The 72,089-nt window shown below is 39.4% G+C and overlaps 1 protein-coding gene and 1 long non-coding RNA gene across 2 annotated transcripts; one reads left to right on the top strand and one right to left on the bottom strand.

The window, feature by feature from the left end:
• Nucleotides 1-17,081: 17,081 nt before the first annotated feature.
• On the bottom strand, nucleotides 17,082-18,831 carry LOC120801917. The gene is made up of 3 exons (XR_005709154.1): nucleotides 18,481-18,831; nucleotides 17,658-17,816; nucleotides 17,082-17,182 (listed from the first exon to the last, which is right to left on the bottom strand). It is a non-coding gene; the product is annotated as an uncharacterized LOC120801917 (long non-coding RNA).
• Nucleotides 18,832-21,809: 2,978 nt separating this feature from the next.
• On the top strand, nucleotides 21,810-65,910 carry pcbp3 (poly(rC) binding protein 3). The gene is made up of 17 exons (XM_040148557.1): nucleotides 21,810-21,864; nucleotides 24,120-24,179; nucleotides 24,333-24,399; nucleotides 25,927-26,017; nucleotides 26,420-26,541; nucleotides 48,603-48,759; nucleotides 52,206-52,229; nucleotides 52,359-52,391; nucleotides 52,654-52,770; nucleotides 53,495-53,626; nucleotides 56,021-56,149; nucleotides 57,465-57,539; nucleotides 60,523-60,564; nucleotides 61,588-61,663; nucleotides 62,774-62,826; nucleotides 63,342-63,511; nucleotides 65,874-65,910. Exons 6-17 carry the CDS (start codon nucleotides 48,685-48,687, stop codon nucleotides 65,908-65,910), a joined length of 963 nt encoding a protein of 320 aa, XP_040004491.1. The 5' UTR covers nucleotides 21,810-21,864; nucleotides 24,120-24,179; nucleotides 24,333-24,399; nucleotides 25,927-26,017; nucleotides 26,420-26,541; nucleotides 48,603-48,684.
• Nucleotides 65,911-72,089: the final 6,179 nt, after the last annotated feature.

The raw sequence follows: 72,089 nt of genomic DNA, 5'->3' as shown, positions 1-72,089 counted from the left end.
TATATATATATATATATTGTGTGTCTATATCTGTTATTTGTAAAGTCCACTAAAATTTCTCAAATTATCTGCAAAGATGTGAATTTTACTTTTGATTATCAATTTAGTCGGTGACTTTTAACTTAAAAAACTGGCTTTCTCTACCAGACACTTTGACCTTTCTGTCTGTGATAATCATTTTCTAATTTGGACAAAAGGAGCATCTGTGACAAAGCCTTTTGGGATCGGGGGTCTTCTCAACAGGACGGTCTCGAGGGAGGGAAGCTTTCATTGAAAGGCTTTTATCGTGGTAGTTTTTACTGAACAACTGAATGAAAAAAACTGAAATCCCTGACACTTAAATTTTGCATATTAATGATGTTTATGACCATAAACACGTCCATGAAGAGCATATTTATGATGTTGTTGACTGGCTTCACATATTCATTCTTTTAGCTCTTGGGCTTTTAGTTTATTAGAAGTGTAAATTGGGTGTCTTTACTTCTTGAAGAAACATGCAGGTGTTTGTCTGCACTTTCCCTCAAATTCTCATCTAGCTTTAGGACAAACGCTAAAGCAAAGTCACAAGTGCTCATCCTCCTCATATCAATCCAAACTCTAATTTTCATTTGTTTAACACAAAAAAAAGTGTTGCTATAGGGCCTTTAACTGTAGTAGAGTCCAGAATGAAATTTTATTGCTCATATAATATAATTTCAAAAAAAAGCAGATATACAAATGAAGGTGAAAAACACTCAGTTGCGCCGTGTGAATTATGCTGCATTTTAATGAAGGAATGGATGATGGGATCTCAAAGATACATTATTTCTTAGTTTCTGAGAAAGGCTCTTTCACACTAACACACACAAAGTCATTCATGGAATTTCTACTACTTCATGTCACAAACATTAATCATCTTCTGAAATGGACTAATTTCTTTAAATTGCCATAAGTAACATAGACCAGGTTTATTCAAGGATTATAAATGTAGAAAACTCACTTAGAGAACTGTAGAGCTAATGTATGAAAGAAAATAAAATGGCCTTGCTTTCTTCCCACCTAAGTCTTTTTTCCTTGCTACATCAGCCTAGCAGCTCTTATGCAGCTGTATTTAATGCACTTACCGCACATCAACTTTTTCAGTGTAAGCTCTCATAAGAATGAATACATGAAATCCCTTGTAGAATGAGATATTTATGAGCCCCTGTGATGTGTTTGTGCACTTGCATGGCTTCATAAGCCACTGCTTTAAGCTGAGGTCGAGCTGCACGCAGTTAATGCAGACAATGAGTGGAGCTCACCGTGTCAGAGCAGTTTTACACTTTCACATCACATAATGCCACAGATGTCAGTTTAGGGCACTAGGTGATGTGAAGGTGTGGGCATTGATGGGAGGAAAACACGCAAATGAAGAGCTGAAGTGGCAGCAAATGAAATGTGAGTAGACAGGCTTTTGTTTTGTTTTTTTAATAATGTCACTGAGAAAGGAAGGACTAAAGCGGAGGATGGCATACAGCTCACTGCTTGATCATGGGATACATGCTTGTAATTATTCCGGTGAATCCTGAGCAATTACATTTATAAATAGATATATTTTCTACAAACATCTTCCTCGCCATTAGTTTTCAGTGTGTGCCTGGTTCCACCATTAATCTTTCATTGGGAATGTCTGCACTATAAAAGAGGGATCACATGTATCTTCAGTATATTCAGTAAGCCCCCACTTCCTTCTATGTAAAGCCAGTGCTCTGCAAGCAGCTGGCCCTTTGTGCCTTGGCTCATTCGAGCCGTTCCGGATCTCCTGCTGGCCTGGCTCAGTCCTGGTTAGGGACTGGCTCAGTGTGAAAAAGGCCACTGACACTGACTGGCTGCCGTCTTGGTAGCGGTCACACAGAGACTGAGGGCAAATGGATGCAGACAAATGGGCTGTAAAGGAATTATTGTGTTTGGTCTGTCGGGTACTAACTCTAGTCTTAATATGGTGTAGAACTAAGTGTACGCTGGAGTCTAAATAGCAATTACATAGTAAATTTTGATAATTATTATTAAACTGATTAAATTAACAAACTTTCATGCTGTCTAGGAATTAAAATATGATCAACTGAAAATAAATTAATGATGATTTTTAATATACACCTTTATCACTTTCATCTAATCTAAACTTTTAACATATTGCAGGGTTTTAGCCAAAGATTGTCTGTATTTTGGTAGTCAAAGAGCATCATTTATAGCACCAGTTATATCTGGGGAAAATCTGGGAATAATCAGTTTTTGTTTTGAATATTGCAACTATATTTTCAAAAAAACTTTTGAAGATTAGAGTATCAGTCATTTTAACTATTTATTGTTTTCAAATTATTTTAAGGGGCTTTACTGTTACTTTTGCCTTTCTAGACTGAGACTGAATTATTAATATATTTTATTATATTTTTATTTTCTATCAGGTGCTGGACTTTTTGGATTTTTTTTTTTTTTTTTCATTTTAAACATATTTTGTGAATTTTCATAGTTAAAATCTAATATAAGTAATTTGTCAAAAATAGCTTTTAAACTAATAACACTAGGTCTTGTAGAAGGCTGCCTCCTGTCTCTATATTTATTTTTTATCCCTCCTCATTTCTCTCATAAGTTCACACATTTTAACACATCAAAGCACTGAAAGCCAGAATCTGTAGGATCTTAACATTCATGAACGTTTCTTTAGCATAAAAAAATACACTGGGGCATACAGTAATGCTTGCCCTTGGCTTGTAAATGTAAAGAACTCCAGAGAACAATGCCACTTACATAGTCAATATATATACTCTTCCTCTTTCTCCACCCACTTATTGTATCAGACACATTTCTTCCATCAAAGTTTAGACTGATGTAGACATGGCACCTGATCAATTATATGGACCACCTGAGTCGAAGCATAGCATAGAAGGACCACTTAGTTTGTATAATAGAAAAGAAGTTAAAAGGGGCTCCCCATTTGGGGTCATGGCTAAATGAAGACCTCCATGGGTCCATGGGTTAATGCTAACCCACCGTTAGCATTAACAAGTTCAGCATCAAACTTCCTTCCTTTACTCGCCAAGAGCTGTCTCCAGCAGTGGAAAGCAACGGCAAGGTGAAGTTGTTTTGCTTCTGTTTCTATCATTTCCTTTCTTCTGCTGAAGTAGTCATGCTAACCAGCTAGTCCCACCCCGTCCCATCTCTTAATACCACTTTGCAATAGCGAGTCACTGTAGCGTTCAGTCTGCTCTCAGTCCAACATCAGAGGATGAAGGAGTAACACTGCCCAGAGGGCATATTCTGCAATGGCCATGAAGTGCAAATCACAATGACAAATAGGAAAACACAACAACAATTTACAAAACACAACAACTCACCTCATATGGATGATCTGCGTCAAAATGATCTCTGATAAGCGCAAACCTTGAATCGTCTCTAGTGCTCATGTTTACATGTGAAAGCAGCCTTCCCTTCCTGTTAAAAAGACGGACAGTGTGTCCATCCAATCAGCGACGGTCCTTGTTGATAACAGGTAACTACCTCTTCCAGTAGAAGTTAAGTCGTTATGTTTTCTGCTTTGTGGTTGTGTTCTGAAAGTTGTGTTTTTTTATGTGCCATTGTGTTTTGTGTGTTGTTGTTTTGTTTAGTGATTTGCTGTGGTGTTTTCCCATTTTGTCGTTGTGACTTGCACTTCACAGCCACTACAGTATTCAAACCTCTTGTCTTGTAAACACAACAATGGCTGAGGGTCTTGGCAAGTGACCATCACCACCACCCGCTGCCAGCAGGAAACTATGTTCGGTGACAGAGAAAATGTACATATAGCACCTTTTAGTGATTAATCTTAAAATCCATTCAACATATGGTAGAGTGTATATATATATAAAGTAAATTAAAGTTTTTTGCCTTTAGTTCTTGTCTTGGCAAACTAGGATATTAAATGTTTTAAATGACCTCTTTTGATGATGCTACTACTGCTATTCTCCTGGCTAACTTTACTCCGGCTGACAAGCCCAATGCTTGAACTTGATGAGGCTGCTGGTTATATTCCAGCTATCACTGTCATTTAACCCAACCGTTTGCCTCATTAAAGTAGCTGGTAATTGCTGGAATGATCAATATACTAATTTGCCTGTGTTGCCTTAATACATTTCTGTCTGACACACATTTCGGTCTGACATACAGTAAGCCAATTGTACACCTGCTCTTGGTAGCCTAAACCCTACTCTAACAACTGGACTTTCCCAAGTAATTCTCACCTTTTCTTTGCACAAGCACATGCTAGCATGCCACTAGGCAAGTTAGACATGAGGGGGTCCGACATGCAGGCCTATGAGTAACACGGCCTAAAACAAACTTCAACAGGGCCTGCATGTTAGTACAGCTGAGGTTGACATGAACACTGCCATAAAACTCCTATCTCTCTTAACATGATCAGTGTTTGACTGTTTGTTACAGTTGGAATATTTATTTTTTTTTCCCTCACTTTCAAATGAACTTTCCACATACTACATAAGACAATAGGTCAAATTTAATTACGATGTGATAAGACAGACAAATAGCAGGGTCATGATACAGATGAAGCCCAAGCAATACCTAGTGTCACTGCATCTTATGATTATCAACAAATTCCTTGTGCAGACCAAAACCAACAATACATTTATCCTGCCAGTATTGTCTGTGTAGCGAAAGCCTGATATAGCATTTTAATGTCCATGTCACAGAAATCCATCATTGTCCAAAACCTATTTAATTTATTGTATCAAGTGACATATTCTTTTATTCCAATGAACAAGGCCAGTGTAGTTCATTTTGGTTTCTGGACAGTAGTAGCTCCATGCTGGGCAGCCGTGACTGAGCAGGCCCAAGAACACAGTTCCATGTTTGTACTGCTTCGTTGTAGTTTGACAAGCTGTGGCAATGCAAACTAGTACACCCACAACCACATGAAACTATTTTTAAAATTCTAGTTCGAGTCAGTGACTGCTGACTCAGTTTGCAATGTGTTTCAGCAGCCAATGTGTGCTGACAGCAAACCGTTCCTATACAAACAATCCACTCGGTTTTCCTGCAGCCACTGTCTGTTTTCTACCACTTGCTCCCTCCTTCACACTCACTTGATTGGTAAGCAGCTTTCTGTCACTGTACTCGGCTGTAAACCTAAAAAACAACCAATCCTGCATCACAATTCATATCAAAATGCGAGGCTTGTGGGTGTGAGGCATTCCCAGAGGCTGAAATTGAACATGGCACCTTTCAGAAGTTGAAGTGATTGGAGAGAATTATGATCTGTGAAAACTGGGGGGCCTTTTTGTCTCTGTGCAAAGCCACTGGCTGATGTAATTTAAGCTAGAGAAGGGTTGCAAGATCAATCAGAGAGGATGAAGACTTGGGAGGGGGAAAATGGAAGAGGCTGAGCGTTAAGAAGGGAAAGGTGGGGCGGGAACAGAGCTTTAGCCTTCCCTGCTGCTTTCCTAGCATCTCTCTGGGTGGTCAACTATGGTCATAAATAGGCAGCCCCTCTGCGCCCTGTGCTAGTGTTATTTTTATACCCGCTAATACAGAGGGGTTTGGAGATCCAGCTCAAGAGGTGAAGTGACAAGAAAATATTATGGTTGGCTTCGAGTTAAGAGAGCTGTACTGATCAAAGGACTATGCACATACACATGGAGGAGTGTTGTGGCAGAATTAGCCCTGTGCCTTTTTTTTTATTAGATTAGAGCTCGAATGTTCTCATTTATGACTCTGGCTGGATTCCCATCTGACATGTGCTGAAGCATTTGTATATTAGGTCGTTTCCAGATTCTGATAGTGTTTTAGTTTAAGACACAGTAGAGCCAAATCCAAGGTCTAAAGTTCAACTACAGGTCTGCAATGATACCACCTATTTTTAACTGCTTCCATGTTGTTCCATTTCCTGCCAAACTGTTTTTTAAGATGTCAACAGAGCTGAGTTTTAGGTTTTAAAGACTTGTTCAGTTACATGTTTTATTTACAGTACTGTACATCATTTTTCATGTTGGAGAGGTCAGGCAAATTTGTGCAGTGTTACAATTATTCAGTAAAAATAGTATGACGTTTGAAAATCCTTGTATGTTCTCATGGAAACAGACTGACATTAACTGAGGTTTCTCACAAGAGGAGGATGCACACAGGCAGCAGAATGACATTTGATGAGCACAGTGGATAGAAAGGTTGCTAGAGTTCAGGCAGTGCTCAAGCAGATACCGAATATCTGCCTTGACCTCTGACAAAATGGGTTCAATTTTTAACCCATGCCATGAACTATTCTAATACTCTCATTGGGTTCTATCTTTCAACATAGTTTTTTCCATTTAATGACCAAGTGTTCTTTTAACCTATACCATTTTACATGCTTTTATTTCTAACTAACTAAAGACCATTAACTTTAAATCTTTTCATGTGATGAACAGGTGAAAATTTGGTCTAGGTGATACCATAAACTAACAGAGAGTATGATGGAGAAGCATTATGCATAACTTATTGGTGTCTCTAACATGTAATTTAATTAATTATTTAGAGGTCTGCGTGGGACTGTTTTGTAAATCCTGCAACCACCCACTGAGTCAGAATTTCCAACCACTCCCGCCCATCCCTGCAGAGATTCAATCCTGTCTGAAACAAGGGTTGGAAAGTTTGTCTGCACCATCCTGCAGGCAAAATAAAATTTTTGTGTCCCCCTTTATGTTTTTTCATCCATGAAGGTCAACATGCATACTATACATTGTGCTGGTGTATAGTATCATTATGTATACATGAAATGTGGCTATTTTTTTACTTATCCATTAACTACCACTGTTCTTCCAACATGGTCTTTATAGTCTCAACTAAATGATGAATGTGAGTATTTTGACCCTGAGTAAAAAAAGGGGTTCCACATAGTTTACTCTAAATTTCTCACTGTCCTTCTACACCTCTGCTGCTAGTATCTCTGTGAGGCTGTACTTGGGCTAAGTGGTGCTTTGTGCTAAATTCTAATGTCAGCATGCTAACACAAAGACAATGCTTACATGCTAATCAGTTATTCAATAATCTTAGTTTAGAGTGTTAACATGTTAACATTTGCTAATTAGTACCAAACACAAAGCACAGCTGAGGATACCATTAATCGAGATTGTCCGACCCTAAAAAAACGACCCTGTAGGTTGTCTGTGCAAGCAGCTCATTATGACCCATAGTCAGGTTACATAGTTAGGTGACCTCTTGCGGCAGTAGTCATGATCATGGGATCAAAGAAGGAAGTCAGGAGACATTGTATAAAGAGCTAAAAAAAAGTCTGCAGTGGGAAGAGGTCGGGGTGGATGGATGGGTCAACAAAACACAGGACTTTGTCCTGTTGACACAGGAGACCACTGTTCCTTACTGGTTTGAAACCAATAGTCATCATTGTTTCTTTTGACTATGACTGTTCCGCACCCTTAATTGCGTGTTTAATATGAAAAAAATGTCCTCTAACCTTAATGGAGTACTTATTTTAACCAAAACCACAATCTTTCTCTAAATCTAACCAAGTTGTTTTTGTGCCTAAACCAAACCTTGACCATTCAATAAACTTAATTGCATGTTTATTATTGTAACCATGACAACATAGGTCTGGTACGCCTGCCGTCGTAGGAGAATTGTTCATGAGACGCTCCTGTGGTCTGCCTCAAAGGGTAGGGACAAACAACCTAAGGTTGGATGACTCGTCATTAATTTTGGATGTACTTGGTCATAAACCAAAATATTGGGTTAAAACAAAATTTGACTTGCTTGTGGTACTAAATGAAGAGTCAGGAGAAGTTAATAGTATTCATTTTCTAAAAAACATGGATTTCTCTACCACATTTCAAGGCAATCCATCCAATAGTTTAATCACTATGGTGCACCGGCCGACAGACTGACATTGCAATCCCCAGAGCGCTGCTAGTGTGGCTAAAAGCAGAGATTATGTGTTGCTCTAACAGTTTACATACGAATTAGAATAGAACATCAGACACCAGGACATCTCTGATTTTTGTAATCATCGTTCTGTTTTGTACTGCTTCGTTGGACTTTAATAGATTAACAGAAGAGGACAGACAGACAGACAGACAGACAGACCGGCCGGTCAGCCATCAGGCAGGCAGGCAGGCGGGCAGGCGGGCGTGCAACAGATAACAGGTACAGAAGTCCACAGTAAAGGCGGTACACCAGGAAACCTACAGAGACATTCACCAATGATCTCACAACTGACTGGTGAGAAAGGTTTGGTATAAATAAGAGGGAACAGGTGTGTATGTAGGCGGAGAAGTTCCAGTGATTGGAAATGGAAAACAGGTGAGCCGATGGATATGGAGACAGGAAGAAAGTTCGGGGACATCTGGTGGGCAGGTGGTGTATGACCGGTGACTGGGAAACTAGGCGGGAGGGGAAGGCAGGTCCAGGTGAGGGAACAAGAGAGCCCAGAGACGAATCCTGACACGTTCATAATCAAAATCAGAGGGACTTTTCAGTGATGCTCAGTAGGGGAGACAGTAGGGTCTCATATTGTGCAGTGGGTCATGACTGAGAACACTTGACTGGATTTTACAAAACAATGTAGATTACACATTTGTTCACAATGAATGTGGAAACCATTTGTAGAATGTGTAGGGAGTCACCATACTGTGAGGTAGTTCCACTGTTTTTGATGATTCACATGAAATAAAGATGGGCAGAAAATTCATTGTGTTCTCTTTAAAGAAAAAAAAAACCAGACGTGCCTGCAGCTTACAGTGAAAATGCACATCTGGTGATGTCAGGAGAAAGTGTAACAGATATTCTAAAGCCCATCTCTTAGCCTGGGCTCTTGGCACTCACCACTGCCTCTCAGCGGTTTTGCTTGATTAAAAAGCACCCAGGAGTTTGTAAGCGCGTGGTAGGTGCAAGCGCACACCCCGACAGCTTAACATACTGATTATTCAAGCCTCTTAGGCTAAGCCACGGCACTCGAATGATGAACGTCAACTCCCCGCTCTCCCTCACACAGTCTCGATTTCTCCCACTCTTTTATTCTCCATTTGAAAGAGTGGAAAGCCAGTGACAGCTTGCAGAAGGCAAACCTGTTGTCTAGGAAGCAGAGGGGATCAGTGACACAGTGATTCATACACTGCCGAGGCTTTATTTAGACATAATCCATCCAGCATAGGGTCCTCGCTTGCAACTTCTAGTATGGAGCTGGCTAACTGTAGCCAGGGTGTTGTCCTTCACTGTAGTCCACAGGGGAATGTCCCTCCGGTGAGGTTTAATGCATTAGTGGTTACAGTTGTGTCCTACTAGTAGGGGGGTCACATCATCACAGATACAGAGCACTACCACTCTACCAACACAAAATGATACCACGTTTCTTGACAATATAAAGGATTCTATACATAGAGTCATGGCACAACTACCTTAAGCACTGCGGTGGCATGATAGTAGCCACATCACAGTCTCTGAACATTTACTGCAATGAGAAAGCTTATTCTGAGACTCTCGGGAATGTTTGTGCTTCCATTTAAACGTCATTCTAGATAAATAGTAGCATTTCCGTTTTGGTTAGAATGAACTGCCACAAGGATATTTTTGTATCTTTTGTGTATTATGGGTTGCACTGCAGTGTAAGCTGTCCCTCTTTGTATCTGGGCTGTGTTTGGACGGCCTCTCAGCTTGCTGGTGAGGCCATGGCTGTTACTGCTGAGCCACACCTGACCAACAGATTGGCCCCAGCTGGAGGCTGAGGCAGGAACACAGACACAGCGGACGCTTAGCTAGTAATTCAGCTGATACTGTGGACATGTACAGTGGAAGAGTGCAGGTCATCAATATATGGTTCCATTTTTTTTAAATGCTAAAGAATTTCCAGAACAACTGGTCGCCGTGGTTTCTGGCAAACAGGACTAAAATTACTGTGTTTGTGGCGAACTAAATTCAGCCACAGACTTGGTGCGTTAATGAGTACTTCGGTCCCCAGGAGGGTGTATGTGGGACTGACTCAAAATAAACTATTGTGTGTGTGTTCATCATGATAAAGGAACATGTCACCCGGTGCAATGATGTGGCTCACTGATGTGTTTTTAATAGCGTTTGGACAACAGTAGTGCTCTGTGGCACCAAGGAATAAGATATATCACACTGTGACTACACAGCCAGTACCTATTGATCAATTCATTGTTGTTTTTTGTCTTCCTATGGGATTTGTTGAATACAAAAAAATGTTGTTGAATACAAAAAATATCACCTACCTTATCCTTTAACACTATATTGAGCACATATAATTAAAAAGTGCCCTGTTTGTCTTGTTTTTCTTTTTTCTTCTTTTTTTGAAATCACATTTTTGACTCTGCACCCCTGAAAGTGTGTGTATTACCTGCTAGGAAATATAAAAACTGTACTTGCATAGAACAAATACTACTACAAAGTTCAATATTTAATAGTCAGTAAGATAAGACATGAAAAATTTAAAACATCTCTGCAAATCACATTACAGAAGATCAGACTAAAGCTAAACTTAGCAGAAAACTTACTCCAGCAACTGCGGCAGGACAGCTATGGCAGGAACTCAGCACATTACTAAATTAAGATATGGATTTTTTATTTCCTGCTGTTATCAGACAAGGACTTTCCTTCATAGATGACGATTTTTAAACTTGCTGTGAACTTTTAAGTGTGTGGTTTCATATTTCTCCTTGTTCAGTCCTTCTCCTCTGTCTCATCCCTCTATTTCAGGGGAAGAGGAACGGTATAGCAGCGCTTTCCGTTTCCCTGACACACTTTTCCTCAATGCTGTCTTTTTGTTTTTATTTTTTCGATTTTTTTTTTTTTTTTGTGCTGCTCTCGAAGCATCCGCAGGAGAGGATGCTAAGTCAGCGAGAACGCAGCCGAGTGAGCTTAAGCAGATGTAGAAAATGAGGCGAGCGCTTCAGGAACTTGAGAAAACACTTCCCCGGGTTGCTGCTCCTGGCGTGTGCTCAGCGTCTTAGGTAGTGGGTTTGACAGGGACAGCAGGCGTGATGAAATGGGGCAGGTCTGAAAAGCCCAGGCTGCGATTTCCCACCTCCCCATATGTACAACCTAATTTATTAATCACTAAAAATTTCAGCGACAATCCCCCAGGGGACACACACAATTCCATCATCTACTAAAATTTGGAAGACTGAGTATTATTTTGGTTCATCCAAAGTGTGCAGGGACTCCGGTTAAACTAACTACCAAAAGAACGTCACCTTACAAACATGCCTCATCGTACGCTCTTTTGTCCCTGTCTTCCGTTTCTATCCACATTAGGAGAGAGGAAGTGCTCTTAAACCATCCCTTCTTCCTCTATTATTCATTTAATGTAGTACTGAAAGTGTGTCAGTGAAACAACTCAGATATTGTAGCAGTCCTGTTCTGGAACAGTGGCTTTCCCTCTCACTTGCCTTCTACTCTTTGCTTTGCTCTTTCTTGTTTGCGCAACATTACCTTGCCCTCTTATCTCCTCTTGACATGTATTGTCACTTGATGACATTAGCGACATGACATTTTGCAGGCCTATTTGAGACACACGCTATCTGTTCACACTATCAGTGCTTAACAATGACAGCAGTAACCGAGAAAGCAAAAGCCAAGAGTTGTCCTCTGGTTGAAAGCCTGAATCAGGTGTTGGTAGAAACACAACTCTTCCACAACATGTACACTCTGTGTATTGACATTGTGACACCAAGCGGAGCACAATAACTGTAAGAACATGCTCTTGATTTTTTGACATTTTTCTACTGCTCCTCATGAGCTGAGCCACAATCTGTTTCCCTGCAGGCGAATCAAAAGTGGAGGCAGATTATTTAACCAGCATGGTGTGATCACCCAGATTTTGATGGAACTTGATCCATCGGCTAATTCGCTTTCGTCGTTCTGCGGGAGGGAGCTGTATGACATCATGACTACCTCCCGCAATCATTTCGGTATGCACGAGCGTATTGCGTTTGTCACATGCACAACCGCAATCGTTGGGGGAATTTCAGTGTGTTTATTTTTAAGGTTAAAAAGGATCTCTGTAAACTCTTAGGAAAGCCCTTTGAATTATCCAGGGGACAAAAATAAACTAATCATGGATGTTAAGCTGGCAAAGAACTATATACATATCTCCAAACATGTCAAAAATACATGTGCATTTGTGTGTGCATGCACATTGTGTGTTTGCATTTGTGTGTACAATGTGGAAAACTACAAAAACGACATTCAAATGTAGGAGGATCTTAATTTTTCCCTCCTCTTTGGGATTAAGTGGTTAAAGACTGGAACATCAAAGAGTTTCGGTGTCGTCTCCACATTAAGGAAAGGCTCTGTGCTGAAGGTGTGAAGATGTCAAATGCTGCTTAACGACGCAGGATATTAGGCTTACCTTGACAGATATATACGTATAAGATACAGACACATTTTGAGCACACACATTAAGCCCCCATATCACACACGATTGGCTCTTTCAGCTGAGTGATATATAACTGGTCCCCACTGAGTTGCAAAGACATTCACATGCATGTAAGCATGTGGACAGTCATACTCTGAAGTCTCCACCAACTGGTTGTGAACAGTATTTGCATCTGCACATTAACCCCTTCTAATGTCTGTTCATTGGTGCAACGAGCGGCAGTAAAGGTTTTAGAGATATGGACAGTTTTACCTTTGATGTGTAGCTCCATTCATCTGCATGTGCTGTACATCAGAGGCCCACTGCTGTCAAAAGGTCCTCTTAGCCACTGACCTCATTAATGTGGTTAGATCAAACGGTCTTTTTTATCAGATGCTGTCTACCATTTATCAACGGGGTTCTCAACTTCAGGGTCAGAACACCCCAGGGGGTCGATAGACAGTTTTGCCTGCTTAACATTTTTTTGGGGGGAAAAAAAAACTGAAATGGGAAATTCTCTTTCGGTCATATGTATATATATTTTTTTACTAATAATAAAAACTTATTGTTTCCGTCTATTAATTAGATTTATTTTTTATTCTTAATAGTTTTTTCAAACCTGTAAATTATCTGGACAGATATATCACAACTATTATCTTATTTCGGATACGATATATGGGTATGCATATACATCTATACATTTAAAGGTACCCTGTGGAGTTTTCGACCACTAGCAGCACTGTAGTGAAATGTTTTTAGTATGGGTTAGTTTTGATTATATTGTGCATGAGGATGCAGATGCTTGTGCGCGCGCATGCAGCGACGTGATTGGCTGTTGGATACCGGTAATACGCCAAGAAATGTAGCAATATGTCAACAAAGGAAACGAGGCAGAAGACTGCTAACAAGCACAGATAAAAACAATGCAGAATTTTAAATATTTTGCAAAATCGTCCTTGCAAATGTTTTGTGAGGAGGTAAATGCATTCATCACCTTTGATAGAGCTCAAGGTACTAACAGTCCAGCTCAAAATACATATCTTGGTCACAATTCCTTATAAAAAAACTTCTCTGGTAGGGCTTCTGTAAAAATTAGGCTGATATTGTCACACTTTTGAAACTTTCAAACATTAGTAGTAGTGGCCCTTAAAGATTCACTATACTGGGGAAGTCCCTGTGACTTGGGATTTGGGCCAATCAGGGCATTTGGGCATTTTTTGACAGACAAAAAATACATCAGAAGCCTGAAACAAGGCTACTTTTTCTTGTTTGTAAAAAGCTGACATTATGGAGATCACAAGTCACATAGGTGAACAAGCGAGTTTATGATCCTGTAATCATAGCTTTTGCTATGCTAGCTGACATGTCACTAGCTAATGTCACTGTTCTATTAAAATGGCTCCTTTGCGTGCATCTGTTGTGTGTGTTAGAGTAAGAGAGAGCCAGTGAGAAACAACTGAACAACTGGCTCGGACATGAGAAAATTCACTCAGGAGAGAAGAAAGCTGAGTTAGTTAAACATCATTAAATCTCTAACTCACCACCTTTAGGAGCAATCAAGCTCCATTTGCAGTACATCTTTATAGAAAGGAGAAAATGAGGTAATACACACTGTCAGAAAAAATGACTGGTCAACAGTTTCCAACTGGTAATTTATCAGATTTATTAAAGCTGGCACATTTCATCTGCAGAGAAAATTGTACCAGTAAGGGAGAAAACAGCTGTCCAGTTCCCATGCACATTAGGGACCATGTCTCATGATGCATGGAAAATATTTTGCCTGACTGTGTATTTATACAGAACTGGAGCACGCTGGAAAGCTTAATAAGGCACAATTTTAGGAATCCACTTCCATTTAATCAGAAATACAGTGGGGTCCAAAAGTCTGAGAGAGCACTTTCCCATTCATGTGGCTGGGAAAGCGGTCTCAGCTGAACATTAGTGGAGAAATGAGGATGTTTGCTTCTTTCCCTCTACAGATGCATGCAGGACTATTGCAGGACATACATTAATGTTACTCATGTATCACTACAGAATAAGCTAAACTAAAGTTAGAGTGAAAATGAGAAAAAAAACATTGATATAGTATATACAGTTATTTGGTAGAAAAACAAAAACAATTCTGTTCTGGTGTCAATGGTCAGAAACACTTGACAAGCTATGAATAAACACCACAAATTTCAGTCAGAAATATGTTTACAAACAGAGCATCGGGCTAACAGGGTACATATCAAGCCAGTTGGAAACAAACTTGTGACTGTTAAGCTAAGAAATGCTCAAAAAATTGATTTAGCAGGCCCTGATTGACTGCTGATCCAGGAATAAACTGGTGGCGAAACTTATGAACAAGTTGCATGTCGCCGCTGATAACACCAAATTCCTCTGTGCAGCTTGCAAACAACAACAAGCTGTAGGTGACACCCAACTGTTAGCAGGAGATACTGCACTCGCTTGTAAAACAGGATTTACAGCAGCAGAGATGGGAAGGTGTAAGGGAAGGGTTACGGTGCAACCATAAACGCCAGGGCAAAGATTCTGGCTCTTCAAGCCCTGTGATTGTAAAAAATATACTTCTGCCATCAATCCAAGCCCCAACAAACAGGTGCTGCTTTCACACAATACTGTATGTAGGCTGTTGAGAAACAAAAGCGCACTGCAGAAAAATGTGCGTAATTGTCTTTGAGCTGATTGGATAAATGTGATTAGAGCAGTGCCAGTGGGTCAGAAGAACACAAACACAATTACATTCATTGTTTTTGAGAAATGTATGATTGGTATTCAAAATCCAGTGTCTCAGTGCCCATTCACACAGACGTCACAAAAGATGAACTGATTTGAATAACCAGCGTGAAATGTAATTTATCAGACACAGCAACGTAACAGCCCATAAAATTATCCTGACAGGCCTCGGTTTGCTCATATATTTATCTCTGCATTTATCCTTTGTGCAGGCTGACTTGGACTGTATTCACCAGACACATCTCTCAGGGTTTATCATCCACAGTGTAGATGTCACTGTTCTACATTAAGTTGTACACTATAATAAAATACATTTAAAAAAAAAACTGTAGCAAAGTTATGATGGAAAAAAAACATATATAAATATATATAAATGATAAAATGAGATGTAGTTTAATGACTGAACGTAATAGTATTTGAACCCTAGAAAAAAAGAGAGCATATAGAATATAAATGAGATTAAGAAGGAGCTCACTACAGTTCCATGTGTCGTTCTGCTGGTTTTTCCTCAGGCTCTGACACGATCTCACATAATTTACTGCTTCTATGGCAACGTATGTTTTTTGTTCATTAAAATTAACACGCGCCACCAATATCAAGGCAAGGTGGTTGAAAACATACTGAATAAAGCATGGTTTACTGGAGGAGGGTTGCCGTTGGCAGTCTGATGTAACTCAGGTGCCAGATTTGTCTGCGTGCACCAGTCTCAATGGCCATGTTGTGGTCACTCATTCTGTACCTGTCTTAGTTTACTTTCAGTTTTTTTGTCGATGATGTCCAGTGCTGAACACTTTTCTCTTTCTGTGTTTTTGTGGACTCTTCTATAATTAGTTGGAGCAGACTCTGTGAAGGCTGATTCTGTTCTGACCAGCTGATCCTCAGAATCAGCTTTTTGCTGAGGGGACCTTTCTCCATCTTCTCCTCTTGGCGACACACAGCTTTTTAATGGTGTGAGCTGGGTTTACTGGCTTTAAGGTTGCAAGAGAATTTTATTGCTCTTTATTTAACCTATTTTAAAGTGGAAATTGGGCCACTTCACGTCGCTATACTTTGGTTTTTGTGTTTCTGTGGACTACAAGGATGGTTTCAGTTGACGCTTTGAGACCAGACTCTTACTATGTTCTGTTTAGCTGCTTATCTTACACACTTGGACAAGCAAGATAAAGGTTAGATTTATTTATTGTCATGAATGGGGATTCTTTTAAAGTAAACTGTAACTGCACAAACATAGCCAAGGCAGTTCCTAATGTGCTCTTTGGTGTTGGAAAAATGCTCTGTTTCTCCTATAGGCAGTAAGCTAGTTAGCCAGAAATGCAGCTCATGTTACAGCAGAAAAACAGTGATTATACTTTTGCGGTTGTCTTTTTGGTTCTTGAAATGCTAAAAACAAACAAACAAACCACCACCAGCCTCCACACTCTTTAAAATGGCAATCTCAAAGATTTTCATTTAAATCTGTTAAGTCACTATCTATCACGAAATGAGGTAAAACTGATGAAAGTATGGTAATATTTCGATATTTTCATTATTACGAACTGTGTGTCTGTGGCGACATTCCTGTAAAAAATGCTGTATTAAGTTACTGCTAATGCAAACCGAACATTTCCTACTGCTGCAGCTTCACATTAAAAGCCTTTAAAAGGCGAAACACGAGTTGACTTTTAGTATGAAGTAGCCACAGGAAATGCGATGTTGTTGTCAGTGAGCTTTGCACTTACCACTGTCATTCATCTAAAATGCCTGTACAGTTTGAAATACTGCAGAGAGTAATGGAACAAGAGGGAGCGGCCACAGTGAGCTGTTAAAAGACGAGCTGCAGGCGTCGGCCAGGTGACTAAATCCTTTCCCTCTGCCCTGAGGTTTGCAGACTCATGCCGTGTGAAGCATAAAATCAGATCACAGTTGATAGAGAATGAATGATGGGAAAAGGCCAACTATTGCTTGACTTTTTTATTAAAACCAAAGTAGTTTGTTTTGCTGTCCCCAGAATTATGTGACCTGTAGTATTAAACTGCATTCACCGCCAGCAAATACAGGTGTCGCCAAATCAGCCAGGACTGAAATCTCTCGAAGTTTCCCCTTTAAATACAGAGGATAACAAACATACACTTCAGCATGTGAGTACATTCAAAAAACTTAACAGGTCTGACAGACTGGTCAGAAGCATACAGACATATTCACACAACATGCACATGGAAAAAGGCATACAGTATACAATAGGCTCATGCAGTGGGGTTTGTCTTATCAACACATGCACATAGCACCAGCAGACCCTACACGCAGAGTTCACTACCTGACAGTGGCTGTGATGAGCAGGCAGGAAAGACAGGCCTCCCTGGGCATAAATATGTCCAGCCTCAAGATATACAGCAGGCAGTTCCATTTCCAGTTGAAGCCTCAACCACTGCTTTTTGCCCCTTCCCTGCAACTCGTGCAGGCATGCGATACACACAGACAAAAACATGGCCTCGCACACATGCATGCAGGGCACGGGCACATGATACACACACGGCGGAGGGGTCGGAGGAAGGATATCTAACAAAATGGAAATTACCTCTCAGTTTAAATGAGGATTAAGCAAACACCATCCATCAATCGCACATGGACGCTCTGTGCAGAGGAGCAGCAACCTACAACCCTGGATGCAGTGCTACTCTTCGTAACTAGCAGTGTTTCTGGATGGGCACTCCCGAACTGAAGCACCCTGTGGTCACTGTGAACAGATGTAGATTACAAATATGTCATAAATCAAATCTGATACATTTTAATTGCATGTAATATTTTTACACTACAGAAGATATTAAAACTGCTTCTACTACCAATAGAACACCCTCTCCCTCATTTAACCTTTCTGTAACTAAGTAGACCCATTGAGAGTCTAAATCATCTTTCAAGATAGACTAGTCCTAAACAGATGTGAGAGTAATGGATAGTAAGGTGGCTGTATGAATCATGTAATGTTTGATTAAAATAAAAAGGTATCTGGGTACCTTTGCATTTGATTCAATTACAATTTAAAGTGTTAGGATTAAATCACAAAATCACATCCACAATTAGCAGGAGACAGAAAGTAAATGTTCAGTTTAAAAAGGCTGGTGTACCCTGTCTCTTGCCTAATGTCAGCTGGGATATGCGCCAGCCCACCATGACCCTGCAAAGGATAAGTGGTCTTCGATAATGGATGGATGTATTAAGAGGGCCACATATCCAGCTCCTTAACCCAAAGTTAGGATATTTACTCCTGGCCCACAACTGACTAGACCCTGAGGATATTTATTGACTTATAATTTCTCTATAAACTCCATAAACTTGAGAATGTGACACAGCTTGTGCACATCACAGTTCGAGAAACTTTAATTCCATGTGAAGGCATTTACCATCGTGTAATAGTTGTAGAGCTGGCTCGATGCAGAAGTTCTCTCATGTTGTTCTCTTACAGCATCAGTGTTTGGCAAAAACACCTCTGAAGCAAAAATCCCTAAAACGCAGCAGTCGAGAAGGCTGATGCACACTCTCCAATAAACATGGCATGACTAATCCCTCCTCACAAATGACAAGGCCTAGTCATCTTACACACAATGACTTCAAAGCAAACCATTTGCCACAACTCAGACTTGACTGATAGGACTATATTTCTCTGAGCAGCACATGTAGGGTTAACTAAACAAGCAATTTAAGCACAGCTGCATTTGCTAAAAAGCTTGATGGGGCCAGCTAAGCTCCTGCGATTGGCCGTTGTGTGCGAAAGTGACCACTTAAGAGCTGTGCAGCCCCTCGTGACTGTGTTTGTAGGCATAAGCATTTCCTCTGACTTTTTTGCCTGCTCGCACAGTGTGTTTGTGTGTGGGTGTCCCTGAGAATGCACTGGCGTGTGTGGATATGCTCACTGGTGCATTTGTTGTTGTTTTGCTGTGTGTGCATGTGTGTGCGAGAGTACATTTGTGTTTTTAAATGTCCTGCTTCGGGGTGGTGCTGTATATTGCATCGTTTTAAACAAGATCTTAATGGCCCATAAAAACAGAAAAAAGAAAAACTGAATTACTGCTGTAAAACAGCCTTTGAAGGGAGAAAATCCACAGATTCCCAAAGAAAATTCCCTGACCCACGTACTGTCCACAGACAAAATATTAGTTCTCTCAGTTTAATGTGACATGTTATTATCTTGTTTTATTTTAAGGTAAGGTAATGACATCACTTATATGTGATGCAGTCAAAAAAAAAAAAAAAAATTTGACTCTGATCTACTCTCCAATGTTTTGGTTCCACTCCAGCATATTTAACCTGATATGACACATTGATTTTGAGTTTGAAGTGCTGACTTTCAGCTTACTGGGGGAACAGTGTAGAACTGGTAGCCCTTTTTCTGCCTTTTTATATGTTTTGTATGAAATGCAGCAGTACAGTCTAAATGTACAAACAAGGTAAACAAGGAGTCGTTGATGGCCAAACAGGGGGAAGGTTTTCACTTGCCATGCACTCAGATGATCTCAGTCAAATTGATGACTGACCTGAAGGCCAAAAGCCCCTGATACAGTTTCACAAGCAGAGGTGACAATGGCTGTAGGACAGGCCTGGCAGAGCATTAACAGAGACGATACCAAGTCTTTGCTGAGGTCTTTGCGTCTGACACGTCAGCCAGTCGTCGACTGTAAAGCATTACACCGCCAAAAATTAAACCCAATGACGTGATTGCACTTGGTATAGAAAGGGTTACAGTTCCTGCACTGGTCATCCACTACTGATGTAAACACCCTGGACTAAAGATGAAAGTCAGCATTTTTGCCTCACGTCAGCTGCTACCACTTTGTTTGACGCTTCTAGCACCATCATCAGGTCAAAGCTTGAATTTGTCCAATTCACAGGCTGGAGGAGAAATAGCAGGGATTACTACATTATTACAGTTTGGCAACAGAAGAATGAATCTCTTCACCAGGATTCTTGTTGTTACACAGAGGATTGGCCATTACCAGTCAACATGTGATGAGCTCTTGAAGGATCATTCTGGTGATTTACAACTTGGGTCTTATATTTGTAGTTCCGGCCATTATTTCCTATCAGTTATGATAACAAAGTAATTGCTGAAATATAGGAACATACAACAGGGTCCAACAGAGCGAGAAACATGAGCGGTCAGACAATGGGACAGCCAACAGTTTAGCCAGATTATCTAAATGCAAATATTGACACTGGATCAGTATCTGCACCAATGCTGAACTTATTAAGAGGATGTGGAACTGGCAATGATGTAACAAGTCCACATTAAATACACTCATCCACGTCACGTGTCCGCTACCTGTTACATTCACTCACTGACAGCAGCCAAGTCAGCTTTGAAGGGACAGAGGGGTATGACATGCAACACCGATCCTTGGCTGGAAATGATCCGTGGACGTTGCGGTTATGTGGTATGTGCCTTAGACATTAGGTTATCAGGACAGCCAAGATACAGATTTTAAATTTGGAGGGAGAGCACTGGTATGGGATTGGTGCTAAATATCGGAAATGGTTTTGGAAGAGGAAAAGCTGGATGGGTGTATCCCTAATCTAAACCATTTTAAAGGTTGGTAATAATCGCTCATTGGACAGGAAAACTGTGTGCCCACATAACTATGATAACAAGTCAAAGGTAAACCATGATATTGATCTATTAACTGTAATTTACAAAAGACAATGTGGGTATTAATTTGACCCTTTTTCTACTCTGAACAGATTGAGAATTGAGAATCATATTAAGGGGATGGCAATACATTACCTACAACATTCGGTCTAAAAACGCTGGTCGTAAGCTTGGACAGGAGAGGGGACTTTCTATAACCCTGTAACAGTTTTTTGTTGTGTATGACAAAGTTTGTGTCTGCAATCATATCTGAACCTTTGAACTGTTTCCAAGACAGCAAAATTTACAGTGATCGACAAAAATTAACATCAAGGAGGAGAATTTAAGCCTGCATTTGATGTACTGTGTAATGACAAAACAAAGGGAATGGGCCATTGACATATAAAATAAGGGGTTCGTTTCGACACAATTCATCCCTGTGTCTGTGTTGGGATCAAAATGAATCTAACCCCTCTCTTTGGAGTGGTACTCTGCATGAAGTCACGCACACATTAGAGGGCACTCACATGATATATGGTGTATATCTTTAATGTTTTGCGTGACAATACTGACACACGCCGATTTGTACAAGAATTGATTTTTAAAATGAATCGGTGTAGAATCGTAGAAATCAGAACGTGAACATTAATCTATTCCATTAGATTAAAATTTTGTTCATTGCTCACAGTAATTTCTGCAAAGATGTCAAACTGGCAGAATACTGCTAAATGTTTTACCAACACTGCTCTGTGTTGATCATGAGTCCTTATTTTTTTCTGATCCAATCTCCTTTACTGTCTTTTGTCAGATGTAGAAATCCTTGTCCTTGTCAAACTGACTTTCCAACAAAATATTTTCAGTAAAGTATAAATCTTTTTTTGGATAAACCTCATAAAGTCAGTTTTTGGCCATGTTATCTAACCCTACTAGCATCGTAAACAGTTACTGAAGCGATATACAATATGTGTGTAATAAAGGCTCACCTCTATGTTCACATTTACAGGTATGTATTGTAAAATGTGCCAACATTAGCAAACTGTGGGCTTTAAGAATATCCTTTGACTGACAGAATGTCCGCTGGCACACAGGGATAAATACGATGTTATGCACAGGGGACTGCTGGGATGGCTTCCAGTGAAAGCTGCTCACCCGGAACCTATGCCCAGTAAGTTTTGCCAGCTTCCTTCCCAGAAGTTATCCAAATTAGTGTCTGTGTCTGGCGTGAGTGTACTGCCTGCACGCATGGATGACAACATATATATATTTGCTGCTGATCTTGGTTGCTTTCAACTACTTATCGGGCTTGGGATAAATCACAGTCCTTTCTGAATGTTAGTGATATCCAGTCTCCCTAGCTTGACTTCGTCCTGCTGTTTTTGTAATTAATGTATAGGGTAAAAAGTCTGTCAGGTTTGGACTGCATTACCCGACCTGTAGCAGGCCAACTGAGCAGGCCTCTTGGAGATCCAAGATAATTTCCTCCTTACTCATATATTTGAGTGCTCAGTGCTGCCTCTGTGCCTGGGAGTGAACTTCCACTGGTGGCCCGTAGCAGAGACGAGACGCAGTTTCAACATAATTCATTCTCAACTCCCTGGTTTTAATCTAAACAAATGCACTTTTGCTAGCTACGTCTGAGAAACGAGTCTGTATTTGTATACACTTGGTATAAACTATAGAAAATAATTTTCTTTGTGCACACAGGATATTATTTCACACATCCATCTTCCAATATATGGTCCTCTGCTGCCTCCCTTCTTAATATTTCTTAAATACAGCATTAATCTTTTGTGTGTGTCTGTGTGTCTGTTTTGTGCAAGAGAGCGAGAGCGAGGAGAGAGAGAGAGGTGCATTTACCACCAGTGGAGGGCGGGTCCTTCAGCAGACAGGGTCAGTGCGCTAATCTGAGGAGATGATGATATTGTGAGGATATTTAGGATAAGAGCAGAAGCGAGGGAGTGGGGGCTGTGTGTGTGTGTGTGTGTGTGTGGTGGTGGAGGGGTGGGGTGGGGTGCGGGGGGGGGGATTAGCCTTTTTAGATATCATTAAACATTAATAATGTCAGGGGACTGGAGCACACTGGGGTCCTTTCCATTGACTTTCATGCTGCTTGCTAATAGAGTTTCACCTCTGGGAACCCCCTCACCCCCACCCACCCCTTGGTGCAGCGCTAAAGCTAAGGCAAAATCAGATTGCCACCCCGCTTCTGAGGATAAGATTAGTCTGTGTGTGTGTGTGTGTGTGTGTACGTGTGTCTGTGTGTGTGTTAATTGTAGATTATGTGAGGTCATGCACTCTCTCTTGCTCGCTCTCTGTCTTTTGCCCATGGTGTATGATATATGCAAAATATGACTATTCTAAAACTATTAAAATCCCTGTGGGGGCTTGCATATACTTAATCCTCTGCACTTAATCCTTAGAAGCATTTCAAATATCTTTCTACAGAACTTTATTTTTCTGGGTTTTCCATTGTAATGCTTTGAGTCTCCAGCAAATTACTTTTGCAATTATAAGCTAAAAATGACGCACGCTTCAGACATGTACGCAGAGTCTTTCTCAAACTCCTTCTGTTCTGTATCAGTACATCATTTGCCAATTTGTCTGTGATTTGTGTATGTGGATGAATAAACCGCTCATGTTGATTGAATAATGCACTTCAGCAGGGCTGCAACTAACGTTTTTTTTTTTATGATCAATTAAACTACTGATTATTTTCTCGTTTCATTGTTCAGTCGTCATTATGCCAAGGTTATGTCATGGAATTGCTTGTTTTCCGAAACTTACGAACATTCAGTTTCCTGTTTAATAAGATATACAAAAGTAGCAAATCCTTACAGTTGAGAAGCCGGAACAATGTAACTGTTGGCATTTATGCTTGAATAATTGACTGTGATTAATTGATTAATAAAATAGTTGCCATATATTTCTGTCAATCAACTAATCAGTTTACTCCTCAAAGGCTGATAATGTGCAGTTACACTTCTGCTATCATTCATGCAAATTATATCAGTAGTACAAGCATTTATTCTGTCACTATACTTATATGTACTATTCTAAAGGGTGTTTGTTCCTACATTAACTTGTGTTCCAAAACAACACACAGGCAGCGAGTCATTCAATGAAACTTGCCTCTAACTAAATGGTGTTTGTCATAAGAAGCACCAACAGAGGGCAGTGATCCCCTTCTAAAGAAAAGAGGCTTGGCTGCACACACAGGAACTCAAACGCTGTGTATGTGTGTGTGCGTATGTGTGTGTGTGCGCCTGTAGTTATTGTAAGGCAGGACGTTGCTGGTAATGAATGAGCCCATGTGCTCACACTACTCAGAGGGGTATGAGCAGATGGCGTTAGAATGAACTGTTACTGTACAAAGCTTAAGTTACAATGGAACCAAAGTTAATAAGTTCATCTCATTCACAGGAATTCCTCTCCTGCCCTCTCCCCACTTTGGAGTGCTGTCTGTGATCGCATCTGCACAATGTAAGAAACATTAGCACAACATTTCAGCTGATGAGTCATTTTAGTGGTTTTGGCTTGATTCAAAACTGAAATGTAATATTTCATTTCAACAGCAGAGTTCTTTTAGATATTCAGTATTGCCTTTACTAAGTAGTATTTTCCTCTCGCAAACAGATCCACTGAGTTAAAGTTCCACAGTTGAGTTGATCTAAATACGCTTCTGCTATCGAGGCACAGCAAAGTAAGTGGTCATATTGAATTTCATTTATCCAAACACCTACAGTAAATGGTTCAGTTCTTGTCCTCTCCACACTGCACATCATAACCAGTTATAAGTTTCAGTTTTAAACCCTTGCAGGCCCTCGGCATTATCAAGCATATTTATCTATTGTACATATATATTTATATTTATAAACACACACACATATATATATATATAGTATCTATGTTAGGCTAATTAGAAGGAATTGTTCAGATTGGTGTATGAATCATTATGAATCGTATGGCCATTACAAACACATTGCAGTACAAATATCTTGTGTCTTTTGCTTAATATTAAGACTAAAAAGCTTTTGTTGAAAATATCTATTTTTGCAGTGGAAGCAGGGTGACAACTCATGTTACCAGTTGGGAAAATTCCTACCCACATTCTCTAAAATTTGCTCAATGACGTTAGCCTGAATAGTGTTGAGCACGTGTTACCCTTGGCAGCAATGGCAGTTGTGTTTGTGACGGTGACAACAGTAGCCATGAAACCAGTGCTGTAGAAGCCGTGACCTCGTTGTTAATGAGTGGTAGCAGTAGTAGGACTGCAGCAGTAAAGGAACACCAGTTCAGGCAGTGGGAGTAGTTTTGATTAATTTTGATTTAATGCACATTCTTCCAGGGTGGTTTGATTTTAGTATTTATTTTATTATTACTATTTATTTTGTTTATTAATGCATTGAATCAGCATTGTTAATAATTGTATCGTTACACCTCTTATATCTGTGGTTCCCACAAGTATATAAATAGTTAGATTTAGCACCCACTGGACCATTGACATTGACATATGAACAATTTAACACAATGTAAAAGGTACATTGCTTTTGCACTTTTACTTAAAAGATTAATTTTTAATATAGTATTTTTACATTCATCTCTGCATTTATTTACTTCAACTTATGATCTACCTGTTTTAATATGTGTTTTTGATATTATTAATAACGGAATCAAGTGCAATGTAAAGGGGTCACTCAGTTCGCTGAAATTACTGACAACTAACAACCAACCCCCTTTTGAATTAATTGTTTTGGCTTTATAGTCTGCATATTCAGTTAACGTTGAGTCTGCTCAATTCCTTTCAGTCTGCTGTAGGCAGCTGTTTCTGGCAAAAAAGCTCTGATTAACCCACTGTCTGTCCAGCACCGCACAGCTGACAAAGAAAATTAGAGACTAGGAGGCGAAATGGGGCCCCCTTCCAAGATAAACACCCTGATATTTCCCTTTTTTCAATAGATTTGTCAGATGGCCAGAAATGCAGCGCTAAATGAATGCTAATGTAGCGCTGTGTAAGTAGGTAATTCTTTGGTGACAGATTAGCCAAATCACCTTTGTAAGCCAGAGATACGTGGCGGCTATGAATCAAGAAATGGACGATCAGAACACCTCTTACAGCGCCATTTTATCAGTTAGATCCCCATGCCTCAGCCAGTACCTCACTTTGAAATGACCTTGTCTCACTAACACCACAATTTACCATGTTTTCATGTCTTGACCCTGTGGACAGACATCTGATCCCCACTCTGCTGGACGGCTGCCAGCCACAGGTCACATGACCTGGAAGAAAAAACCTAGGAGACTTTTGGGATCCCTCTTCGGTCAGACACACTTTCCTATTGTTATTACCTGTATACACTGTGAGCGACATGAATGATCAGTTGCTCTATTCTGATTGAAAGCTGGTGACGATTTGCTTCAAAATGTACTGATCTTGTGCAGAAACAAAGGCTTTACCAAGAAAAACAACCCACGTATTAATAATGTTTGACTCCATACAGCTTTAAATTGATTTTGCAGTTTTACATAATTGTCAAGAACATACAAATCAGATAAAAAATTAACTGAAAACACAAAAGACTCATGGTTTGCTGTCCTGTACACAAAAATCCATGTAAATCCATGTAAACGTTTATTTAAACACACATACACACAATTCTGATAAAGAAATGTCTTATTCTCTGTTGCAACCTCTCTTTTTGTGTCTATTATTTTGCCTTTAGCATGGGCTGGCTATCAACGTGAAGGGCAGGCCAAAGGCTGATGAACTGATCTGTGTCTGTGTGAGACCACACTGCTCTGGTATCCTTTATGCCCTGGGAACACAACACCCAGCAAAAATCTGGTGAGTACCAAGACTCATTTGTTCTGTCAGTGACAAACTGATGGGATCCACTACTTTCCATCACAGAGAGGTTTATGCTTTGAAGGTTCAGAATGGACAGTGGTTGATGAAGGATGTGCCACTGCAATGACATGCGTCAGCTGATTTTGAATGAACCTTACTTCCTAAACATACGATTTTGTGTGGTTGCAAGGCAGGACATCAAACGATTGCTCACCGTTTATTCCATAACCTCCTGCCCGTATCTGCCTCCTTTCTGTCTGCCTCAGTCTGTGTCATGGTTTTACCTTTTGATAAAGTATCATACTGTACTCTTTGCCCCACTTTAAGTCCAAATTTTTAATCAGAATTCAAAACGCCTTCTCTTCTGTTATTAAGCTTTGGAGCTACTCTCACAAACAAGGATTATTATAACTGTAGGTGTATAAACAGACAATGAAGCACTCTAACAGGGTTCTAGGATGTTTACCTTCCTGTCACTGCAGATAGCACACTGAAAAGCAGCTTCAGGCTGAACCACTTCAGTAAGAGCCACAAGCAGGAGACCCTGTTGCTGAACCTGGTGCACAACCCCCGAAACATCTTTCTGCTTCAGCAGTCTGTCATGTAGCAAAGCAGAGTTAAAAATTCATCACCCTCGGTATATTCATTTGTTTGGTGGTTGTGGTTCGTTGGTTCTTGCTTATTCTTGTTTTTTTTTTCTTTTTTTAAAAACACAAGAAATATATCACTCTCCCCTGCACAGGTAGTGTCAGTTCAGCTCTGCTGCAGAGCAGCCGACCCACACCAAACTCCTGTAAATGACTCTCATGCTTTGCCAAAAACTCACGTGTTAATGTCTTTGTTCCTCATGTGGGATCTGGAAACATCAGATGTCCACACAGAGACAAAGTAAAAGTTGTCTGACGGCGCTGGCTGCCGAACGCCACATCTGAGAGTAGGAGCAGTCAAGAGAAACGCTGCCCTGCCTCGTACTGTCTGGTGTCACGCTGTCCTCCGTTTGCATCACCTGTCTCTACTTCCGTCACAGTTAGTTTTGTGGTACAGTCACTTTAAGACAAGATTCAATTCATAAAGTTTACAGCCAGACACTGTTGCTCTGTGTACTATGAGGCAGGAAAAGAAAGCGAGTCGACTTGGGTTCTTCTCGACTGATGCCCCGAGTCATCGACATTTAGGGGACAGCCCTAGTCACACACATTAATTACACACATGGGCCTTCGGATTCATAACTGCTGAGTACAAGTCCACTTTACCACTCTAAACTGTAGAGTGAGAGGATTCCTTCAGGCAGATTTTACCCTTTGTCAGTGTAACAGCTTCCGTGATCTTTCCAAGGGTCAGAAAAGACCACACAGACATGTGAAAATACCATGTCAATGTCAAGACTTACTAAAAATACAAAAAGCCCCGAGGGAAAAAAAAGTAACACATGTACTTTAAGTTCTTAGATAAACAAATTTGAACACCATTCTGTAAGACTGTTACTGTTAAGACTGTTAATGTGTAGGGATGAATGTATTTACCCATCAGCTAGTGCTGTCAGGCACACACACAGATTATTGGACCAAAGGCAAATTGGCTCAGCATGCACCTCCTCCAAAATGAGACAGTCTAGCCTCACAGAGATCAAAACTAAAATTGCACTTTTGTTGCTCTTGTCAACTTGTGAAGTCAAAAATTTTACTGCAGTTTACTTTCACTCAAATGTCCAACAAAATGTTAAAACCCAGTGGTTAACTCCAGGAAGTTCAGTGGTGATGAGTTTTCAATATGAATTGTGATGTTTCATTTCAACATATGATCGCTAAATACTGTACCAATGGTACAGTGAAATAAATATGCTTATGGTCCATTCCTTGACCACTGAAAGAGGCTTTCTGTTGGTCCAGTTTATGTTATGTACTGTCCAGTGACGGATGACAAAGACCTGGCTGATATGGCATGTTCACGTCATTGCCATAGACTTCCGAAGCTGATGAGAATGCCTGACTGCACCATTGAACAAACAACCAGTTCACGGTGGATAGAGGGATTCCATGGGCTCTCAAGGACACACCAGTCGTGTCTGCCATATGTGGGCACAAGAAGACATTTTTTTTAGTGAAAAACTGTCGGCTGTAATGACATATTCAGCCTTGAAATGTGGACTTTGAAAAAGTCAGCCCCTGAAGTGGAACACAATTTGTTTTTATCGTCTCTGACCAACTTATCCATGTGACTCAAATGTTAAGTTGATTAACTCTGCAGGGATCAAAAACTCATCAGCAATATCTAGAGAGACCTGTTTAGTCACAGTTATAGCAGATCCAAGAGTGCACAGCAGTGTACCGAGCAGAACATTTCTTTTTATTAAACAGCCCTTACTGCACTCCCTGTATCTGACTCGTATTTCCTATTATCACCAAACTTTCACTCGCAAACTACTCTGCTGCAGTTCCTACTTTTAGCAACTGCACTTTGCTTCGTTCCAGTCACCATTCTACATTGTTAACATTGTTGTTTAATAAGGAAAGCCAAAGGGAAAATACTTGGAATACTACTTGCCAGGGAGGGAAGGACTATACTGTGAGGAGGATTTACAATATAACAAATAACCGGGCAAAAGAGTTCCCAATACAGCCAGTCTTGCAGTGTTGGTCACCAACTATTTCTCCCATCTGAGAATCATTGTCTTAGTGCAGAGCAATTTGGTGTTCTTCTGTGCTGAGTTCCTAATATACAGTTGATTTGCAATGTGACAAATGAAATGTGGAATTGCCTAGCAGATGCTCTCTGAATATATACTATACTATATAATGTCCAAGTTAGATTACAGGGCAGCCCATATGTGTTGACTGATATTACCCAAGCTAGACTCTCTTTTGAAGGTTCATGTAGGCGTTCAGTCCACCATCACTGCTTCAGTTCAGAGAAAAGAAAACATCAAGACACAGAGTGGGAAGAAAGGAAATAAAAGTCGTAAGTTTACTTTCAAGTCTTTCTATCTGCCTGTTTGTATTCAAATCTTTGAACCAGATCCTTTGAGCATGTTTGTACATGCCTGCGCATTCATGTATGTGTGTTTTGACTATTAATACTTGCAGCAAAGCTTTATAGATTGATCCTGAGTAAAAAAATAAAATAAATAATAATAAAAAAAATCTAAGCTGGCTCTCTCTACAGAGCACTGCTTTGGGCTGATACGACTAAATCAGCAGAGTGTGGCTTAATTTCATATCCCTATAGGCAAGAAACGCTGTGCATCCGCTACCTCTGGCCATAATATGGAATCTGTAGTGTACAGCATACGGGCAGATTAACTAGACACAAACACATTCAATATTTAAATACACACATGCACATGCGGTTCAGACAACTTTCTTTGAAAAGCACCATGTAAATTCTTCTAGCCTTATTAATAACCTAACATCATAACAACACACCAAGTGTTTGAATGCCCAAATATAACTTGATACATTATTCATTCAGTTTAAAATACATCACACCCCACCATTAATTTCAGACTCTTCATACTGTATTAAATCTTTTTTTGTCATATTGATTGTAAGAAGTTCTAAAGCCAATGTGGATTCAGTTACATCAGCTGATACAGAGAGCATCTTCTTTTTATAGTTCTAAATAAAATATTGTTTCTAGTCTAAATGTTCAGGGACAACCAAAGATTTTAATAAGCGCTGGTTTTATGTGCATGTTGCTTTTTGTTTTTTCAATAACTGGACAAATCAGAATAATAGTAAGAGGACTGTCTCAGACAGCATTAATATATTGAGCACAGAAGGACCTCTGCCGGGGCTGTGACTAATGTTGACTAATTATGAGCAAGATTAGATCTGAATCATAGTAAGATTAGAATGAATGCAGCACGTAAGTGTGCAAAGCACAGTACAGTACATCAAACTAAAACATGGCATGTCCTGAGTTGTACATAAAAACTAAAGCACTCATTCACATTTTTTCTAAGGTGGTTCCATTGGGTATATATGTGTGTCCTCAGCAACTTTACACTTCACTTTGATATAGTTGCTGACACTAAAACTTAACTGCTCAGTACAACAGCTGTGGTCACCAAACAGGAACCACTGGGGAATAAATGGCATAGACAGGGGGCACAGAGGAAGTTTTAATGGATCTTGTAGATGGAGGGGAGGTTTATGCATTCACTGTCTTTCCAAGACTCCTGCCACCTGATCTGCACAGGATAATCCAAGCTTCAATCCCATACTCATAGACACACATACACACACACACACACACACACACACACACACACACACACACACACACACACACACACACACACACACACACACGGCTCATTGATACCTGATGAATCCACACTCTACGATAGCAGGTAAAGTTCTTACACAAGTTTTTAAGGACTAAAATATCATGCAGCAGCTCTGCCCTCATCCTTTTGCTATTACGTTCAGTCCTCTCTAGCAATATCCCTTAACTACCCGAAAAGGAGCACTAAAGCTTTGTACCGAAGTGAAATATGAATGAACTGGTTTAAATCAGATTCTGTAACCCGGTCCTGGGGACTCATTATTTAACGCTCAAATGTTGCCAAATGGTGGCTAAACAGCTGCCTACTTACATCTGTCTCACTGGCCACTTCTACAACTAGATGTCTTTAAAACTTGGGCGTTTGTCATACTTTCAGTTTCCTTAACTTGTCCATTAACTTTGAATATCATAAAAATGTCAACACAAAGGTCAGTCATTAGCTCTGAGAGAGCGGCACAGGCCAGGTACTACATGCAGAGAGTGACTCAAGTTTTAGGTGCAGAGGCGTTTAGTCTGTTGTTAACAGCGATGTAGCCACTGGGTTCACCCAGGCTCTTCAGTCAGTAATGTTGCTGTTATAGACATTGTTCCATGCACCATGAGGTAGGTTGCATCATAGGCAGCCTGCATCAATGGACACACATCAAATGACGCCCATAGCCCAGACAGCTTTGTTTCTGCTTCGGAAAGATGAACAGTGTCCTTGAACTAACACTAAACTATTAATTATACAGACTGGACAAAACTTCATTCACTTGATATTTTAAACTGATTATTTCTGTTCATTTTAAAATCTCATGAATATTTGAGTCGCTTACATCATTAACGGCTACTTTTGTCCCTGATCAGACTGAAATGCAACCCACGTCAGCAGCTTGCATCAATTGACACACATCAAATGACGCCCATAGCCCAGACTGGATGTGTCATAAAGACAGAGGAATTATTCAAGGTCCAGAAGCTTGGATGGGACAGTTTCAGAGCGAATGGATAAAAGCTGCTTTTCTAGAGAGTTGACAGATGTCATGTCGGGTTGACACGCATCAAGACGCTGCCGGTGTGAGCTTCCATGGATAACAATGGATGTGTATGACTGATGGCATACGCAGGTGTGTGTTGCCTTAATTCTTTGCCAAAATTCTAACAAGTGGAGATGTTAGGATAGTGTGCCTTGGCCATGTGAAGACACAAATAATCAGTCCACACATTGTAGATTTTTATTCAGTATTGTTGCATCTTAGCTGCAAAACTTTTTTTTTTTTATCACCACCTCATGATTAGATGGAGATCTAACCATGCAGCAACCTCTGAATTGGACTTTGTTTCAACAAGAACCAAACTAGTTCATTCTATTACAGCATCACACTAAAAATGTACTGGAGCTTTATGACTGCCTCCTTCTGACATTTCTTTCATCCTCCCCTTACTTTACCGTATTCAGTGCAGACTCTAAGTATTTACACTTTTTTTTTCTTGAGGTTCTGAGCTTCAGCACATTCAAGTAGAAATAAAATAATGGATTCTACATTAAAGTGCCAATTGCAATTTGGTCACTATGTGTTATAAAGGCTATATCTCACAAACACAGTTCTTTCAATATTGATGTAAACCTACTCATATCAAAGCTGAGACTTAGCACTTTAATGTATTAGTCATTGTTTTATTTCAAATTGAATGTGCTGAAGCTCAGGGCCTCAAGAACTGAAGTCTTATGTCCTGACAAATTATATTTTTAGTCTTGACTGATGTTTCTTTATCGTCACCTGCTGTTTTTTTCCCTTTCTCTCTTAAACTGTGACTGCCCGCTCAGCTATCACAGAGAGAGACAATGACTGGATGTGTTGCTTCACATCATGTCTTTAACTGGGCACAGCAAAAGACTGACTACAGCTCGACTACAGGCTGCTGCTGACAGGTTGGCTTCAGTCAGATAAAACAGCTGTAGACTCTACACTATTGCCTGCTTTCATTAGATGAAAAGCTGTTTACAGTTATGCAGCTGCATGAAATGACTTCAGTGGATCGTTTGATACCTGCTATTCTTCAATGAAAGGATACCATCTGTTAACACAGTGGCAACTTAGACCACCATAACCACAGAATCACCTAAATTACATTCTCGCACCAGGTACCCTCACTTGCCCAAAGTGATGAACTGAATTGAAAATTTAAATTCAAACAGTCCTCTTATGAGCTTCCAGGAAATACAGCATCCAGAGAAAGCTCCACTTTTTTGCTTCTTTCTTTCATATTCCTTTCCTAAACAGCATCACAGACCAGTAGGATGGATTTTGAAGTCAAAAATGTTCAAACATTTTACTATTGCTTGGAGCTGCCAACATAACTTTAAAATGGATTTTGATAAGGGCAGAGGCTGACATTTACTGGATTATTTGAGTACTCTATCACCAAAACCTGCATTTTTTTTCAACGTATAATTAGAAAGGAAAAATACAAAGCTGCTTCTACCAAATGCAAGAAACCATTAATACATTTTTCCTGGTGTTATACCGGAGATGGCAGATTTACTCTCATTAGGGCCACTTCAGCGTGCCATTTAATATATGCATTTAGAGATAATCATGGTGATGTGTATATTGTATTTGTGTGAACAGGACCAGTGCGTGTGAACATTTTTTAAAGAAACATACAAATAATCAGCTTAAAGCAACTAAACACCAGTAGTCCACTCACATAGGTATCTGCACTGAGTCGACTGATTAGACCTCTTCTCAAGACTGTGTGGGCGTGTACAGACAAGGCTTAGCTGACATGTCCCTCGGTCTCCAGTTTGTTTGTTACACAGTGTCTTGTCACGTAACTCCCTGAATGGCTCCACCCAAACCTCAACCCGACTAGGGGTCTCATCGGCCAGAGCAATTGAAAACACCTGAGTGGGTGTTCAGGGCTTTTAAAATGACATTTTTACAGACTTATTGCTTACAGATAAAACTGCTGTAAAGTTAGAGCTGAAACGATTAGTTGATTAAACAGTTAGTCAATTGACAGATAATTAATCTCTTAATCTTATCTTTTGATAAACCATTAATCATGTTAGTTTTTGAAAGCAAAAATTCCCCAAATTCTCTGGTTCCAGCCTCTTTTGGTTGCTGTTCCCTGTTTTAAAACATTCTAAACTGAAGACTTTTGGGGTTTGGACAGTTGGCCAGACAAAACAAGACATTTGAAGATGTAACCTTGGGAATTGTGAAGGGCATTTGTCACTATTTTCTGACACTTTAAGACCAAACAATTTCTTGATTGATCAAGAACATAATCAGCAGAATAGTCAATTATGAAAACATCTGTTAGTTGTAACCCTATGTACAGTTCACACACTAAATGACACTCAAGTCAAGAGCTGGCTGCAGCCCTCCCAGATGGGATGTCAAAACAGTGTAGGCTTCTGCCAACTGGCGATCACATTGACTATTGATGGTTGAAGACACGTTCGCCGTTGTTTTTTTCCCTGCTAATATTAAGGAGCAGTGATCATGATCACTGGTAATCAGCAAAAGTGACCGTGCCCCTTAGTTTAAAGCAACTCTTTCGTGATTCCCTTTCCATCTGCCAATCCTGACACGTTCCTTGTGCAATGTGACAAAATCCCATATCACCATTCTCCAAGTGCCTGCTCACCAAAGCTTTGCTGTGGGCACCAGTGTCCATAGCATCCAGCTGCATCGCATGATCCTCCAACGCTGCTGCCATACGTGATCCACTGCCATTCTAGCTGTTGCGTATGTCCACTGGGTCAGTCAGCCACATGTGACCCCTGATTTTTTCCCTGAATTATGCATTTCATTTGTTACTGACTTTGCCTTAACTCATATACAGCAAAACAGGATATTTTTGTAATTAGAGAGAGACAGAGAAAGAGAGAGAGAGATTTAGGAAGGAGGAGGAAGGGAGATGGTCTCATCTCAACCCTCCATTCAGTCCCCCACTGCCCTGTGATATACTGTATTTTAATTAGAAATGCCATCAGATGTTGACTTTAATTTCCCGAAAGTCACTCTAGATATTGTCTGATGGTGTAAAGCTAATGAAATGGACCATTTTCACAGCAGACACTTGGACTTGTCATAGTAGAAAAAGCACAGGTGTTACTTATAACATCCACAATGGCTGCGTTCTATTCAATTACTCAGCGTGAGCAATACCAGGACCCCGAAACTTGAGGGGAACTTCATTTTACTAATTGTGCTTTTCCTACTGTAAGATGTCAGTATGTTTTATGTTCACATTCTGAGCAAAATTCGTATGATCACAGAAAATGTGCTACGGAGCTGTGTGACAGCCTGCTATGTAAGGATACTCACGACTGGTAATATGTTATGATACAGGATGGGATGCGATTAGAGAGTTCAGTCAGTGCTGTGGGCCCTTAGGCAAAAGATGGATGGCGCTGTTGGGGAAGACATTTTGTTTTGTGCTTAACATGTGCAATGTGATTGTCTTTGTTCTTCCTGCTGATATTATCAATTATAAGTAAACTATTTTCTATGATTCATCTTTGAAAATACACGCATGAAGAAATGTTTCATTGTGAATAAAATCCATTGCCTGAAGATCATTGAGCAATGCATTGCCTGTTGAGTAAAAAAGCCATATTGAATCTATGAAAATTCCTGAATTCCTGTTCAGTTTTTAGACTTTAATGTTTGTTTTGTCTGGATACGGATATAGTGGTGTATCCATGTGCGGACTAATGATGTTTATTGTTTATGATTGAACTGTGCCTCCTTAGCCCTTCAGCAGAATGTAATGTAATGTAGAATATCATTTATACAACATATTTGACCCTGCAGATTTAATCGTAACATGAAAACACTATTGTATACATGCTAAAACGAATAGTCAATTAAACAGACTATACAGAAAAAAGAGAAAAAAATTAAACAATTTGTCTAATCCGTACTCGTTCAAGCCATTTATCAAGAAAAAAGGCCAAACACACGCTGGTTCCCACCAAAAGACAGTGAGAATTTTCTGCATTTCTCAGTTTTATATCATTGTAAAAGAAATATCTTCTGGTTTTGGGGTGTTGACCAAGCAAACAAGCAATTTGAAAATGTCACCCTGTGCTTTTGTAGGTGGTTATAGGTTTGTTTTTTTATTTGATAATTTTTAGTACTATTTCCTGACAAAATGAATAAAGTTAAAAAATAATAGACAAATTAAAAAAGTCAAAGATAAGAAAAAGAATATTACTAAATAATGTTTATGTCTAATGTGTCTAAAATGGTTGTGGGCAAATTTGGTTAGCTCTTTTACCAAATGTTAATCCCTCAATTGGTCGAAGGACATAATTAAACTGATGACTGGTGTTTGGTTAATGCACTCTCTCCAAGCCAGTGTGTAGTACTGAGGCTCAACCAGCAATGGTTTCATCTTAGAGATGAAACACGTCGTCCAAAAGACGATAACAGATCTCAGCTGAATGAATGTTGGTGGATTTTCAGGTGTATGATGGAGTCAAATCCAAAACATATGCGTATATAGGGTGAGGTTCACTTATGGACGGGTTACTGGTGAATGTGACATCAATATCACACTGATAAACCATAACACAAGGACGCAGTTAAGCCCTGATTATGCAATATGTACACTTTCCTATTGTACTTCACTTGCTGTAAAGTCCATTTGGCTGGATCTATATAGCATGTCATGACATAGGGTACATCATCAACAAAAATGATTCCTGTTACTAGGTGAGTTAGTCTGAAGCATCATTTCAAGCTGATAACATTAGACAGTTTTCCAGTTAATCATATTTTTTGCCTTGAGCAATATCATTAGTTAAAGCAGTGACTGTGACCACATTTGGACCAGGCAACATTTTTCATCACTGTGTCCTGATAGAGTTGTGTGTGGTGTGCTGGCTGCACAAGTTTTCAGGGAACAACACTTCAAACACAAAGTGACCTTCTTTGCTTAGTACCTTTCAGTCCAAGGGATTACAATTTTTCAACTTGGAACCCTTAGGCAACATTACTTTGGGATATTAATAATCTTATCAATATTCCAAAACTATAAGGAATAATGTAATAATGGTGAAAGCTACTGTAGATACAGTATATTGGTAATGCTTTAGTATATCTATTCTTTACTTTTTCCTAAGATTTCTAAGCTGTGTTGAGGTCTTGTCGTCTTTAGACCTATTTGTTTAGGAGCTAGCTTTGTTTGTCTTGAACATGAATAAATGTGAATAAATCTTACTGGTCCTCCCTACAGTATGTTGTCCTCATTACAACAATGCATTAAATACAGCCCAAACTTGACTGTTTATCCATTTAAACTTAAGTATTGCACTTGCAAATTCTGCAAAATTAGCTATAAATTGATCTCATAATACAACTAGTATGTGGATAAGCCCTGAGCTAAATAGGTTTTATAAACAAGTTTTACATTTTACAAAAAATATAATCTCTAAAATTTATACACTCACCAAGCACTTTATTAGGAACCACAGTAATACAGTTCTCAAAACAGCCTCAGTTCTTCGTGGCCTGGATTCTACAAGATGCTAGAAACATTCCTTTGAGATTCTGGTCCATGTTGACATGACTGCATCACATCACTACTGCAGATTTGTCAGCTGCACAATCAGGATGCCAGTCTCCTGTTCAACCACATCCCAAAGGTGTTTTACAGGATTCAGATCTGGTGACTGGGGAGGCCACTGAAGTCGACTGAACTCATGTCCATGTCATGTTCATGAACCAGGAATGCACATGGTCAGCAACAATACTCAATAGGCTTTAGTATTCAAACCACAACTGATTGGTATTAAGGGGCCTCAGAGTGTGCTAAGAAAACATTCACCACACCATTACACAACCAACAGCCTGGCCTGTTGACACAAGGCAGGCCCTACTTGACCCTACCATCTGCAGAAATCCAGATTCATCAAACTGGGCTATGTATCCAGTCTTCAGCTGTCCAGTTTTGAGCCTGGGCCCAGTGAAGCCTTAGATTTCTGTTGTAGGCTCACTACAGTCGAACTTTCTTCTGCTGTTGTAGCCCATCTGCCTAATAGCCTTAATTTCAAAAAGGGCAAATCGTGGATAAAGGGGAATGCAGTTACAAATTTGGACATATTATAACAAAAGTGCAAGATCAAAAGTGGGTTAATAGTGGGTTACAACACTGATTTTTTGTTGTGCCTGAAATCTAAAAGCTTACTGTATTGAGATAATTGATTAGCTTTTGATAAAACACTGTTACTTCATGGTTCTACTTTGGAGATACATCAGTGGATAGAATCACTTATAAACCACACCGACACACACACACACACACATGCACGCACACACACACACACACACACACACACACACACACACACACACACACACACACACACACACACACACACACACACACACACACACACAACAAACAAAACACTATTTATCTTGCATGCAGGGTCTCCATCACGATGGTTAAAGGAGAACACATATCTATACAGATAGACATTGACAGGAACCAGCGCTATCAGAATGGGGAGAAATTAATTAAAGAAACGTAAGAGCAGCACAATAAGATAAGACTAAGGTTTGAAAGTGTCATCCTTGGCCTGGAAAGTAATTGCAAATGTGTTATCGGTCAATCAAAAAATACACTGGAGAATGTCTGGGACAGAGTCCTAAGGCCAAGAAATGGAATAATTCAATTTCAGAGTTGATTAGTACTCATATGATATCCTCGTAGCAACATAGTGGCATGAAATCACACCTGCATGGTCATTTGTATGTAGCAAAAAAAAAAAAAAAGACCAGATTGAGGCATCATGAATATTGTTTTGATAGGTTTTCCCAATAACATATTCCAGTCTCTTTGTTACTGTCTTGAACCAGTGAACCAAAGCACTGTAGAATGATGCTGGGTTTGTCGTGTGTAAATGAAGCCCAAAGCAAGGAAAGTGTGAATTAAGGGCAACCTTAAGGTCAGTGGGGATGTTTATACATCATATCAACATTGCAAGATACAATACACAAAATCAGCAGGGTAGTACAGCAACTGATTCTAGCAGTAAGCAGACAGTAGCGTTGAACTAGTTATGTTCGATGGCTTTGCTGACGTGTCACTCAGAATATCAAGGCACGCATCTCAGTTGTTGGCCATCTCCAACCCCCCTCCTCCAGGACCCCGAGGGGCATCCTAATCTGGGGCACCCATCATGTCTTCTGCCCATGTAGAGGAGAACACTTTCCCATGTGATGGTCAACGCATGATGATACGTCTAGACTGGCTCCAGCATTTGTCCAAACTGGGGAGTATTTTCCGGTTACATGCCAAATGCGACGTCATAAGTTGTGATGCATGACCCACATGACTCCATGGCTTGGCCAATGGCTTGCCAGCTTTGCATCTTGTCTTAGAGATAGGGGGATATACTATTTCAATTCCATTTTGCTAATCTTTTGTTAACAGCTGAAGTGGTGGTCAACTGTCTGGACCTGTGAAAGGTAAATACTTTAAAAATAATTATAGATGATGTCAAAAATGAGTTATAAATTCTTTGGTCAAGGGTTATGATTATCAGATTTTTCAGTGTCCTTCTGCTTGCCGATTATTTGTATGTACATGCAGTGTGACATCTGTAGGGAAAAAAAATAATCAGAGCAGACAACAAATCTAAAGTTTTCCAGTGAATCGCAATGGTTGGATGAGTTGTTATGTCTTATCATGTTCATTTCTGACATAGTTCTTATAGAACGATGGGTTAATGATTAACATAAATCACAGGCTTTGGGGTTGACCTGTTGTTTATTGTCTGTCTATATCTTGATTGAATCTTATTGATTATTCCTTTCCTTTTTTGCTGTTTTGCTAGCATTAAATCCTTTCAGTTTTACCTAAAAATATTAATTACTTGTTTAAATTGTATTATACATGCAGATATGTGTGTTGAGTTTTCAAGTGTGGGTGTGTGCTGCAGAGTAGCAGATTTACTTAGAATGATATTTTTATATTGTGGATTTGACTTTGTGATGCAACTGCAAAACTGAAGTATTTCTGTTCATATGGAAACAGAGAAGACAGTTTGCTATTAGCTTTGCCTACTGTATATCGTGATCTAACGAGTTGGTAGGAATAAACGTTAGTTTGCCGTTAACGATTACCGACAATGTGGACAAAACGAGCATCGTCTTTTTATTGTATTTTCTGGTCAGGCTGAAGAAAAGGGGAAACTGTCAGCTAGCATGACTTATTAGCACACACACACACACCAAAAAACAATGTCAGCCGTCCAAGCTGATGCTAGGTGGCAGAGGAACAATGTAAGGGGCCGTCAGCTTGTGATTGTAATTTAGGCTGAGATCTCATCCAGGCCGACTGATTGGAGATGACAGGTTTACAGCCCGCTTTTGGGGCAAATGGTAGAGTCTGGCAGGATAGCAGTGGCTGCTTGCGCACAGAACTGCTATAACAAAAGGCCCCTCGGCATGTATCTGCAGATATATTCAACCTTCCCTTTCTGCTCCCCAACAACTCGTTTCCCCAAATGCATCAGGCCATTAGTGGCTCGGAGACCATGTTGAAATCTTAGAAAGTGCTCTCCTACAAAGGGAAAGTGCTAATAGGCCACAGTAGTTAGCAGGTGATGTTTAAAGAAAAGGATGACTCTTCTTGTTCAAGGTTATCATCTCAAAGATGTTCGTGGCAAGCAAAGGCACTGTATTGTTCCTCTGCTGCATTTAGAAACACAGAATGCTCTGTGATCAGGAGGCACAGAAGCTGAGTGTGTGCTAAAATGAAAAAAGAACCTCTAGTAGTTTTTAAGATTTGTAAACATTATACCCGCTCATCTGTATAGGCTTCATCTGTACTGGTACATAATATGTAATGTGATACATCATCTAATGAAGAGGCACTTTGTTCTGAACACAGTAAGCAAGTGTTACATTTAAAAGGCTTATTCTATAACAAGAGGCATCTATCAGTACTTCTAAAGCTAACTAATCAACATGTTATACTGTGTTTTTTTGAGTCTTACAAAAAACAAAGTGTAAAAATGCCTAGTTGAAGCTTAACAGGGGATTATGTGCCAGACGATTTCTTGGCTGGGTGCAGGAAATTCTTTCATGTTGTCATCGTGAGGCTGCCAAGTAAACAGTGGAGACTCAAGGAAGTTACTGCATACTGCTCTCCCAAAATGCTGAACTATAGTACTTTGCAAAAGTTGTAGGCATTTAGTTTTAGGCAGTTTAGATTCTTATCAATTTTGCTCTACCATCAGGGATGCATCTGATCAGTCCCAAATTCACTCTGCAGTTTGACAACAAGCCCAAACATACAGCCAGAGGCATAAAGAACTGTCTTCAGAAACAAGAAGAACAAGGAGTCCTGCAACAGATGGTCTGATCCCGACAGAGCCCTGATCTTAACATGACAGAGTCAGTCTGGGATTACATGAAGAGACAGAAGACACTGAGACAGCCTAAATCTGCAGATGAACCTAGTAGAATTGGTGCTTTTCTGAAGGCAAAGGTTGTGACACCTTTTTTTTTTCTTTTTTTTAATTGATTTTTAAGTTTTAACAAGCACATACACACCCATTAACAACAACAAAAACAACAGAGAGGCATACAAAAAAGAAAAATCCCACTCCAAACCAACATCAGATAACAACAAATATATAAAAAAAATCACATATATATAGTTGAAAGATACATCCTAGGATGCACTGGAACACATCATCAGTGATGTATCCTGAGGTCATTGGGTGTTTCGGGTCTTTCAACATCATACACCTTCGCTCAGGCAAACCAGCCAGGGCTGATCAGACCCCGGCTTGTGTCCCAGCAGCGTTGGCCCACGGATCGCTCCTCCTGATCCAAAGCCATCTGGAAGCCTTCTCTGCAACTTCCATGGTGGATTCGATGGCCTTCCTCTTTGCAGCTACAGTGATGCTAAGTAGGGTAAAGACCTTGCACAGTAAGCGGCCAGCAACACCTCTACATCTCACCTTGACAGGCTCACATTGAGCCTTCCAGCCTCTAAACTGGCACTGCTCCACCAGCTCCTGGGTCTTAGACCACTTCTGCTCACTTGCCTCCTCAATGCAGTCCTCCCAGGGAACTGTCAGCTCTATCAGGAGCACCTACTTTGTAGAGGCTGATGTTAGCACCACGTCTGGCCTCAACTAAGTTGTTTTATTGTGGTCTGGGAAGTTGTGCTGCCTCCCCAAGTCCACTTGCAGCTCCCAGTCTGATGCAGAGGTGGGCTGTGCCCTACGCTGCTCTCCAGCCCTGACAAAGGCGATGTCCATCTGGCTGGGCATATATATAATACATACAAATGAAACAATCAACCATTGTCTCCCAGGGATAAGCAAACAAATCAGAGCCTCTTTAGGAAAGAACACAAAGGTTTCCAGAATCTCCAGAATTTGTCCAAGTTATGATTGAGATCATGGTCAGTTTATCCAGTAGGAGAAGAGCCGATATCTGAGATATCCACATGTGAACCGTAGGAACATGCAAGGATGTTGGACCAATACAGCAAAATAAGCCAAAAATGCCCCAAAAATAAAAGCCAAAAATAAAAGATTCATTAAAAGAGATTTGGTTTCCGAAGTAGATAAGAAAAATAGACAAAACAAAGAAGAAAGTGTAAACTGCTTCCCAGTAACATCTTGGATCAGAGAGTGAACCTTTTTTCCAAACATTTATGTGTTTTACATTTATAGCAGAGGCTTGAGCTGTCAGTGAACTCTTTCTGGAGGTGAATAGGTTTAAAAAAAGTTCTATGAAAAAAGTTAAAAACTTTATTTATGCATGGAAATCGAAGTACATTTCAGAAAAATCCCATTGCAAATCTTGACCCATTCATCAGAGCTAAATGTTACCCCCAGATCACTCCTACAAGGGCTTCAAAGAATAATAAGATGAAGAATCTGAGTAGAGTAGTAGGGCATACATTTCTGAGACTTCTCCTTTGAGAGATTTGGCTGAAACCATGACATTTTCCATTTCTGACAGTTTTAAGCCGACCCCATTCTCCTTTAAAAGAGACTCCTTAAAGTGCTGAGTTTGGAGATAGTTGAAAAAATCTTCATGTGGAATGTTAAAATCAGTTACTATTTCTAATTCAAAAGGACTATGAAGAGTCAGTGACCAACAGGCCTGTAAGATCTAATAAAGCTTTAGAAATCCACTCCTTCAGACCAATACTCCTAATCTGTACCGGAAAATCTGGATTCAGTTTCAGGGGAGAAAAAACAGAAGTCACATAAAGAATATTTAAATATTTTCCAATATATTTTATATATTGTTATTCAGAGAATTGATCTGATCTATATTGTTAATAAAGGGTAGGGGTTTAAGCCTCCTAGGGTACTGCTAGAGACTCAAAACCAATCCTTAAAGAGTCTTTTGTAATCATAAACCAATTCATCATCATTATAAATTTGACCTGATCAATAATGGAGCAGTAAATTGGTTGGTGAAAATCATCCCAGTTCCATTTGGTTTAATAAGTTTAAAACCTAACTCTATGATGTTTCTTGTTCCAAATATACCGGAAGATGTAAGAGTTCAGTGACTCAAAAAATGCAAGGGCAAAATAGAATGGAAAATTTTGAAATAAGCAAAGTCCTCGGGGAAGGACATTTATTTTTATAGCATTGGTTTTCCCAAAAAAAGAAGTCAGTATAGGACCAATTTCCTCAGATCATTTTTTATTTTTCATTTTTTGAATTAGGGGTAATAATTACTTTGACTTTTATTATCAAGCCAAAACTGTGATAGCGCAGCAGATAGACACTGCTCAAAAGTGATGTGTTGAAAAACCAAATTGGCGTTCCTTGTATGCTCAATGCTGGGTTGATATGCAAATACACTGAGGAGTGGTGCAATAGGACGATATGGTTTAAATGACAGGCCGGGACTACATGTAAAAATTGATTGGGAACGAAAAAACAGTGAGGATGTGAGTAGAATGCATAGTCTATAACATCAGGATTTAAGTGTCGAATAACATCTACTAACCCAGCGTCTGTGCAGAAATTGTTAAGGACAGTAGATGACCTTGGATTTGACATGTTTGCAGAGGAGGATTTATCCAGAGAGACATCCATTATGCAATTAAAATCACCAGAGAGGAGGCAAAAGCTTTTCCAGCAGTGATTAGACATTAAAATGGTTTATGAAGTGGGGTGAGTCATAATTTGGGGAATAAACATAAAGAATAGTTAAACATTGTTAAGGGATTGAGTCTGTGATCTGGATGAATCTCCCCTCAGGATCCTTTTCTCCATATTCCAAAAAGAAAGTAATGAGAATGGCTGCAGCTATTTTTTTCTGTGAATGGGAAGTGAAATAAGCTTGGCCGACCCAATCTCTCCTACATTTCAGATGTTAACTGATAAATAAAAACTATTCATGGGATTATTTTTTAAACATCCTCACTTTACTTTTAGTGCTGAAAATGACTGCACATTACTGTATTCCTTTAAGCTTTATGAGCTGCGTGCTGAAGCTGTTAAGATTCAGTAAAGTTTTCAAACCCAAAAGCAGAGCTCAGACACAGAGACGTATCCACTGTTCAAAGAGGCTGTTTAATGTTGAATTTTTATGAAGATTTGTTGGGGAGTGGGTTGGAACAAGGCAGGAAAACAGGAAGGCAGGCAGAGGTGAACCTGAGGCACAGGCAAACAACAGTTAAACTGAGTTCAAAAGACAACACGATATCAGTCAGCAAGGACACTACAGGCCGAGAAGGCCGAAGCCTTGTACCATGTAGGTGAAGGGACGATGTGGCGAATAGTGGAGGGAAGAGCCGGGGTTTACATACTGCGGTAGCTCGTGAGTTGATGAGATGAAAAGATCCAAGTGTGTAGGTGGATTGCTGGGAGAAGGAACCGGAAGGCCATGTCCAGCATACACGCACACGCACACGCACACACACACACACACACACACAGACACACACACGACATTAAAGAGGCACTCATGTTCTAATTCCCGCTAATATCATTCTCACTTGGTTTTAGCCCCATATATTGCGTTGTGTCCTTAAACAAAGTAGTAATACGGACATCCATCAAACAGCAGGGAAAAATGCACAAAAACCCTAATAATAGTTCAGTGTATCACTGGGGGCAGCAGATTGTGACATAAATATTAAGAGAATGATAATTCTGCGATAAGATTCAGTAAAGAATAATCAATACACAGGATATGATACCAGCCTCCCCCCATGCACCAGAATCCAAGGTGAACATGGACACAACACACCCCAAAAGACCAACATTAATGTTTGAGCAGTTTTTCAGATTTTCTCTTTACAAGTTTAATGAAGTGAGCAGATCCACATTTGGACAGAGTCAAGACGGTTATTGGACATGTGCTTATTAGCACCTTTGGTTGCTATCACACATCCTGCTGCCCACTAACTTTGAACTAACACACTTCGATTATTAGACCTGGAGCAAAAGTGTGTGAGACACATTTATATTAATAGCTGTTTTTTTTGCCAATTTTACAAGTCACCACATTAAGTTTTTTCTCTGCTCTCTAGGTTTTGCTAGTTGGCTTGAAAAAATAACATGAGCCTAGAGGTGCAAAAAACACCAAGTCTAATATTACATGCACCAAAGTGTTGCTTGTGGGTAATTTGGTTTGACACCAAATCCATCACTTTGCAGTAACCAAATCAATTTGAATAATATGTGAAATTAGGAGCAGGTACAGAAGAGATTCATTTTTTAAAAATCTTTTCCTCCTGCCATATACAAGTTGTGCAAATTGTTAAATATATTAAATAAATTAATACTCCTGTCCATGTGCCAGTGATTTCAGTCAATTTCCGATTAGATTTCCATCCAAAACTCTTCCATGCCTGACTGAAATTTGCTATAGAACTTATAAGGAATCAGAAAAAGACATCCACAGTGCCAAGGAAGTCACACAAATACTTAAAGCACACAGCAAGGCACTGCAGGTGATCACAAGACACTGCTTTGGTACAGAGCAGTCAAATATTGACTTTGTACGTGGTCACTAATCTCTGGACAGATAAGAAGTCAGACTGAAACTGTCATACATTTACTGGTAAAACAAGGAAGAGTGGCACAGTTGTAACTCCTATTTTGATCATCGTGTGTTTCATAGGCTCAAGGAGAGGCGAGATGAAAACAAAAAAGAGGCCATGAATCCTATTTTAAGGATGTAATGTAACAATGTTAAGATTCCTAGTGTTATGACTTGGAGGTGTTGGCTTTAAAATCCAACTGTGACCGTGAGTTGTGATGATCAAAAATAGCCTGCAGCATTCCTTTTCTGATTACTTTTTAAAGCCAACTACACATCCAACGAGAACTCAGAACCAACACAGGCCAACAACCAGACTCTTTAAATGGTCTGCAAACAATCACAAGTCTCACAAAGTGAAAAGGTGGGCCCTGTCCACGATGTTTAGTGTGTGTGTGTGTGTGTGTGTGTTTGTGTGAGAGCTGCAGCAGGACACATTCACAACTTCAGCATCAAGGCAAACAATGCACCTTACTGTGCATTTAAGCAGTAACCTCCATAATGTCATAATTTGAAAGACAATTTGACAGACAAATAATACATTAAGCCCAGGGGTGGTAAGACTACTGGAAAATTGTACTCAGTTAATTCAGGCTTGATGATTTTTTCTTTGGTGTCCCGGAGGCAAAGATCTGAACTTTATATCTTGAATTTTAGCGTCCGAATTTGACCAAGTGTATCTTAGCAACCACAGTTTTTGACTCATCTTGAATGATTTTCTAGGTCTGAACTGAGACTACTGAAATCCAGCTTTTATATATCAGGGACATGAATATTCTATCTGAATTTGAGAACTCTAAAATAAATACATACTGAAAATAAAGTTTTTGAAATTGCACAACTTGAAATTGACGATCGAGAACACATTTCCATGCATTAAATTCACTGGTATTTAAATGTCAACACTAAGTATTTAGTACTGATTAAATTTCAAAAGTTGGTATTCAGTTGCTCATTTAATTCTAAATGTGATGGCAATAATTTGCTTCCATAATAGTAGAGATAGCATGATTGTTTTTGCTATTGAGTGTTTAAACCTTCTTTTACCATTCCAGGGGTGCACTGTTTCACCAGAATGATAAATCTTCTATTTTTGTTTTTAATAGGATGATATTTTTTTGTTTCTAACCACTTAAAATTCAGATTCTAGCCTGTATTTTGAGGTACAGAGGAGCACAAAAACAACAACAGCCTAAGCTCTAAGGTTGTGTATGGCTGAAAATCAGAATTTGCTTCTACGTCTGAACCTGTAGCCAAACAAGCCACCAAAAACATCAGATCAGCCCGACTTCAGTCTACAGGGTAAGAAATTGGTTTGAGTGCCTACGGCCATTTCATATCTCTTGCAAATTGAATGATAAACTTGTGCAGGTAATGTTAACAGCATAGTCAACAGGGGGGTTGAGGGCAGAAGGTGTCAAGTCTGTTGGTGACTTGAATTTAACAGCTTGAATGGCCTCGTTTGTGTGAAATGACAATAGCCACGGGGTTAGAGAGCAACACTTGCGACCAACGGTGATAGCTGTTCGAAGCACTGGGGATTTTCAAAAAGGGATAATCAGTTTCTATATCACATGGCTCAGGAGATATTTAAATTCACATAAATAAATGTCACTCCTAACTTGGCAACCATGCAGAAACTCCTTCTTTATTCAGCCTTACATGATTTCCCTGTAACATACATAGTGTAGACTTAGCAAGTACTTACACATTCCAAAGAAAAGAACACTGGGTTATTTCTTATAACTTATTCTACACAAAAAGTAACTTTCACTGTTTGGCACAGCCACCCATGCATAAAGACTGTCCTGTTTGCCTTTCCCTCTTGTAGCAAAGGCAAAGGGGAGCAAAGTAATTTAACTAACTGTAATGATGGCACTGGAGGGAAACTTTAATGTCTGACTCATCGAAAAGAGCCTTTTACCGTCTAGCACTTTTGCCCCTAAGTGCTCTGCAAGCCATTATACTGCACCTTTACATGAAGATTATTGCAAAGACAGATTCATGTTCAGGAGTTTAATCGATGCATTCTTTAACGTCATTCAGTTTCATCTCTAGTACAGTCCTTTGTGACAAATGGTGTTCATAGTTGTGTTCCTGTAGTGGTCAGTATTTTGATTTGTAAACCACAGAGTGTCTCAGATTTCTTACATTGATCATGTAAGAGGTTAGCAGAAATGTTCCTTCCTGATATGGTGTCCAATTAAAAACAAAACAAGAGGATAAGCTTTTTTTTTTTAGCTTTTGAAATTCTGAGACAGCAGATGAAATAAAATACCAGGAGTAACAGAATTTAATTACAATTGGTTGTCATTAGATCTTCTCTTCCCATTTACGTATCATTCATGAGGAAAATATTGTGTGGGGACCTCATAAAAGTGATGCCTTGCTGTGTTGTAGTTGCAGACACTCCACTGTTTTATATTTAGCCCAAGTTTTTGACCAGATAATCGGCTGCAACATGAGATGTTGTGACCTGTAAGGCTCCTAAAGTGACCACAAGCATTGAAGTAAACTGATATAAACAAGCACAACAATTATATGTGAACACAGAATGAACATGCAACATTTGGGTTGAGGTACTGCAAGGTGCATTCTTAGGTGTAGTAGTTGAATGCGACAGAACTGAAGTTCGTATCCTCTAGTGTGTTCTGCCTGTGTAAAAAAATGTAAATACACAGAACATGATAGTGTTAAAGTGTTTTTGTGTGATGTTGGATTTGGCAGGTGACCGGCTGGCTGGAATATCACCCTACTCCTTCTCCTTCTGAGGACATCCCATTCCGGGAGCGGTCTTAACTCCCCCAGCATGGAGCCCACCAAAGTCCAGTCAGAGGGTGGCCTTAATGTCACCCTTACCATCCGTCTCCTCATGCATGGAAAAGTAAGCAGGCACAGAGTATTATACTGGCTGTGGGGCAAGGTGAAATATAACATATGGGAAATTTGTCTTCATTGCAGGGGCCTTTAAATTATTTACAATCTTTTAAACAACCAGTTGAACCTACTGGGCATAACACATGGCACCTTTGGTGTTTAGGATGAATGAGCTTGCTCAGCTTCTTCCAGTATAGTTTTCAGCTTAAGCCCTAATACTGTATGGTTGCAGTATTACAGAGGTGGCACACTGGTGCTTTGTGCTCTTCAGACAGAATGTCTATGTGCTGATTTAGTGGTAGCATCTGTATTTAGCTTTCCTATGCCACATTCCAGCTCTCTGCTCCAGTTTGCCCCCACTTCGATGAATGGTTATACAGACCAAACCTCTAGAATCACTGTGGCTGATAGGCCTGTAGAAATAAAAGCACCACTTCCAGACTTAAACAGTGATAAGCATCTATTGTGGTGTTCCTCTGCTTTGGACTCTACTCGGCCCTCAGTGTTTTTTCACATTTCCCAGGGTGTAGTGTATAACCCATAAGTGGACATCTACATCTTATCTGTGTTTTATGTGTAGCATGCTCTTCTCCTCCCTTCAACCCCAACACTGTAAGAGGTGGTCAGAGTTGGTATGTGTGCGTTGGCCTGCTTGTGTATGATCATTCATTCCTGGTTAATGTGGCTCTTGCTTTCCTGCCCTTACTGCAGTTTGGTCCCGAAACTGTGGTCCACAATTTTGTAATGACTAATAGCTGAAAAGAAACTGGCTTCACTTTTTTTAAGTCTGTAGAGTTTGTTAAAGGACAAAGTATGTGTGAGATAGACGGTTTTGTAACAGTAGCTCTGTTTTAATCCCTAAGTCTTAAGGGAGGTCTCCTGGTGGCTAGACAGTTGGAAAACCCACAGTACACATCTCCACTGAGCTGGCCATATTGGTGGGGTGTGCGCCACAAAGGCTCGTGCCAACATTTTCCCCTTTTTTTGTGTGCCAAGCAGTATGCAGCTCAAGAATTCACCCACTGCATGGCTGCTCATGCAGGAACTCCAGACTCTGGTGACCCGGTGATAGTTTGATACCCCTCTGCCAGATATTCCCAGACAGGCCCCTGAGCCTGCCAGAAGATGGCGTACAACTGCCATTGGGGAGGACCTTGGCAGTATGACCTACATCTGTCTTCCACAGCAGTGGAAAGTCCGTTCGCCCAAGCGCAGTAGCTATTGGGTGGGCTGGGTTAGGTATTGGAACATTTTCAGCATGGTCTGTTGGGTGCAGGTACCCTGCCAGGACTGTCCCATCACCGTTCACCCCATTGACCCACATGGGCTATAGACTGCTCCCCAGACATGCCTCCACCAGACTCGCCAAAAGTGCCTGTCTGCCACTACCACTCCTCCACACTTTTGTTTTGATGTCCAGGGCATTTGAAAGACTTTGAGGTGGACTCAGTCGTGCCTCCCTGAAGGTGGGGTATGTTGTGTGATGGGTGTATCTCCCCTCCCCTGGATTTATATGAGCAGAACTGGTCAGCACAGGACATGCCGTATACAACAAAACTAAGTACACCCCTGTGCACTATCATAAAAATGTAGTTTACAGCTATTTACAGTTATTGCCAATAACCAATCTTACAATAATTGTATTATTTTTAAGTTGAAGTGCAGGGTATTTGGTCTTATGTATAGTTAAAAACAAACAGGTTAGAGGAAGTACATTCAAAATGCAGGCCCCAGAGCACAGTCAGTTTAAAGCTAGTTTACTTGTGACCATTGTAACAAAAGTGATTGCACCTGTGATTCGGCCTGGATTGTGTCTGATGCAGCATGGTATATGGTATGGAACTGTCTGAACAAGTAAGAAACCAGACTGGGAGACTTCACAAAAGATGAGAGAGGGTAAGAGAGCATCAGAAGGCTACTGAACATGAGCTGAAACACAGTTAGAGCAGTGGTTAGGAGGTAGAGGAAGAGCAATGCTACCAATAACTAAGGAGCAGTGGACATTCTCGAAAAATGATGCCATGCACATTTAACTATTTATGCAACCTTGAATTAAAAACAGACGAGTAAGTGCTTCTGACTTGGCCCAAGAATTATCTGAGGAAATTTATGTTTCAGTGACTGATCTGACAGTATGAAGCACTTTTGCTTCTTCCAAGAAGAAAAACATTGCACGAAAAATGGCAAAAGACTGCAAGATTAAACTTTGCATGTTTGAAAAGAGGCCTGATTGTCGCACATTTTTTGGTCAGATGAAACCAAAATAAATTAGTTCGATGGGGTCCAGCATGTTGGGCGTGGACCTGGCGAGAACTACCACAGTGATTTCATACTGCCGACCGTGAAACATGGAGGTGGGAATGTGCTGATAGGGGGCTGCATGAGGGCAAAAGGTGTAGGGGAGATGACATTTATAGATGATCCAAATATAATGGACCACAAATACTGAATGAAAAGATGACTCCAAGGCTCAAGAAGCTTGGTAGGAGAGGAATTTCCCAACATGACAAAATCAAACAAGAGTTTGTAAAGAAGAAAAAATTGAAAACTGTGATCTGGCAAAGGCTGTCCCTGACTTGAATCCAATAGAAAACCTTTGGACAAAGAGCAGCTGAAAAGAATCATCTGAGAAGAAGGGCAGAACCTCTCTCTGCAAATTTGTGCAAGAGTGGTCTCATTTGTCATCTGTCATCAAAACAAAGGCGGACATACAAAATATTTAAAAAAATGAAATAATAGAATCTCACTAATGAAGCGTGTACTGAGTTTTTGCTGCAGCTCGTATTTGAAAATCGGTTTTCACGTATACTGCAGCTGTTGCTGAAGCAGGGATGCGCTGATCATTACTTTAGTAGTAAAATGCGCATCTGATTAGATTTACTGAAGCTTAGTTTTAGTGTAATTGTCAGATGTGAGTGATGCCTGATTGCTGGAATGACTGTTGTAATAAAGCTGCTGAATGCATGGAAAGGACACTGACATACACAGGCGCTTGCTGTAACACAATAAAATAAATCACAGAAATACTTGAATGAAGTACAAATTTCTCAAAGAATATTAGAGAGCCACAACAAAGTATTTCTACTGTGTGACTTTATGTAGTGCTTGGTAGATATAAATTGATGATTAGGGAAAAACATGCCTCGGCACAGCAACTGACCTGAAGCTTAAACATGACAATGGATGTACCCCTCACAGTTACTAGGGGGTCGTCGGGGAATGATGATGCTTGCAGCCAGCGCTGTCCCTCTGCCCTTTCCCGACCTTGCCACACCAAGCTTTTGAAGAGTGATTGCATGCATATGAACAGTGCGGACCTCGTCACCACCATGTAGCAGCTTTTTTACACCTTGTGCAAGCAAAACAACAGCAAGCAGTTTTAATACTGCGCATCTATCCAGAAGGTTCTTTAATGAATCATGATTGTTTTCTCTTTTTCGTGTTTCATTGCAGGAAGTCGGAAGTATAATTGGAAAGGTATGTATTTTTATAAGATCGCTCATTTTTATGCCCATACTCACACTCGTGGAAAAACAATATATTGCATATCATACCATGCTTCAATTATTTTTAGAATTTTGATTACTGATTTCCTTTTTTTTCCAGAAAGGGGAGACAGTAAAAAAGATGCGAGAAGAGGTGCGTTTCAGTATTAAGATGTAAAATATTAGCTAAGCAAGCAAGTCACATAGTGCTTTATACACAAACAAATAAATAACAGTAATTTAACAATACAAATAGCTTGAAGTGAATGACAAACTTGTCTGACTTTACAAATAATGTGGCTTTGGGTTTATTGGTGATGAATAGATTATTCAAATTTGGTCACACTCCTGGACTAAGGTCGCACATCACCTACAGTATATTGACTCCATCAACAATGTGTGTATTGTTTTTCCAGAGTGGAGCACGAATCAATATTTCCGAGGGCAACTGCCCAGAGAGGATTGTCACCATCACTGGACCAACAGACACCATCTTCAAGGCTTTTGCAATGATTGCCTACAAATTTGAGGAGGTATGATTAGGTTGAACAAGTGGTGGCCGGATTTTTTCTATGTTCTGTACAATTTGTACAAGACTGTGCTTGTGTACTTCGTACTACTAAATCTGACATTTTAGCTCATTAGGCACACGCACTGTCAAAGTCTGATTGGAGTTAATTTCCTTCTTGCTTAATGTAAACTTGAAGACTCTGCCTGCCAGGGGTTCATTTGTGTAATTTTACATAAGTGTCAACTGCCATTGATTTCTAAAAATTTTTCTGCATGCATTGTCATCACATTTTCACACAGCTGACACAAATATCTGTCTGTGTATCGGTAGACCACAACTTAGTTTGTATAATATTTCCATTTTACACTTGCAAAGTCAATCTCCAGTTGTAGTGAATAAAAATTGTACCCGATAGTTCTCATAAGGCAGATATATATAGTAGACGTTCATAAGACACACTTGCTACACTTACACTATCACTTGACTGTAATAGGGGAATTTAAAACATCTCCTTTCATCTGTCTCCTCCTCTTATCCTGTCATTGATATCACTCATCTAACTGATATACTCAACCACTGTGGCTGGTACTTGTAAGAGGAGACCCACTGCTGTGTCCTCTGTGACCTGTGTATAATCCGGTCTGCCTGACGCTCTTGTTATTTATAGAGAAACCTTGCTGCTCTTCTCATTCACATTGAGAAAATACTAACCTTGCAAAAACAAAATATATGTTCTCATTTTCTAGGACATAATCAATTCCATGAGCAACAGCCCAGCAACCAGCAAGCCCCCTGTCACCTTAAGGCTTGTAGTGCCAGCCAGCCAGTGTGGCTCCCTCATAGGAAAAGGAGGCTCCAAAATAAAAGAAATGAGAGAGGTACGATATGGGATTTTTTTTAACGGCTAACCTAAAAATTAATATACAAATAGAAGAGTCAGGCCTTTTCTCATTTTTATCTTGTTTATTTATCCAGAGACAAGGAAAAACATGTAAAAAAATTGTTTTGTCTCCCCCCTTGTGTTAGATCTTATGAGTTTACATTCTCCATGAATAATTCAGTAGATATGTTGGAATCAATGGTTACATTTTCCCATTTTTCTTCAATGTTTGTTTTCATTTGATTGTATGCATGACTTTAATAATGCAATATCTGAAATGTTCATCACAAATTTCTGACTTTGCAGCTACAGAAGTGTACAGCACTGCAACTCCAGTTTAATGAGCACAAGTCCATACAATTCTGGGTGACAACACCCTGAAATTTGTATTTGCTTTCCAGCTAATCCGGACGGACTAACTGGCTATGCTATTTACAGGATATTAATTTATATCTTAATCTAACCACCATCCACCAGGTCAGTGATTTGAGGGGTAGCAGGGTGAAATGGTTTGAGGTTTCCACCTGTATTGATAGAGTAGAAGTCAGACTACAATATGTAACCTTTGTTCTGTCTGACACAGGTGTGGTCCTCCTGGGGTCTACTATCTTAAGGGTGAAAAGTCAGATTTTTGCCCCAGCTATGGAAGGCTTAGGGAGTTTAAGGGGCACAAAACATACATGGGAATCAATAAATAGATGAGTGACCCCATCGACAATCTGTAATCAAGATTTAAGCCCCAGACTGCATTTATTTCTCTAGGGGAGGTGGGGTGATTTTAACATCACCAGCTGCTGGTCAATCATTTTGATCCTGCCCCAAGTAAGTATGTAGGTAATTTTCATCCCCACCTCAGTAATAATGAGAGTTGCAATTACCTTCTGTGTGTTGGCAAACTCGCTGGTCCTCCTGTAATTTAAATCCCATCTGGAGCAACATCCTTCTATTTTAAAATGGATCTCTGAGGTTTTTCTGTGTGAAGAGCTGCCTGTCCTACTTTTTTTTTTATCAGCTTAGTGTGAACTTTGACTTTTGTGTGAAAGGAAGTCACATGCTAACACTAATATATAGGCAAATTTGGGAACCAATAAGATGATGGAAAAAATTAAAAATGATGGCTTACCCTGAAATTTGCCATCAGGAGAGCAAGAACCCATAAAATGTGCTGTTGTATTGTCAGGTTCAGGCAGGTACTGGTATTCTATTTTGAGCCGTGTTTTTTAGCCCATATTTGTTTTCAGTTCGGCACATTGGCACCATTAAAAAGTATGCCAAATTAGCTATTAGCAGTTCTTGTTGGCAACATGCCCATGGTTGTACAAACAACTATCACTGGAGTACATAACCCACAAAACTTAAAAACTTGATGATTCTCAGTCAAATTAGAGGCATCTTTTTTTCTAAGATTTCCAAGCACATTTATGGACTGTTTTTTGTAATGGACATTGGAGATAATGATATCCCCAGGAAGTGTAAGTCACACTGAATGATATCACTAAGTGTTTCAGGTCTGTGTGTTAAGGTTTGACTGAGTGATGATTCGGAAGGAGTATGAATTTTTGACTCAAATTCACATGTAGAGGCCAGTGCAGCTACATTTTGATGCACCAAAAAAATTCCTCTGGGCACCATGGATATATGTACCAAATTTCAGGGTAAGCCATCTAATTGTTGTTGAGACATTCCACTAAAAACAAAAATGTCAAGCTCTTGATGGTGTTAGAGGAAAAGTCACGGAATCACCAAAGTCAGTATGATTCAACTGTGAGCCATGAATGTCTGTACAAAATTTTGATGGAAAGCAATCAACTAATTGTTGGGATATTGCAGTCTGCACTGAAGTTATGGGCTGACCAACTGACAATGCCATCCCAAGAGCCATGCCCAAATGTGGCTAAAGATTACAACAAGCCCAAAAAAAGGTTAGGCAACAGCATAGGAAAGCCGGTGAAATTTGTTGTCCCCTAATGACCAATACAAAGATACCCTGTTTAAAAGCTCCACTGTTGAAAGAGTTTGAGAACGCTTCATTCCTGCCTTCAGGTTGATGTCATCAAATGAAGTCTGGAATAAAACTTAAAGCTGTTGCAGAAGAACTTGAGCCAAAAGCAAAGGCATGCTACTCTGTACCTAAAGGCAGTATGTTGCACTCCCAGATGGACCATCACAAGAAGCTTATGTATTCTTTCAGATGCTGAAAAAATGTTGATACATGGGTAAAGTCTTTTATACAGCCTGCCCCAGGAAAAGTTGGTTGATCAAGGCTGATTGGCAGAATAAGTACTTTTCAATTTCAAAATGCTTCCCTGTGGCAGTGAGTGCCTGTAGAACCCTTCAGAGCACTACACAGCCTGTATGAGTTAGAGTTTAATCCTGTCAACACTGTCTCCAGTCCACAGGGGCCCAGGTTCAGGTGGCAGGGGACATGCTGCCCAACTCCACAGAACGTGCAGTGACAATCTCCGGGACCCCAGAAGCCATCATCCAGTGTGTCAAACAAATCTGTGTGGTTATGCTGGAGGTAGAGTATGTCAAGATTTTGCAAAACTGTTTTAATTTTAGTGGTGATGATACTAAGAATTAAGTTCTTTTATTCTTATACCCCTTAAGAAAACCAATATTGAATTGTTTGAGACTATCTAACTATCTTAATATTCACTGCTTGTGGCTGTAAAACACCTTTGCTCTGGACTTGATTTTTGAATTTAACTAAATGTTTTAAATTTGCTTCAGAAAAAGAAAGAAAAATACAAGTTGGGCTATGTCTGGGTCAGAAACACCTTGTCCATAAATGTCAACTTGACAAGCAATGTGTTTGCATAATAGAGCCTCTAAGAGGACAATTTATGTCTTGCTATGTGCTTTTCATTTTGTTGCAGACTTGGATAGGCATTAGAATGAAACTCAGGAATTATATGCGGTCTAACTACTTTAAGAGTACTGACTAAAATCATGTCATTACAGTTTAGAGGAAGTAATTGTAAATACTGTTTGACAATTTTTGTGTATAACTATGCACCAGAACTGTCAGGAAAACCCAACGTTGTTTGTGTTACATTAAAAACAACATCACTGTGCCTTCATATTGTATTTTAAGCACACACCGCACATAAGTGGATACTCCTCCTAGTACAGCACAGCAGCTACAGAGGAAATCTGATTAAGCCTTCTCCACTGTCTTGAACAGCATTGTTCCTGCAGGACGGCATGAATCAATAACTCTGTGTCATTATATTAAGCTTGCAAACTGGAAGTCCTCAGCTTTCCCACTGAAATCAGCGCCCTGCTATCTTGGAAGAAAAAACTGATATAATTACAAAGAAAATAGAGACATGGCGACGAGATGTGAGACTGTGATCATTTAGAGAAATAGTTTGACATTTTGGGAAATATCCCTGCTTAGCTTCGAAGAAAGGCTGGAAACAAGGGGAAACAACTAGCGTGGCTCTGTCAGGAGACAACAAAATCCACCTACCAGCACCTCTAAACTTAACTCATTAGCACAGTATATCTAATTTGTTTAATCCACACAAAAGCAGAATTGTGTACAGATTGATCACTGTGGTATTACTGGGCATTATGGGAGCTGCAACTTGAAAATGGACATGATTTGAGAGGGTTTTCAAACTTTTCATCCAGCAGATTAGGTTACCTTCAGACAGAGCCAGGCTAGCTGTCTCCCCCTTTTTCTAGTCTTCATTCCTAGCTAAGCTAAAATGTTTATTTTACAGACATGAGAGCAATGCTCTTAAATGAGCATTTGTCTTTTTCAAATACAATAGGACCATGGCCTGCCTCAGACTGACTCTGCCTCTTCTCTCTTCTCTTTCTCCTAGTCCCCACCAAAAGGTGCCACCATCCCTTATCGCCCAAAGCCTGCCTCCACCCCAGTCATTTTTTCTGGTGGCCAGGTAAGAGCTGAGCTAGCTTTAGCTCGTCAGTTGGTGCCTACGGCCACCCTCAGACTTTTATTGCAGCATCAGCCACTGCCTGTTACTGCAAGCCTTTTTACTTTCATATGTACACTTGTATGCACAACCCTTTTACAAATGAGGCTGCCCTCACTGGAAAAATTAAAGCATTGGTTTTACAGCATTAGTTGTTTGTTCAATCACTAAAATAAATTGCGTTTACATTTTCCCGACAAGCAAGCCTTTGCAGTCATGCGAATGATGACTCTCCACTCTCAGTAGCAAAGGCAGAAGAAGTGTGACGCTATTATACTGCCACAAAAAGTCTTAGGGAGGTCAGCTGGGGTCGGTTTGATGTGAGTCTCCCTGTCTCCTACCAGCAGTAAAGGTGGGTGGGTAGAAAAGAAAGCGAGGGAGGGAAGGAGCTGTACCTATAAGAACCATAATGTTTGATTCAGCAAAAATTACATTAGTCTCAGCAGGATTGCAGGGCACATACTAATGTCTGTCAGGCTAATGTACATAACTCAGTTTCAGATCTGGGCTGAAAGCTTTTGAATGCATTTGAAAATTTAGCAAACATAAGACATAATTATGAGAAACACAGCCCCCAACTAATTGTAATTACTGCTTTTGGGTGCTTGTCTTTTGTCTTGAAATAATCCCCAGTGGACGTTTAATGGAATGTAGGACACAACTGAAGGCTTTAGGTTACTTAAAGCTTGTTTTGTTGAATATAGATATATAAATAGTACCTTTGAAAAGCTTATAATGTTCACTTTGGTGAGACAGTGTACAATTTGACAACATTATTGTTATTTTTGAAGCTGTAGTTTTTGATGGTGTCCCTTTGAATTACATCACATTGTGTAAATGTTCATGTTATTGTGTCCACTCCAGTCATTTGGAATTTGAATGTGATGCATGTATACAAAATATGTTGTTTAACTTCATTTTACACATACTATATGTAACCTATACTGGGATTTTAAATATCACTTGTCTGATACTTAGATGGCTGTTTTGTAGACTTGAATTTATAAATTAAACAGAAGAACCAAGGATGGGGAATCATGACAAGGCCCAAAGTTGCACTGCCAAGTGGAGACACTTTCTGAGTCCTATGCACTGATAATGTAGAACATACACTCACCGAGCATTTTATAAGAAACACCCTACCGCAGCTGGGTAAGGTCTCAGTTGTTCTTGCATGGACTCCACAAGCTGCTGGAAACATTCCTTTGAGATTCTGGTCCATATTCACATGGTGCATTAAATCATTTCTGCAGATTTGTCAGCTGCACATTTATACTGCAAATGTCCTGTTCTACCACATCCCAAAGGTGTTCTACAGGATTCAGATCTGGTGACTGGGGAGGCCACTGAAGTCCACTGAACTCACTATGATGTTCCTGAATCCATTTTGAGACGACTTTTACTTTGTGACATGGTGCAATACCATTAGAAGATGGTAAATTGTGGCCATGAAGGGAAGCACATGGTCATCAACAATATTCTGATAGGCTGTGGCATTCAAACCATGATTGATTGGTTGGAGTCCCAAAGTGTGTCAAGAAAACATTCCCCACATCATTACACCAGCACCAGCAGCCTGGATTGTTGACAGAAGGCAGGTTGGGTCCATGGATCCATGCTTTAGCTGCCATATTCTCACCCTACCATCTGCATGCCTCAGCACAACCTTGTCTGCTAAATATTACGTTCCTATACAACAAAACTGTAACAGCAAATACACATTGTAGGAAACTTAATTGCTGGCTGGATTTTGTTCATAGGCAACAAATTTTTTTTAATGAATTAAGGGCTGCATTTATTAATGTGCAGTTGCTAGGAGGTGGTTAGGGTGGATGGTGAGTATACAAGCGCACGACTGTCACACTGGAGACTGGGGTTCACATCCAGCATTCTGTCTCTGTTTAGGGTTAGGCAACAAAAGCACTTTGGTTAAGGTTAGGGAAAGTTCCTGGTTTGGGTTAAATGTAAATAAACACATTTTGTCTGAAGTCAGCTTCAGACAAAAGTGAACTTTTTTTGTATTAAACCAGAGCAGGATCTTTCCCTAACTATAACAAGTGCTGTGAGTCCCTAAACAGATGTTTAATAATGCTGTAGCCACTACAAGTGGATATTGTAATGCAAGATCAGATATTTTGGTGGAAAACAAATGTTATCTGTGACCATTTTACTGATTTGTTCAGTATCAACATATTTGCGACTTGTCAAATACGTCAGTTAACGACATATCCTAATTATGTTAATAGAAAACGTAATCCAGGCACAATCATGTTTCCAGCAAAATATATTAGCTGTTGCAGTTTCATTGTACATAAACGTTATTTTGAGGAGACATGGTTGCTCAGCAGAAATCGAGGTTCATCAGACCAGGTTACAACTTTCCAGTCTTCAGCTGTCCAGCGTTTGTGAGCCTGTGGCTGACAGGAGTGGAACCTGACGTTGTCTTCTGCTGTTGTAGCTCATCTGCCTCAAGGTTCAAGTTCACGTTTAATGCTTGCACTGCTGCCACACAATTTGCTGAGTGGATAATTACATGAATAAGCAGGTGTACAAGTGTTCGATGAGTGTACAGTAATCCTGTTTGCCAGTCATGGAAGTGGTCATTTTTGCATTCATTTATTATATAATCACACACTGATTTCTAAGACTTGGATTTACAAGGTCTCACTGAACTTCACATTCATCTACATATCACATGTTGTTTGTGTTACTACTTTGAATATGGTAATAATGAGTAGTAGTAGAACATTCACTGTAATATCACTTATTGTAAATTTGCATTCAACATGTTTTTTGTTTTGCTGAGCTATAAGTATAAACAGGATTTGTACAAGACTGTACAAACTTAGGCTCTACAGGCTGATCTGTTCTTCATTCTTCTTGTTCTTCTTCTTAACAGATATAACATGCTAAAATCTGCTTTTTTTTATGTTTTTCATCTTTCCAGGCCTACACAATTCAGGGACAGTACGCCATACCACATCCAGATGTGAGTTCTTAGTCTCTTGTTAATTTAATCAAATAATCATTCCTGTATCTTAATTATATCTAATAAAAATGGTAACAGGCATTTGAATACATTGACACACCAGCTCTTTAAAGTTATTTAGTGGCAAATCATAAATCAAGACTTCTAAAATCACTGCCCTTGTAGTTTAAGGTTTGACTGTAGCTCAACCACTGGAAAGAACTCTTACCAGATCTGGATGACGATAAAACGGTAACTTCTGGTAATAATGTCAGTAATGGCAGTTTTGATGTAGACACCACTTTAATTCCAGTGGACCATATAGTATCCATTAATAATCTGCCTTCATCTGTCCTTGTCGTGAGAGCATATCAGGAGCTACCTTGTGTCAGATCCACTAATTTAAAGTTGGGCAGTGATTGATGCCAGTGGAGTTGGTGGTTGACGGTACAATCACTCAAGTACAGGCTTGACACCCTTCCACCCTCATTAAAACTCCTCTTAAAAGGGGAAGAAGAAGGCTTGAAAGAATCCATCTTCCCCCATTCCTGACGGAAATGATACAACACAGGGGATGGACATTCTGTGACCATGTCAGGGGGTAAGCGGCTGCTCTGACAGACATATAAAATCAAAGGTTCTCTGGTTTTGAGATATACTGTAAGTGCCAACTGGAAGGCCACATGGTAACCAAGGTAGAAAATGGGAATGAAATTATTTCCTGCATTTGGTTAATGTGCTCATTAGTGGTGTTGTGTCTCTCTCCAATTTAAAAATTATAAAAAAATTATACCAGAGCATGTGAAAATGACAGGGAAAGAGGTAAAAAAGAAACTAATTACCTAGCATTTTACAACTCCATTACAGACAATCACCCTCTGTCCGTATCTCTTTTTCTCTTACTTTTTTGTCCTCCACCACCCTGTATCATGGCCTCCTTCTCCTCACCATTTCTTCACTCTAGTTTTGGTTGGTTTAATTTCTTGGTGTGACCTGTGTATCAGTAACCTCTTAGTTCTACTTTCCCTCCTAACCCTTCAGCAGTTGACCAAGCTCCACCAGTTGGCTATGCAGCAAACCCCCTTTACCCCTCTCGGACAGACCACCCCTGCTTTCCCTGGTACGTACCCACAAGGCCCTTTAGATATTTCCATCTCTTTTGCATCCAGAGAAACATTTTTTCCTTTCCCTACCTTGCACCTTATCTCTCATTTGGCACAGCATGACTTGGCCCCTGTGGTTTCTCTCCTTCCTTGATTTTTTCATGTATATTTTCTCTTGGCTTTGTCTGATAATATGCCAGTGAAAGGCAAAATGAATTGAAGCGACTCGGCTTCACTGTAAAACAATGTATCCAAAACTGCATTATCACTTGACAAAAGGATAATCATTGCTCTATCACATTTTTAGATTGTTTTATTTTCCATTAAAGATGAACATCTCCAGTGAAATAGGTTGGCCACATTGTACTGTAAAATCCAACTGAATATCTCCCACATATGAATGGTACATGTATTAGTCTGCCTGTTTCATGTCTTGCATATGTACTTGGAAAAGACCAACGAAGGGTCTCATGATTTACAGCAGTAATGTTTGATTCTTTTTTTCACCACTTTAATCCAAAAGGATGTGGCAGTTTCCATTAGTACATGGAAAGATTTACTCATTCAACAAGGGTCTTCAAAAAATGTGCTGTCTTTTAAACGTATACTAGCTGTCTTTTGTCATATCATATTAACAGTTTGATATTTTGGGAAATACACTCAATCACTCTCTTACCAAGAGTTAAATGACAAGATCAATAGCACTCTAATGCTTCGTCACAGCTAACAGCCAGGTAGCTTAGCTCAGCAAAAATACTGGAAATACTGAGGAAATAGCCTGGTTAGCTATAAAATCCACCTATCAACACGTTTAAAGCCAATAATTAGCTGAGAAGATTGATAACACCCTCATATCTATATGTTGAATATGAAGCTGGAGCCTGGAGACAGACACCTTTGGACAGAGCCAGGCTAGCTGCTTCCTCCTGTTTCCAGTCTTTGTACTAAGCAAAGCTAACCAGCTGCTGGATGTAGCTTTATATTTAATATACAGACATGGGAGTGGTATGGATATTCTCATCTAACTCTTGGCAAATGACAAAATATTCCTTTAAAAGGTTTCAGCTCTGTTAAGGTGACTATTTATATTCAAATTTCCCTTCTTATCCCATTGCTCCCCAACTCAGGTTTGGATGCCAGTCCACCAGCCAGTACCCATGAACTCACCATTCCTAATGATGTGAGTGTTGCTAGAAAGGTTAGAAATGAGACAGTTGACTGTGGATGTATGTTTCAAAAATCGGTAGTTTTCAAATTATGGCTTTCAATTGGTATATCATATATAAATTCAAATGATGTCGAGAATAGTTTGTACAGGGTGAAAAGCAGATTTAATTGTTAAAATAACTGGAGAACATTTGCAAATACTAGAAGTGTACTGAGGTAATCCTGTCCCTCCAAACTTAGTAATATTATATTAAACAAATGATTGACAACATTACCAACAATGATCGTCTAAACTTCAGTACTTACTGTTCGCGCAGCAGAATACGTCCAATCAACCAATTTACTGCCCATGCTAGCATTAATCAAACTTAATCTCCTGAATGATGGGATTTAAATCAAACCCAGAACATTTCGTGATCCATTAAACTTCCTTTTTAACTTCAAATATATTAAGTTTTAAGTATAAATGTATTGAGACAACATAGAGGTTTCCATGCTTCATGTTCAAAGACTTCTGCTTTTTTTCAGCTAATAGGCTGCATTATTGGACGCCAGGGAACCAAAATAAATGAGATTCGACAGATGTCTGGGGCGCAGATCAAAATTGCAAACGCCATGGAGGGTTCGTCTGAGCGCCAGATCACCATCACAGGGACCCCTGCTAACATCAGCCTGGCCCAGTATCTCATTAATGCAAGGTAACCTTTTAACTCTAACTGCTAACTGCTAACATAAAAGCAACACCTGAATGACCATGCTCATAGTGAGGATCCAAGAAAACTGCTCTGTGTGATTCTGCTGGTTGGAAAGAAGCAAAGTATCTTATTAGTCAAGTTTTAACATTCACAACACTGATACTTTGATGAGTCGCCAGAAAATGCACGATATCTGTCAGGTTTGACAAGTGATAAGCCCATGAATAATGTGGTTATTCATGTTTTTTTTCTTGGTTGTTCTTAGCCACTTCTGTCCCTTATTTCCACCCAAGTGTAGACATTAAAATGCATGACTTTTCTGCAAGCACACTCTTTGTACATAATTGGCTCATGTCAGCTTGTGGGATATGTAAACTGTGTCTTTAAACAGAACCTTCAGATTAGTTAATTTGATTATAAAATAAATTAATCATCAAATGGCCAAATTTTTCGTGAATGAATCTGTAAAAGAACACAAAAAGGTATACAGCCTCAGCAGATGTAACTATGATCTTACACTGGTATTTTTTCACATAAGCCTTTTATGTTATTAAATAAAAAGCAACTGACACGAGGATAAAAATCTGTTGAGCCCCAGGACTAAATTACATGGGGCCATTTGTTGTATTGTCTACATTATCTTTACTATATTATCTTACTGATATAGTTTTTCATTTGAATTTTCTTGACATGCTTCACTATCCCTATCTATTTTTCCCCTCCATCCACTGAAAACTCCAATTCATCATCAGCAAAGAAAATAAATATATTATGAACAGCTCTGGGAAAACTGAACCTCACTGATGTCCACAGGCTACCTGCACCTCAAAGGCAAATGTTATTTGCATAAGAGCAGGAGGACCCACATGCTCACAAATGGGACTTTATGTCTTTGACCTCTTAAGGGTTTTTTCACAAAACAGTCCACAGAAAAACTAATGGCTATTGCTTTCCCACAATTCCGATGGCAGGTTCAGGGACGTGGCTGCCATGTGGAATGACCCCTCATCCATGACAACATCCTGAAGTCACCCCAAATCTGGTTCTCTTTTCAGAAGCTAACACCAAAACCGCCGCTTCACAAATAATCACTATGTGTTGTCCCATGGAACTTCCCCTAGAGTCCCTTGGTTGTGCATAACACATTAGCCTGCGGGAAACCTGTAGTAAAAGTCAGATTAACAACAGTGGGATTTGTTTAAAAGTGATGTAGCCAGTGTATTGTTAAAAAAATAGTTTGATATTTAGGGAAATACAGTTATTAGGGTTTTCTTTGTTTTGTTTTGTTTTTTTTGCTTAGAGTTACATAAGAAAGATCAGCACCAGTTAACTAAAAAGCTAGGTCGAGGGATGGTTATCTTAGCTTAGCAAAGGCTGGAAACGGGGGAACAGTTTGCCTGGTTCTGTGCAAAGGTACCAAACTCCCCATACCAGCACCTCTAAAGCTCATTAATTAACATGGTGTTTGCCTGGCCACTTCAACAAAACTATGGGAAATCACTGTTCCAGTCAGAGACATAGTTTGGCACATAACTAAAACCATAAGTTGTTGTTTTACACTAGTTTTTATAGGAATTTAACAAATAAGCTCTAATATGCCAATAAGTGGGTTTTAAAGGTGCTAGTGGGCAGATTTTAGGACCTTTAGACAGAGCCAGGCTAGCTGTTTCCCCCTGTTCCCAGTCCTTATGCTAAACTAAGATATGCTAAAATAAACTAGGCTAAGCTAACCATCTCCTGGCTTTATTGCACAGACAGTGGTATTGATCTTTGCAAGAAAGGTAATAAGCATACTTCCCAAAATATTGAACTGTTCCTTTAAGTATTCATTTAGCATGCTCCATTACAAGAATAATATTATATTTCTTTCTGTCATTGCTATATTAGATAAATTTGCCAAGTCCTATTGTGTTATTGTATAGAAAGAGTAAAATCAATTTAAAAAATGGAAAATTTAAAAAAAGCTAAGAAAAAAGAGAGCGACTGCCACTGAGCAATGCTATTAGAAGGAAGAGTGATGTGATGCCGCTGTCAGGGAATACAACAGTTTTTACACTGGATATTTCATGACACCATTATGTTTTTTTCGGTCCACTGCATGGCTCCATGAGGCGGTTAGTATTGCACGATTATTTTACCATATCTGTAGAAGCTAAGATGTTTTATGTGAACCGTTACATTGAAAAATGGTGCCAAGTCAGTGTAAAAAGGTGCCAGCAAATTCAAGCACATAGCCAGCCATTGCAGCATAACTTTCACTTTCAAGCGAAAGTTTTTCTTTCACAGTTGTTTTATTTTCTGTCTTTTTTTTCCTCCCCCCTCCCCCCCGCTCCTCCACCACCCCGTCTTCCCTGAACTGTTCTAGGCTGACGTCTGAAGTCACAGGAATGGGCACACTCTAATTTCTACCCATCTTCCCTCAGTGCATCACATGACCCTTGAGCTTATGGCATTGCACCTAGTTTATTTATTTCTCTGTATTTGACAGTCCGGATATTTAAGTGACTTTAACTTTTATGATTTCTCGAGTATTTACTGTAAACATGTGTATCTGCACTTTTACTAGGATTCTTCACACCTATCTGAAACCCTGTTGTCTCTGTTTCTGAAAGGTCAATTTACTTTTCTGACACTCTAGTACCTTTTATGGCATCTCATGCTTAGTTTTACCTCATGTTTTAACATATCTCTGTACTTTTCTTTTCTTTTCTTTCTTTTTTTTTTTTTTTGCTCTGCACACACCTGAAAGAATATGCAAAGTAAACCTAAAAATTGGTATAACAATTTAAACCAAGGCTGTCCCTCCTCTATCCCACATTCTTATACACTGACATTTTTTTATTCCATATTTAGACTACTGCAGAGAATGCATTACTCAACAAAAATGTTCAACACTGATTTCATTACTGATTTCATTTCACTACTTTCATTTACTGTGTGCCTGTAGACATTTGCCTGTTTGTCTTAGTGCTGTATGTACACCACAGATTGATCTGCATGATGCACAAAACCTACTGTATTTCAAATTCATTTTAAAATCAAACATGTAGAAATGAAGACTGAATGGTGAAAAGGAATGGAACAAGCCATGAACAGTTTATTTATGGTCTGGATATGTCACTCTGAATCTAAATTGAAATTACCTCATGGAAAAAGGCCAGTAAACTCCACTCTAATGCACAGATATCACTCTTTTCGAGTTTCATGAGACACCTGACAAAAAGGTTAGATGGAAAAATGAACATAAGTCTATTAAATTACTGCAGCAAAGAGTGAAATTCAAATGTATGTTATAAATACACCCCATTTTATTCACCTTTATTCCATAGCCATGGAGTCGTGTTATTCATTCATCTCATAGCAACTAAGTATAAGAGGCTTGGGCCGTTTGGAAAGGTCTGGGAATTGTCTTGTGCATATTTGCAATTGTCTAGTGTATATTTTCACATGTAGCTAGTAAGGTTTTCACTGTATGTCAAAAGGGCTGACAAGCTTCTCGGAAACAAGACTCTCATTAGTCAATCATATTTATTTTTCAGCTCCTTCCTCGCAGACGCCCGCTACACTTTGGTGGGCAACAAACCATTCAGATTCAGAAAATATAGTGTGTTTGTGGTTAGCATGTATGAAACATTGGCATGTAATAAACATATTTTTTAACGTATGCATCTATAATGAACCGGTCATTGGTTTTGCAGGCATACTGTACATATAGATATATGTATGACTCTCTCTGTACTTGCCATCTACTGTAAGACAGTATTTCATTAGTTGGATATCTGTTCCGGCTAGTTAGCCTGTCTTACTTTCAAATGGACAGCAACCCAACTTGAGGCCTGGATGCTCAAACTAAAGTTGAATGTATTTCAAAATGTGTTTTATCTTCTAACATTTACATGTCATACTAGATTAAAACACCTCTAAGGGTGTCTTTTTAATCATGTACTTAAATGAGTACAGTAGAATACGATGCAGAATGATGCATAATGTAGAGTTCAGGTGAATATTTATCAAAAGGTTTTGGATTTTGTAAGGTTGGCAGGTTACTCAAACTGGGGTCTGTTACAAATGATTTATTTAAAATTGTAATCTACAGTTTATTACACTAGATACATACAATGTTATGTAATTGGGTTATTTTCTGTTTTATTAAATCTAAAACATATATATATATATATATATATATATATATATATATATATATATATATTTTCACAGTAAAACATGTAACTCCAACAAGTTAATTAATCTGATGGCTATGTTTTACTGATTGCAGGTAGCTACTAGTTTTAATCCACATTACCTTAACACAGCTACATATTTTACTCCCAAAGCCTGGATATGCACTACTCCAATACTTAAAGAAATAATTATAAAAATAATGTTTAGATAATATTATTTGTGTCATTGTGGTTTAGGCTCACATACTTAGTCCTTGGTTAGAATTGATATACGTAGGGTATGATGATTCAGTACTTTAAAGTAATACATTTACATTGGACATTTACACATTGCTTCACACTTACACTGCAAATGTAAATCTGTACGTTAGCACCCCTCTGGCGGCAGCCAGATGTGTTGCAGATGAATAAACTGAGAAATGGCTGAATGAGGGTTACAAGGTTTTTAAGATGTCATTTAAAAACTTCCCATTATCTACAGAATCTGATCATTAAAGTAGTTTGATATCTTCTGTAAAATGCACACTAATTCTTGTGTTTGTAGGTTTAAGGTGTCTGCTGGTTCAATGCAGGAAGACCAGCTAAGATACAGTCATGCTATTTTACAGTGTGACCAATTTGTAAACATCTCAGTTGCCTTTTTGATTGTCATACTTATATCTTTCATATTCATGGCATTGCTCATGTTCTCATAGACCTGCAATGCTGTGTAAATCGAACACCTCTTGTGTTGCTTCTGTCATTTTCGTGATACATCAAAACCTTTCTGTTACTGTGCTAGAGCAGCAAAAAATTTAAGGTTAGCGCTGAGGTGATATAAATATTGCCGTTTGGCGAAATGTGTCAGATCATGTTTATGTTTGATCATTTGCTTCATGAAGGTCTGTGTTGGATTTATTATTTATTGAGGTTGATTCTGAATGTTTTGTAAAAAGAAGAGAATAAAGTTTGTGTTTTTTTTTCCCTTGACTTGGACATTATTGTCATCTTCTTCAAGTTTTGTATTCTTGTTTATTGTGTTAGAAATCGAGTACAGACTAGACTATCTTTAGATACTGAATGTGTTGAAAGTTTTAGCTTTACTACACTTTTTCATTTCAAAATAAAAATGAAAACTTTGACAGTTTACTTGGTGAAATATGTATTTTTCAAAATAAACCTTCAACATTTTAGGGAATCAAACTTCAGGTATTTCTCCTCTCTTTCTGAAAGTAGAGGGCATGAAGTGTTTCATGCCCTCTACTGGCCCTCGAAGTCAATTTTGGCATCAGTTTGTTTGTAGTGCAACATCACCCACAGAGTTAAATAACCGGTAAACCTGAGGGTAGTGTAAAGGATGTTATACCTATAACGTAATTAATATGGAGCAAACATGTTTTAGGTGGAAGTAAGGTAGGCTTTGGTTTGTATTGGTAGCTGATGCAAAGACATCAGTATGAGTAAAATATGATGAAACTTGCTTTTAGAAACACTCTAAGGGCATGTATGAGGATTTTGACATTTGTTGTAGATAAAATCCGATGTAAATGAAAAAGGTAGATTTGGTACCATCCATGACATGTGACTAAGTGGGATCAGAAAGTCTTTCCAAAGTCTGGACTTGATCTATTGCAATAATATTTGATTCATTCTGATTTCTGCTGTTTTCTCACCACAGGGAGTCACATTCAGTGAAAGAACAGTACCCTTGTGTTTTGCTCAGGGGCACCTCAGCAGGGTGGCTTCACATGGGCAGTGTACACCTGGGTCTGTTCAAAGGGAGGCTTTTCTAATGAACCCCGCCTCATCCGCAATGAGAAGATTTGAAAACTGTGTAAGACTGACTCCAAATAAGACCAAAATAAACCTACATGAGGTCAGTTACTTAACACTCCTACTCAATTTAATGACCATAAACTGGAGAATATAGCTTCAGTAAATCTCTGAAATACATGTCAAAGACAGGCTTTATGGCAAGAGGGTTTTTTGGGTTCATTTCTCGTAAACAATCTCTGATTGACTTATCCACCCAAAGGCAGTGGTTTCCCACTGTGCCAAATGTTCACAGCCATTCTCTCATTGAAACTCAGGTCAAACTGATGGCCAAGGTAGTTTAAGGTAGTTCTCTTGTAATCCCATAATTTCACAGTATTATTGTCAAGGGAACAATTTTGACTAAAAGCTTGTCCAGATCTGTTTTTCGTTTTAGAAGGTTGGGATCTATAACAACAGTGATCCTCTAGCTAATGCTATTTTTTAGGGACAGACTAAAAACTAGCATTGTACATGGCAAGGATGTTCAAATTGTCAAACACAATTGTCAATTGTGGACAACAAAGAATGCACTTAATGCAGAAGCTTAACTCTTTTTGTGTTTGTGATACTATTTTATGAATTGTTTTTATCAATCATTCATTGGAATTCTTCTAACCTTTTCATTTATTTACTGGTTTAATGGGTTGTCTGTGAAGGACAAGAGTAGCCTAAATGGTATTGTGAAAGTCTGGTCCAAGATAATTGGAGTCCAGCAAAGAGACGTTTGCTCCCTTTGGGAGAAACAGGTGGCCCAGAAAGCAAAATAAAGTGTCAGCCAATCTGACCATGTTCTGTGAATTCAATGTAATGCCCTCAGGCCAGCGTTATAATGTGTCCTTTAAGAGAACATACTGCTACTCCCAGTCCTTCATTCCTTCTGCTATAAGGCTACTGAATGCCGACAGTAATCATTTTAAATGACTCTTACATTCTTTTTAAACTTGGTTACTTTATTTTTTTTAGATTATACTATACTAACTATACAAAATGTTTTATTTAATTTACTGCCTCTCGATTCCTCTTAATGATCTCTGTATCTGTTGTCTCTGACAGACCTTGCCTGTGAGTTTTGGAGTTGTGCGTATGGACTGGATAAAATGCAAAGGAATTGCCCGTCTTGGGATAAATAAAGTTTTCTGAATCTGAATCTGGACAGACTGAAATATGCAGGGGGTGGACAAAATACCAGGAACACCTTGTCATATGATGCAATCAACGGCAACATTCCTGCAAAATACTACTATACTAGGCTACATTTATGAAGTTAATAATGCATATCTTTTGTGACTCAGTGAAGGGTGAAACTCTGTGGAAAGTTTTTAAAACATTTCTTGTGCCTTTCAAATATGTGCAAATTTGACACCCCCCCCCCTTAACTGTTAATAGCCCTAATGGTAATAACAGCGTTGACCTAAAACATAATTACAGGAGTTCTGCTTGTCTTTCAACGTAAAACACTATATTTTACAAATTACAATTTGAGCCTATTGTTTATATTAACACAATTCTCAAATTGACCACAGTCCTTCAAAGTGGAGGCAAGATAAAAAGGCCCTACAGTGTCTCCGACTGTAAGTATTAGATCCATCTAAATGAGTCACTTCTGTTCATTTGAATTGGCTACGTTGTAGTCTGATATTCAGCTTGAGTGTGTGCGCATGAGACCAAGTCACAGGGGGACGTGTTTGGCCACAGGCATATTGCAAATTAACATTGTACCTCTTCGGGGAGGATATGAGGACACCTTGTCTACAGCTCAACCATCAGTACTTACCAAATTTTTTATGGCTGTTAAATATGCCCAGGTTCAAGCAGCTCTTGATTGCGCTCCCAAGGTCCCTGATTGCATTTAGAGGCACACTCACCAAGCCTAAAAGAAGAGAGGTTATCCCTGTGCTAAACCACTGACAGAAAAGAGGAAGCCCTAAATTTTCACTACTAGGAAGGCCTTAAAGCTCTTTGTGGTTTTGCAACATTCAGTAACTTCATCATGACTCCTTTGTCATTTCCAGGAAGAACTGGATGGTCAAATTTATGTGAACTGCCACTTTTAGTTGGCTGTATCGAGGCATTTCAGGTAAGTTAGCAGGTTCCTAAAATACATTAAATCAATGATTGAATGAAATGAAATACAAAGTATCATTCTTTTCCTGTAGTTCCCAAGTTTTTTTTTTTGGAGTTTGTTAGACATTATGAGGAAAGAGCAATTAAACCCATATGGCTACTAAATGTCAGGGATTTATTTCCACTGATGTCCTTTATTATAAAGAACAGTCTGGCACTTGAAGATGATGATAATGTAATGAAGACAGAAGCAGACAGAGAAACTCCCAAGTAGAATTGGCTAGCTAACTTTGTTAGTGTTAGTGTGCCAGCTAAAAGGCTTTAGCTAACCTTTTTAAGAGTTTATGCAGTGCAGTGTAAGGATGATGAACCTTACGTGCACTGGCATGTAGTTTTGTAAGAAAACATAGCTTCGGCTAGGTAGCTGAAAAGGAAAATGCAAATAGTGATGAGTAAAAAGGTAAATGTTGCGTGGTGAAAAATGATTCATTTAATATGTGCCAAGAGGAAAAAAAAAAGGCCACGGCTTCCAACTTGTCAAA

Source organism: Xiphias gladius, chromosome 16 (genome assembly GCF_016859285.1).
Source record: "Xiphias gladius isolate SHS-SW01 ecotype Sanya breed wild chromosome 16, ASM1685928v1, whole genome shotgun sequence".
NCBI lineage: Eukaryota > Metazoa > Chordata > Actinopteri > Istiophoriformes > Xiphiidae > Xiphias > Xiphias gladius.
This window is presented reverse-complemented; position numbering and strand designations above follow the sequence as displayed.

Excerpts from the sequence above, each read along its gene's own strand:
- pcbp3 (XM_040148557.1), top strand. The coding sequence starts at position 48,685 with ATGGAGCCCACCAAAGTCCAGTCAGAGGGTGGCCTTAATGTCACCCTT. Across the intron at positions 52,230-52,358 it reads TCGGAAGTATAATTGGAAAG|AAAGGGGAGACAGTAAAAAA; the intron begins GTATGTATTTTT and ends TTTTTTTTCCAG. Across the intron at positions 56,150-57,464 it reads TCTGTGTGGTTATGCTGGAG|TCCCCACCAAAAGGTGCCAC; the intron begins GTAGAGTATGTC and ends TCTTTCTCCTAG.